Source organism: Lygodium microphyllum, chromosome 9 (genome assembly GCF_053477565.2).
Source record: "Lygodium microphyllum isolate KBCC chromosome 9, Lygodium_microphyllum_v1.1.10, whole genome shotgun sequence".
Taxonomy (NCBI): Eukaryota; Viridiplantae; Streptophyta; class Polypodiopsida; order Schizaeales; family Lygodiaceae; genus Lygodium; species Lygodium microphyllum.
In genome coordinates, this window is record NC_141143.1 from 26,006,806 (window position 1) to 26,078,894 (window position 72,089).

General features: G+C 39.0%; 1 protein-coding gene across 6 annotated transcripts; it reads left to right on the forward strand.

Annotated features, from left to right (window-relative positions):
* The first annotated feature begins 43,553 nt into the window (after positions 1–43,553).
* On the forward strand, positions 43,554–48,162 carry LOC148030885 (transcription factor MYC2-like). 6 transcript variants are annotated; one of them, XM_087684424.1, is made up of 6 exons: positions 43,554–43,966; positions 44,061–44,173; positions 45,286–46,175; positions 46,422–46,697; positions 46,778–46,948; positions 47,556–48,162. In XM_087684424.1, exons 3-6 carry the CDS (start codon positions 45,321–45,323, stop codon positions 47,694–47,696), a joined length of 1,443 nt encoding a protein of 480 aa, XP_087540550.1. In that variant the 5' UTR covers positions 43,554–43,966; positions 44,061–44,173; positions 45,286–45,320; the 3' UTR covers positions 47,697–48,162. The 6 variants fall into 6 exon arrangements, with proteins under 6 accessions (XP_087540550.1, XP_087540549.1, XP_087540553.1 ...); XM_087684423.1 differs by having other exon boundaries at positions 44,064–44,173; XM_087684427.1 differs by having other exon boundaries at positions 45,334–46,175; positions 47,556–48,161.
* Positions 48,163–72,089: the final 23,927 nt, after the last annotated feature.

The following is a 72,089-nucleotide window of genomic DNA, read 5'->3' on the forward strand; positions in this document are numbered from 1 at the left end:
TCACATGAAGGATATCTTCATCACTGTCACCTGTCATAATCAAATCATCAACATAAATGACAAGTAGCATAATACCTTTCTCTGTTTTTCTCACATAAAGTGAGAAATCTGCCTTGGAAATCTGAAAGCCAATAGTGACAAGATACTGTCCTATCTTGTCAGACCATGCTCTAGGTGCTTGCTTCAAGCCATACAAGGCTTTCTTCAACCTGCAAACAAACTCAGGATGAACAGCATGCACATAACCTGGTGGCTGCTCCATATAGACCTCTTCTTGCAAATCACCATGCAAGAAGGCATTCTTTACATCCATCTGATGTAAAGACCATTCCTTTGATGCAGCCATAGCAATGACTGCTCTTACGGTTGCCATCCTTGCAACCGGACTGAATGTTTCTTCATAGTCAATGCCATATGTTTGTGCATACCCCTTGACTACTAATCTTGCCTTGTATCTGTTCACAGAACCATCTGCATTGTGCTTCACCTTATAAACCCACTTACAGCCAATTGCATTCTTACCTTTAGGCAAAGGTACCAATTCCCATGTAGCATTTGCTTCCAAGGCATCCATTTCTTCATCCATGGCTTTCTCCCATTTTTCTTTTCCCATGGCTTGCTCAAAAGAAGTGGGTTCTGGTTCCTGTATCACCTTGACCATATATGCATAGTGAATGGCTGTAAATCCATCATATTTCAGCCTATCCACAGGATACCTAACTCTGGTAGACCTGCGCAAAGTGGGTTCACTCCCAGTGCTCTCAAAACATCCCTGGTCTTCCTTAATCCAGGTGTAACAATAGAAGGAATACCCAACTCATCATCAATGCTCTGTTCTGAGCCACTGGATTCACCATCCACATAAGAGTGACCTGCATTCACATCAAACATGGACTGATCTAACTTCTCTTTTCCTTTTCGTGATACCTGCATACCACTATTTGCGCTGCCTTCAGAAGATTCTCCTGATCTCAATCTGCCTGTCCATGGCGAAGAATGTGAACCACTGCTAGAGGATGCTCCAGGTCCACTAATATTTTGTGACTGCTGCTGTGAATTCTGTGCAGCATTACCATTTTGTGCATCTACATCATCAATCACATTTACTGGTTTATACCAGCTACTCATCTCATCAAAAACAACATCTCTGCTCACTGTAAACTTACGAGTAGAAGGGTTATAGCATCTATACCCTTTTTGCTGCAGAGAGTAACCAATAAAGATGCACTTCTCAGCTTTTGGATCCAACTTGGATCTCAACTCATCTGGCACATGTACATAGGCAATGCAACCAAAAATTTTCAAATGAGAAATATCTGGTTTCCTACCAGTATACCTCTCCTCTGGAGTCATTCCATGTATTGCTGCAGTGGGAGTCCTGTTCATTATGTAGACTGCTGTAGCAACTGCTTCAGCCCAATAAAAATCTGGCAGGTCTTTTTCATTAAGCATGGCACGAGATACCTCTCCAATATGCCTGTTTTTTCTTTCTGCAATTCCATTTTGCTGTGGGGTATGACTGCATGAATATTGCTGCTTTATACCATGCTCCTGTAGGAACCTTGCAAACTCATTTGAGAGGTACTCTCCCCCTCCATCTGACCTTAGGCATTTTACTTGCAGGCATGTTTCTTTTTCAACCATAGCTTTAAGAGTTTTGAAATGCCCAAAAACTTCACTTTTCTTTTTCATAAAATACACCCAAACTTTTCTGCTATAGTCATCAATAAAACTGACAAAATAATGACAGCCTCCAAGAGATGCAGCTTTAGTTGTCCACACATCAGAGTGGATTAATTCCAATGGTTTCTCACTCTCTTGAACATGTCTAGGAAATGGTTTCCTTGCCTGTTTTCCAAACTGACAGGCTTCACATACCTTATGCATTTCTGCAACCTTGAATTTTGGCAAACCTGCAACAATATTTTGGGCCTGCATTGATTTAAGTCGCTGTACATTAACATGACCAATGCGTTTATGCCAGATATCAATATCTGCAACTACACCGGTCCCATGTGCAAACATTGCTGCACTCAATTCAGACATGTCTGCATCCAATGTAAACATTCTGCCCTTCTTCTTTCCTTTTGCTATCAAGCGACCTTTATTTTTCATATCCTCAACAAAGCATCCATGAGGATTAAATCTGACCTGCAAGCCCTGTTCAACCATTTGACCAACAGAAACCAGATTCTTGGTGATATTCGGGACATGAAATACATCGGACAGGTATTTCTTTTTCCCATCCTGCATAGACAAGGGAATTTTTCCAATCTGCACAATCGGATGTGCAGTATCATCACCAGTCTCCACAAATCCTGGTTTTTCCATTTTCCTTGCATCCTCCATCCATTCTGCATGACCTGTCATGTGGTTTGACGCACCTGAGTCAACATACCATACATCGTTGCTTTCTTCTGCACTTGTCACAGAATTGTTCATGTGCTGCACCATAAACAAATGCTTATTTCTGTCATCACCCTGTCTACTAGAAGATGCATAATTTCCTTGTTGCAGTTTTCCATTCATGATGTCATTCTGCTTTTTGTAGCAGTCTTTAGCCATATGTCCCATTTTACCACAATAGTAGCATTCAACATTACTGTTTGCATTTTGGCCTCTTTGCCATCCACCATGACCTCTTTGGCTCCCCCTGCCTCTAGAGTTACCACGTCCTCCTCCATAGGACTGGTTTTCTTGAGTTTGTTGCATATTCTGATTTCTACCACGGCCTCCAAATCGGCCTCCTCTACCTCTGCCTCTACCTCTTCCAGCATTTGAGTAGAAGACAGCTTCTTTTGAAGTTCCTCCTGAAGAAGATGCACCACCATTTCTCTGCTCCTCAGAAATTAGAAGAGCAATCAACTCCTCAAAATCAGGAAATCTTTCACGGACGGAAATGGATGTCCGAAACTGCGCATAATCCTTTCCTAGACCATTCAAGGTCACAGAAACTAAATCATCATCTTCCACTGGCGACCCAATGGAAGCAAGTGCATCTGCAATCTTCTTTACCTTCATGTGGTAGTCATTGATGCTCATATTTTCTCTTTGCACATTGTGCAACTCTTGCTTGAGCTGCATTTTCCTGGCTTGCGTATTTGTGCTATACATCTTTGACAGAGTATCCCATGCCTCCTTTGGCGTACTTGCATCCTGAATATGCACAATCATAGAGTCTGAAATGCTGATAGACAGCCAGTACATAACTTTCCTGGCTCTCTCATGCCATGCTTTGAATGCCTGCATTTGTTGTTGATTGGGAACATCAGGAAGAACTGGTTCTTCTTCATTTCCTGCAACAAATTCCCAATATCCTTTTCCCATAAGGAAATTCGTCATTCTAAACTTCCATGCTTGGAAGTTGTTCTTGTCAAGCTTTTCAGTGACAATCTGTGAAAGTGAATCAGATGCCATTACAGAACACTGCAGAAAATTCTGTCACTGCAAAAACCACAGCTTCACCCTCACAAGGGAAAATCTGCAAAACTGGCGAAAGTGGTATATGACCACACAGTCACTTCCTAGTGACGATTTTGCATCAACAGGCAACACGGATGAATCTGTAACTCCCAATGTCTTTGCGCACAAGCATACAATGCAATTTTTACAGTAACTATTCACCGACCTGTAGAACAGTGGCTGCACAGCATAAAACTGGGCCTTTTCCTGAGTGCGTGCAGAAAACTTCCGCCTCCAAAACAGGCCCCGAAATGGCCTCAAATCAAAAAAATAAGGTCGCCCAGGGCTAAAGCCCTATCCCACAGCATATACTGCCCTCTTGCTTCACCGCGAAGGGCGTCTCAACCTGAGACAATGCACTCTTGCACTTTCCGGCTGTGCTACCTACAGAGATCTGCTCCCAAAACAGAAAATGAAAGCAACACTGCTCCTCTTACCAGAACACCGCGAGCTTGGCTTGCTTTCTTGAGCTCCTTACCACAAACAAGGCTCTAATACCATGTCAAGATTGTGGGAGAGAAGGAAGGAGTCTCGCTTGAAGCTTTCTTGCTTGCACAATGGGGGAAGACACACAAGGGTGGAGGCTGAAAACAGTTTTCCTCTTCTTAGTTGTGTAAGCCAAAAGAACTCTCTTACAAAGAAATAGAAGAACCCTATATATGGGTCTCAAACCAAACTCAACTAACTAAGGTGGCATACTAACTGAGCCACGAACTAGAGTAGATAAGGATAGCTATCATGTAGTTATTATTCATGGGCGGTCTACCAACCGCGTCTGCAACTGACACGTCGGTGACATAAATACACAACGGTCACCCTGGCGTATCACGAGTGGAGCTCGATATCTCAACAAAAGGGAGCACATGATGATGTTTGGTATGTTGATTCAGGTGCATCCAATCATATGACCAGCCATGCAGAATGGTTTGGAGAGATACAGAATTTGCAGAATGCAGGTTATGTGCAGACGGGTGATGACTCATGCCACCCAATTTCACACATTGGAAAAGTTCCCTTGTCCTTGCATGATGGTAAGACAAAGAGTCTTTCAGATGTATTACATGTGCCATCTATTACAAAGAACTTGGTGTCAGTCGGTCAAATGGTAGAGCAAGGGCTGCAAGTCAGATTTAATGCAAAGGGTTGCTTCGTAGAAGATTTCAATGACAAGTGCAGGTTGGTAGCAAAGGGAAGTAGAGTTGGACGTATGTTTACTCTGGACGCTGGAATTCCTACTATGAATGCTGCTATGTATGCCAAAGGAAAAGGTGTTGTTGCAGACATTGAAATTTGGCACAAACGCATTGGACATGCAAATGTACAAAGGCTAAAATTAATGCAGTCCAAAGGGTTGGTTACAGGTTTGCCTACATTTAGAGTTGCAGAATTTCAGAAGGTATGTGAAGCATGTCAGTTTGGTAAGCAGGCAAGACAACCTTTTTCACATGATAGAGATGTAAGCAGAAATATCCTTGATGTTGTGCATACATACATTTGGGGGCCTACACAAAATGTATCTCTTGGAGGCAGTTCATACTTTGTCACATTCATTGATGATTGTTCTAGAAAGCTATGGGTATATTTTATGAAGGAAAAGAGTGAAGCATTTGAGCAGTTTAGAACTTTCAAGGCTGCAGTTGAAAGAGAAACAGACTTGAAGGTAAAGTGCTTGAGGTCAAATGGAGGGGGAGAGTACCTCTCAAATGAGTTCAGTGATTTTCTGAGGTCTCATGGGATAAAGAGACAGTTCACATGCAGGTATACCCCACAGCAAAATGGGGTTGCAGAAAGGAAAAACAGGCATATTGCAGAAGTTGTACGCGCCTTGATGGCTGAAAAGAATATGCCTAAGCATTTTTGGTCTAAGGTTGTTCATACTGCTGTTTATATTATGAACAGAACTCCCACAGCTGCAGTTCATGGTATGATCCCCGAAGAATATTTTACAGGTAAGAAGCCTGATGTTTCACACTTGAAAGTATTTGGCTGCATTGCGTATGTTCATGTCCCAGATGAGTTGCGGAAGAAACTGGATCCAATGGCTGAAAAGTGTGTCTTTATTGGATACTCTTTAGAGCAAAAAGGGTATCACTGTTACAACCCTGTCACACGTAAGTTCAGAGTGAGCAGGGATGTCATCTTTGATGAAATGAGCAGTTGGTATGCATCTAGTGGTGATGCATTGGATGATGATGATGATCATGACACTCATGTGCAGGCTGAAAAGCAAGAATCACGAACTCTTAGCAAACCAGAGACATCATCTGGTAGTCCTTGGTCTGGGAGACTAAGGAGTACCTCTACATCTTCGGGTGCATCTAGCAGCACTACAGGTAAAGACAAAGGAAAGAATAAAGTGTCAGAAGGCATTGATGCAGTTCTTGATGGAGACTCTAGTGGCTCAGAGAGCTTCGATGATGAGCTTGGCATTCCTTCAGTGAGGACTCCAGGTGTGCAGAGAGCATGCATTAATGCAAAGACTCCATTGAGTGATCCAGTGGTACGCATGTCTAGCAGGGTGAGATACCCTGTTAAAAGATTTGGTTTTGAAGGTTATGCAGCTCACCATTATGCTTATATGGTGAAACTAGTTGAGGATGTTGAGCCCACATGTTTTGAGGAGGCTATTGGTCATGCTCATTGGGATGCAGCAATGGATGAGGAGATGGCTGCATTAGAGACCAATAAGACTTGGGATCTAGTATCATTGCCGAAGGGAAAGAAAGCTATTGGATGTAAGTGGGTTTATAAGATTAAGCACAATGAAGATGGTTCTATTAGCAGGTACAAAGCTAGGCTGGTTGCAAAAGGCTATGCCCAGACATATGGCATAGATTATGATGAAACCTTCAGTCCAGTTGCTAGGATGGCAACTGTCAGATGTGTGATTGCTTTGGCAGTAGCCAAAGGTTGGAGGTTGCAGCAAATGGATGTAAAGAATGCATTCTTGCATGGTGATTTGCAGGAAGAAGTGTATATGGATCAGCCAACAGGTTATGAAGATTTAGAGCATCCCACGTATGTGTGCAGGTTGAAGAAGGCACTCTATGGGCTCAAGCAAGCACCTAGAGCATGGTCTGACAAGATTAGAGAGTATCTTGTCAATATTGGCTTTTATGTTTCTGATGTTGATCACTCACTTTATGTGAGAAAGGGAGAAGCAGGTTTGGTCATCATAGTCATCTATGTGGATGACTTGATTATTACAGGTGATAGTGATAGTGGGATTGCTGAAGTCAAGGGATGTTTGAAGATGAAGTTTGAGATGAAGGATTTAGGTGAGCTAAGATACTTCCTTGGCATTGAGGTGATCAGAAGTGATGATGGTATATGGCTGTCCCAAAGACAGTATGGCTTGGATATGTTGTCCAAGTATGGTATGACTGCATGCAAACCACTTTCAGTCCCGTTGGAGCAGAATGTAAAGTTGAGTGCTGATGTTGGGGATGAGATAGAAGACCCTACTATGTTCAGGAGGATAGTGGGGATTTTGATCTACATGACCATTACAAGTCCAGACTTGAGCTACGCTGTTGATCTTGTGAGTCAGTTTATGCAAGTACCTAGAAAGCCACATTTAGATGCAGTCAGGCACATATTGAGATATGTGAAATCCACATTACATTACGAACTTTTCTATGAGGCAGGTACAGATGTACAGGTGTTTGGATACAAAAATGCAGATTGGGCTGGTAGTATGTCTGATAGAAGATCTACCAGCGGATATATGTTCTCTCTTGGTAGTGCAGCAGTTGCATGGAGCAGCAAAAAGCAATCTATAGTTGCTTTGTCGAGTACAGAGGCTGAGTATAGAGGTGCTGCTGTTGCAGCATGTGAGGTAGTATGGCTGAAAAAGCTATTGGCTGATTTGGATGTCCAGGTGGAAGGTCGAGTTGTCATTTATTGTGATAACATAGTAGTATACAGTTGGCTAGGAACCCTGTGTTCCATGCCAGGACAAAACATATTGAGGTACACTACCACTTTGTGAGAGAGAAGGTACTAGCAGGTGAGATTGACTTGGTGTATGTCAGCACACAGGATCAGATAGCTGACATCTTCACGAAGGCATTGGGTACAGAGAAGCTTCAAAAGTTTCGAAGCTTACTTGGAGTTGTAGAGATACAGTTGAGCTTGAGGGGGAGTGTTGAGATGGCAAGCTCAACACATGTGGACATGGATGATGGACCGCCTGGTTAGATGGGTCCACACGTCTACACTTATCACGTCGGTGGTCATTATGACTCTCACATGGCCACTGACTCATTACTTATTATATTCAGGTCATTACACCTATTTACAGCTGGCATAGTTATAGCGCCAGTCGACTAGTGTAGTCGGTTATGCATTGTTTAACTTAGTAGGTCACTTTCCTTTTATGTTGTATCTTATCTATACTTTGTGTACATTGAAAAGTGTGTGGAAGAAGAAGAAGAAATCAGCAAGAAAACGTTTTGGCCTCCATCTCTCTTCTTGTCTCTTGAGTGAGCTTCTCCTTGTGCATTCTCTGTGTGTTCTGTGCAGCATCTTGAGCAACTTCCCCCACCACGCGATTCTTAACAATCATGGGCTATTCTTCCCCTCTTCTTGTTCCTTGAAAGTGATCGTGACAACCTTTCCTTTTTCTTTGGCCATTGTCTCTTTATTTTGCCCACATAAATTTCCTTTGCAAAAATGAAACTTTGAGCATTGCCTCTTGAAATACTTTGTTTCGTTATAGTGGTAGCCACTTTGAGTATCGTTGCTTTTAACTGTTGGGACAAAGTTTCAAGTTGCATTGGCCTTAGCCTTCTTCCTTGGTCCATCCTGTTATTGACCTTGAGATATTTTGATAAAGGCACATGGTCCATTATTTGGGAAAATTTTCTCCCCAATATCTTTCACCTTTTGGCCTATATTGGATTTCTTGATATAGGGGCTTTACTTGAAGCAATGAGCAACCCATCTTAAATATTCAAGGGTCAAATCACCTCAACTCAATTAGCCAATGGGGAATTCAATCCATATAAGACTTGGCCACTTGTGCCAAGTTGTATCCATAGATGAGGTATAGATTTGAAATGATATGACCCAAGAATAATAGACTTCCAAGCTTAACCCCATCTAGTGCAAGGTGAAAACTCGCTCATTGTCATACTATGGAAAACTGGTAGAAGGTATCTTTTACATATAACTTCTTTTAACAACTCCCGTGTGGTACCCGATTGGAAAGTCCCATGGTCTTTGCACCATTACTTCCACCATAGCCTAGATTCCCCTATTAACTCGAGATTAGTTAACATGGCTTGATTTAAGGGACTGGTTATAGTAATGAGGAGATAATCCTCTATCATATTAGTATCTATTTTCACATCTTTCCCCTCATCCTTAAACTCAAATGGATAATTAACTTTCTTAAGGAGAAATGTCTTCTCTTGGATCTCAATATAGTTACAGGTAGGTGGAGCACCTATATTTACAAATCAAGATTCTTTAAAGATGAATAGTTTAACCATCTTAAGATCTTCCATCTTTCAATTCTCTTGAGACTGTTCTGAATATAGATGAGGCGATCATTGTGTATGAAGTAGTATCCACCACTTCACTGTTAAGACTTCAAGCTCGATCTACTATCTTTGGTATGACCATACCCGACACTTAAGTTGTCCAGCTATACCACACTATGCAAACATTAAATAAGTCGGTGCTTAGGACTTAACTGCTTTGGTGTGAATGGTCCTTTGTGACCTTAGGACATTCACTAAGTAGTGCGTGGAATGATAATAAAAAGTGAGAGAGCACTTTGCTCTGACCGTTGCTTCTTCACTCTTGTCGCTGTCTCTGATTGTTAACATGGTATCAGAGCACCCATGACTGGGCTCTGTGGAGTGCATACGAGAAGAAAACCTAAAGATTGAACTATCAAGGTTGAAGAGAACAAAGGAATTACTGTCATTTTCCTATGCTACAAGGTAGCCATTATCATTGTGACTTGTCATTGCTTGAAGGAGGACCTGTGACTTGTTTGGAGCCTTGTAAAGGCTTGGTTGATCATCATTGAGTGGATATACATCGAAGTGATCATTAGCGTGAAGAAAGAGAAGCCCAAATCTATCCACACAAACTGCTCCAGGTTGTTGATCTGCATATGCTGGCTAGATAAGCATATTGGAAGGGAATGGAGCACTTAAATGCTTGCTAAATCATCATTGGAAGATGGGTTATTGTCCTGGAATGCTAACCCTTGATGTAGAGCTCATCTATGAGCTATGACAATTGACCACGGATCTGAAAATAGTGAAGACCTATTGTAATCAGGGTGTATATAGCATACACTTGATTCTACTCAAGAGCTTTGAGCTTATTGGCATGCTCAAGAGAACTTGTTGAAGCATATACATGCTCTGGGAACCATATGTATTGACTGACATGGTTGTGGACTAAAGTTATTGAGACTGAAATGCTCAGTTTTGGGAAGTCGTTGACAGACTGAAATCTGTCATGAGCAGTGTGGGCTGCATGTATCACTACACTTTGAAGTGTCTTAGTCACTCTAGTTAGCTCCAGGTACACAGTGACTTGCATATGTCTCTCAAATGCTGTGAGCATTGAAAAGGGAGTTGAAGCAAATGTATGGAGCTGAAGCAAGTTGCTTTGACATGGTTCTTGAATGTCATGAACAGTAAATTACCAGTAAATGCCTTCATTGCTACTGACTCTTGGAGATAGATCATTCTTGGATGAGGTCAAGATCATGTATTGAGTTCTATGCATGGTAGCATAAGGTTATGGAATTTTGCAAAGTCTTTGGGATTGAAATACCTTGACAGTGATTGTTTTTTTTTTTTGGTGGCTGAAATATACAGTAGGTATATCTTGTTTTGTACTTGCAACAAATGCCATACTCTATGTCAGAGTGACTTGATTGGGAACTCATATGCAGAGATAGATCTCTGAACTACTGCAAGCATTATGGGACATGTATGACATGTATACTCAATGTTTTTGGCCTTAAAATTACAGCTAGTTACTCACAGTTCACAGTTTTTAGACTACATGTATTTACCCTGGTAGTGAGGTTGCAGGAGTTTAATCTGAAGCAACTACATAGCATATGTATTGACTGTTATATCTATGGGTTAGATCACTTTTTTTTGGGCTATTTTGAGCTATCATTGGTTTGAAATACCTTGGTTTTTTACTGTAGTTAATTGCAAAAAACTGTCATAAACAGTTGAGGATTGAACTTGGTCAGTCATACTTGTTGGCTTGCAATAAGTTAGGCAGTGAGACTAAATATTCTCTGGTACAATATGGCTAATGCAGAGAGGACTGACAACATAACCTAGATAGTGGGGGAAAAGCTTGACAGTAACAATTATGCCATATAGAAGTTCTGCATGGAGAACTTCTTAATAGGGAAAGGCTACTGGGAGTTGGTGACTGGAGCAAAAGCTGAACCTGAGCTCCTAGATCGACCTATGGCTAATCAGAGACGATTACACCGATCTTGGACAGAAAGAGCTCGTAGAGTCTTGCACTGGCTCTCTTTATGTATCTCAGATGCCATGGTAATGCAGATAATGAACTACAGTTCTCCTAAGAATGCATGGGACATTTTGGTCAAGTACTATGGCACAACCACAAGTGCCAGGAAGATACAATTGAAGCAGAAGTTCAACAACATGGAGAGAAAGAGCAGATCTATATAGGATTATGTCATGGAGGTTAAGACCATTGTGGATCAGCTGGCATCTATTGGTTCACAGGTTGAAGATGAAGTCATGGTTGCTGTGACTTTGAATGGCTTGGGGCCTGAGTATAAGTCTTTTGACACTTCTATGTCTGTGAGGGCTGAAATGCCTGATTTTAATGAGCTGGTTGCATTGCTTATACATGAGGAGGTTAAACTTGGCTTAGCTCTACATGGTCAAGCAGTTCTAAAAATAAGGATGCAATTTTTTATTCAAATCAGTGCGGCTATGGCAGTCGAGGTAGAGGCTATGGATCTGGTAGAGAAGGCCAGCAGAATGCATCCTATGGCAATAACAACCAACATGTATCAAATGCAAGAGGTGGTGGAAACTTTAGAGGCAGGGGGAGATCTAGCCCTAAAGGCAGAGGCTCCTAGCAGCAGCAGTGCCCATCTGACAATCCCAATAGGAATAAGGATTTTCACTACTGCGGGAAGTATGGGCATATTGCCAAGGACTGCTGGAAGAAGCAGGGCAATTAGAAGGGAAAACAACATGGATATTTTGCTACGTCTAGTAAGGGAGATGATTTCTCAAGTGATAGATTGTTTGCCATGCAGTATGTAAAAGATAGGGCTGCTAAAAAATGCATTGATGATGTAGTTTGGTACATTGATTCAGGGGCATCAAACCACATGACCCCTCACAATGATTGGTTTACTGATATGGTGGCTGAAAAACATGGCTATGTCTGTACAGGTGATGACTCGCAGCATAGCATTGAGCATAAAGGCAAAGTGCCTCTTGTGGTTCATGATGGCAGAAAGAAAAATTTGCATGATGTATTGCATGTTCCTTCGATTACGAAGAATTTACTGTTTGTCGGGGAGTAGAACTTGTAGGTTAGATTCAATAAGCATGGCTGCTTTATTGAAGAGTTTGGCAATGGATGCAAGTTGATAGCTCATGGTCACAGGAATGGCAGAATGTTTACTCTTGATGCTACCTTGCCAGAGCTGAATTTAGCTATGTTTGACCATGGTTCTAGCACTGTCAGAGATTTGGAAATTTGGCACAAGAGAGTGGGGCATGTGAATTTGCAAAGGTTGCAAACTATGCAAAAAAAACAGCTTGTTACAGGTTTACCCAAGTTTCAATATTCAGATATTGGTCATATATGCGATGCTTGCCAGTTTGGTAAGCAGTCAAGGTTACCATTTGTCAGGCATGTAAGGCAGAGTACACGTCCGTTGCAGTTAGTGCACTCTGATGTTTGGGGGCCAACCCATAATGTATCTATGGGAGGCTCGAAGTATTATGTGACATCCATTGATGATTATAGTCGCTATACTTGGGTTTACATTCTGAAGACAAAGGATGAGGTGTTTTCTATTTTTCAGCAGTTTAAAAAGCAGGTTGAAAAGGAATTTGATGGCTATATCTGTTGCTTGAGATCAAATAGCGGTGGGGAGTATGTGTCAAATGAGTTTGACAACTTTCTGGCTGAAAATGGCATATGTAGGCAGCTTACCTGCAGCTACACTCCTCAGTAGAATGGGGTAGCTAAAAGAAAGAACAGGGTCTTGATTGAAGTTGCTCATGCCATGATGAATGAGAAGAAGATGCCGCTCTATTATTGGGCTAAGGCTGTCACGACAGCCATGTATATCTTGAATCAAACTCCCACTGCAAGTATTCATGAGGTGACACCGTTTGAGAGGCTGTATGGCTATAAGCCGGATGTAAGTCACATGAAAGTCTTTGGTTGTCTTGCTTATGTGCATATTTTAGATGAGAAAAGGAAGAAGCTGGATCCAAAAGCACATAAGTGTGTTTTCATTGGATATTTGCAGGAGAAGAAGGCATACAAATGCTATGATCCCTCTACCAGGGAGATTTTGGTGAGCATGAATGTTATTTTTTATGAGATGGGTTCTTGGTACGTATCATCGGCTACAGTGCCATCGGATATACCTTCCACTCATGTATCTACAGCTGATTTGCAGCAGAGCACTGCTATGACAGGACCTAGTAGCCAGACAGTATTCCCATGGATAGGGAGATTGAGGAGCTCACCATCCATTGACACTAGTATGTCAGTGAGGGGGAGATATGATGTCTTGGATAGCAAAGGAAAAGAGAAAGCTACTGAGGATGCATCTGGTATGATAACACTTGGTAGAATGACTTCTAGCTATGAGTCTGTCGATACTTTAGACATTGAACTTGGTATTCTGACTGTCTATACGCCTGGCACAAGGCAGAGCATGTAAATTCCACCTCATGAGAGAGGGGAATCGAGTAGTGCACCACAGCCTAGACGCTCGCAGAGGGTTAGATACCCTATTGACAGGTTAACATACAGTGGCTACTCTACAAAGCATTATGCTTACATGACAAAAGTGATGGAGATTAAAGAACTAGGTACATATGCTGAAGCAGAGAAAGATGAGAACTGGTGTGCAGCTATGGACAAAGAAATGAATGCATTGGTTGAAAATAAGACATGGGATCTTGTCCCATTGCCTGAAGGGAAAAAGACCATTGGCTGCAAATGGGTCTACAAAATCAAATGCAAGTCAGATGGTAGTGTGGAGAGATACAAAGCCAGGCTGGTCGCAAAGGGGTATGCCCAACAGTATGGACTTGATTATGAGGAAACATTTAGCCATGTTGCCAAGATGGCAACCATACACACCGTGATTGCTTTGGCTGCTGCTAGAGGATGGAAATTGCAGCAGATGGATGTGAAGAATGCCTTTCTTAATGGTGACTTAGCAGAGGATGTCTATATGGTTCAGCTGGAAGGGTATGTTCACCCTGATTTTCAGTATTATGTATGCAGGCTGAAAAAGGCATTGTATGGGCTGAAGCAAGCTCCAAGAGCTTGGCATGCTAGGATAAGTAACTACTTGCAGAGATTGGGATTTGTTGTTGGTAAGGCTGATCACAACCTATTTACAAAGAAGACTGATAGTGGCTTGGTAGTGCTGGTCATATATGTTGATGATTTGATAATCACTAATGATGATGACTTGGGCATACAGCATGTAATGAAGATGCTAAAATCTGAATTTGACATGAAGGACCTAGGAGAACTGAAGTATTTCTTGGGCATTGAGGTAGTTCCAGCTGAAAATGGTTTATGGCTGATGCAGAAGCACTATGCCATGGAAATGCTGAAGAAGTATGGCATGACTGAATGCAAACCATTGGATACACCTCTTGATCAGAATGTCAAGCTAGACATGAGCACTAGAGCTGAAGTAGAGGATGTGACTATGTATAGGCAGATGGTTGGCAGTCTGATTTACTTGACCATCACTAGGCCTGACTTGAGCTATGTTGTAGGGTTCATAAGCCAGTTTATGCAGAAGCCCAGAAAGCCGCACTTGGATGCAGTTAGACGCATTATGAGATATGCTAAGTCCACTGTAGAGTATGGGTTGTTTTATGTCAGAGATAAGCCCTTGAAACTCATTGGATACACAAATGCAGATTGGGTAGGATGCTCATATGACCGTAGATCTACGAGTGGATATGCTTTTGGATTTGGTAGTGGCGTGATTAGCTGGAGCAGCAAGAAGCAGCCTACGGTTGCTTTGTCAAGTGCTGAGGCAAAGTACAAGGGTGCTGCATTGGCAGCATGCGAGATTTCATGGCTGCTCAAGCTTATGGCTGATTTGGATATATAGGTAGATGCTCCAGTGAAGTTACTATGCGATAATTTGAGTAGTGTACTCTTGGCCATGAATCTAGTATATCATGCCAGAACGAAACACATAGAGGTACACTACCACTTCATGAGAGAGATGGTTCTTGCAGGACGAGTTGATCTCATGCATGTAAAGATCGATGAGCAGGTTGCGAATATCTTTACCAAGTCCTTGGGTAAAGATAAGTTCAATGTTTTAGACAGCTCCTTAGTGTGCATATGCTATCTTGAGCTTGAGGGGAAGTGATAAGACTTCAAGCTCGATCTACTATCTCTGGTATGACCATACCCGACACTTAAGTTGTCCAGCTGTACCACACTATGCGGACATTAAATAAGTCAGTGCTTAGGACTTAACTGCTTTGGTGTGAATGGTCCTTTGTGACCTTAGGTTATACATTCACTACGTAGTGTGTGGAATGATAATAAAAAGTGAGAGAGCACTCTGCTCTGACCGTTGCTTCTTCACTCTTGTCTCTGTCTTTGATTGTTAACATTCACATCTAACATCGCTCCCAATATAAAAGAGAAGGATTGTACATGCACTGTAAGATCCAAATAAAGAAATCTTTCCAATTGAAGTCCAAAGAGTGCATAGTAGAAGTAAACATGAATCAAAAACCTAGAAATCCCTACCAACCTTCATTGTTCTAAAAAATCCACCATCGATTAAGAGGTCTTAAGTTAATTGTACCTTGTACGTGTTTGCAACCAGTTCTATCTAAGTTTCATAACTAAAATTTCCTTTTCCACTTTGATATCACATGTGACATGCCTATTTAATGAATCCTTCATGGCACAATTTGGTATTCCAAACTTAGATGACATCATCTTTAAATCCATCCAAATATGTAGACTTAGTTTACTAGATACTTGAACCTATCTTGTAGAGGAAGCTTTATCCCATTCCCATGAGGATCGACCTATAACAAGGTCCCTCAAATAATTTCTAAGTTCACCTAATAAAACTTTAGGGCAATGATTCTTCAACTCTTTCCAAGTATTCTAACCACCATTGTTAAGAAGCCTTGCCCAAGGAGCTCTTAGCACCATTGCTATAACCTAGCTAACATTAATCCCAATGGAGAGACATCTTACATCTAGTGTTGGTCCTAGTATTTGGAGTGGACAAAAATAGCCCCTTTGTGAAGGGATCCATGACTAGCCTTGGGGGAGGTCTAGCATGTAGCCAAGCTCAACCTAATTGATACAAAATTTACTCAAAATACACAATCAACAAATAGTCCCTCTCCTAATGCATCGAACAATCTTTGAGAGGAAAGCTATGCAATTTGGAACTTTGTCTAAGAACCATCCTTCCAATTTGAGGTTCCACTTACCTTGTTAAGTTGCCATGAACTTAGGGAAGGCATCAACTTAATCCTTTTAAGAGAATTCAATCCTTGGATTGTTTTTGGCATCATTGGCTAGGCTCAATTTCCCTCCCTTAGGAACCCTTAATTCTTCTAACTTAAGTACTTGGACTTAATGGAGACTTAATGGCCTTTTTGGTTTACTTGAATCATACTCCTCTTTACTGGGCATAAAATTTTTGACTTCATGATTTATTAAGGCTATAGAGATCCCCTTTATACAAGGATCCTTGAAAGTGAATCCATTAAGCATGTATAGTCCCCTACATCTTTATTAGATTGATCTACTTATCTATCCTTTATCCTGAGTTTTAGGGTAAGGTTTAAACCTTACACATATAAGGAAATGACAACCCTTTTTGTTAGGATATTGTTACCTTCCCCAACTAATGCTTCTTCAACTAATCCTTGATTGAAATAGGTATGAAGACAATGTTAGAGTATTCTAGCTTAGTTGGAAGTAACTATCACTCCTCTTTTTCTTAGGTAAAAGTAGATAACACTTAGCTTATAATCCTATCTTTAAAATTCCAATATATGCTCAACTTGATGTTATGAACCTAGTATCTTTTGGATCCAATTCTCTTTAAATATCTCAATCCATATTTGACTTAACATCCTATTTAATGAGATTCAAAATGAATACAACCTAATACCCCATTTAAAATAGTCATTTGTCAACATCAACTTTATGCTAACTATCATAGAATTTATCACACACTGCTTGGATTAGAATCCCATCACAAGAGAGAGCATTTCTTTGGATAATTTCATCCTTGGGTATCAACTTAAAAATTTTCTTATATGATGATCCAACTCAACAATTATGTTATAATTTGAGCTTATTGATTTCCATTCTTCAAATATCTTGGTGTTCTCTACTCTTGGAAAAAATCACACTCTACCTCTCTATCATAATCAAGGCCATTATGCAATCTTGGAACACCATCTATGACCCTTTATTTTCATCACCTTGCTAAGATTGGGGTTTAAGGATGTTCAAGTTTCAAGACTAAGAAAGGTTGAAAGGAGCAACACGAGTGACACAATGGTAGAGCTTGTGCATTCATGATGGCCTCACAATGACAGAACATAGGAGTAGGACAAGAAGTAGCATGAGTGAGTGGCATCACACAGTGTGCCCCCCATTACACTTGCAATGTATTTTTAATAACTTCAAGAATATTGCATTATTATTTCTTGATCGAATAGTAACAAGCTTACTAAGTATTTGATGAGAGAGAGAGAGAGAGAGAGAGAGAGAGAGAGAGAGAGAGAGAGAGAGAGAGAGAGAGAGAGAGAGAGAGAGAGAGAGAGAGAGAGAGAGAGAGAGAGAGAGAGAGAGAGAGAGAGAGAGAGAGAGAGAACCATATGGCTATTCTTACCTCCCATAACCTTAGGATGATCTCCATCTTGCTTACTCTTATAATTATAGCCCTAGGCCTTCACACCACATAAAATTTTCATTCCCAAATTTCATGTTATCAAAATTAATGAAAAATTGATATTTTGAGAAAGCTTAACATTTTATTTTATATCTCATTTCAATGCACTTAGAGTAATGTGATTTTTACACTTGGTATTTAATGTTAATAGTTAGTATTTTCTTTAAATTTCTAGAACAATTGCTTGAAAATAGGTTAAGAAAATTAGGTTATATTTAATTTTTTATATCCACAAATAAAAAATTATAGAAATTATGAAGATGTGAAACTCAAATGTAGCATTGAAATTTATTGGAAAAGTTTTCCATCTTCCATATATCTACTCAATTACTCTTCAACCTTAGGAAAAGCCCGATCTTCCATGTATTGAAATCATAATCTTAGGTTTTGAGCCATCTAACTCTAGGGTTTCTTAATCACTTCTTGAACATTGCACTGAACTCTCCATATTGTTAATTTCTCATATCCATCTTTCTAAAACCCCTTTACTAACTCTTAACTTAACATCCATTACCTTCACTCCTCCTAAGAAAGAAATACCTTTGAGAGTTAAGGTGTACTATAAATATTTGGTATGAGAGAGAGAGAGAGAGAGAGAGAGAGAGAGAGAGAGAGAGAGAGAGAGAGAGAGAGAGAGAGAGAGAGAGAGAGAGAGAGAGAGAGAGAGAGAGAGAGAGAGAGAGGACCCTATAGGTTTCCAAATTGCATGCTAGTTATGGACATCATTTTATAGCTACAATATTACTATTTTAAGACTGGATGTGCATTCCATTCAGAGTCTTTTTGAGTATATGAGGGATGTTTAGTTGAACTATACAGATATGAAATACAAATGTAGCTTTCATTTTTTCTTCGTAAACATTATTGTTGAAATGGAAAAGTGATGTTAACACCATTTCATGACGATGCTCATTCTCAAGGTAGAGTGTTTAAAAGTAATATATGAGCTTCTAGTAGTACTCTTGCATTTGTGTTGCTTGGTGCAAAGATTGATTATCTATGTAAAGTGTTGATAGCAATGCTTACACTTTGAGAGTACATCGCTCAATTTATCACCATATAGGTTCTCTCTTGTCTAATGTGCAACATCCAAAGAAACCCAAATTTTCTTAGCTTTATGTGTATGATACTTGACATGAGCTGTCTAATAAGTTAGGTGTTATACCTAATCTCTAGACTTGGAGAGATTTAATCTATTATGCATCATCACAATGTATATGTACAAGCCTTTGGATTTTTGGGTATACAATTGAAACATAAGCCATAAATGGAATTGAGGATGACTATTTTTAGTCTTAAATCAAGTGATAGACAATACACCACTCCAATGGGAACAAATGTTTTAGCTATTATGTCGGGTCAATGTAATGAGGAAACTCTTGATCATAAAGATATTCATGTTTATACTTGAGATGGTCATTGTGTTTCTATTTCAAACTTGCACAAATCATATATGATGATGTTATATGTCCTTTTTCCCAAAGATGATGATGGGTGGAATACAAAAGTTTCTTATCGTTATAAACTAGTGGGGTTGGCTTTTGAAGTAGATTATTGTTGCGGCTTATTGTAGCATAGATCAATGTAGATTAGCTTGGTATCATTAAAATCATTCCATTCTATGCTCAAAAGATTTTAAAGGCTTGGCAAATATAGTTAGAGCAATGGATAATCAACCAACATAATTGATTAGTCTCTTTGTTGATAAAAGGGTGGTTTTAACATCTTTGTTACTGGTGGCCAAGGCACATATATCAACTATATTAAGATGCAACCACCAATAGTGAGAAGTAAGGGGAAAACTAATCTTTCTATTATGCTTTGTTGCTTGCACAAAGTTAGTGATCATCTTGATTTGAATGCTTGGTTACTTTGATAAAAAATATATTGATGTGATACACACATTAGTGAAAAAGAAAATATTTGGAAGAATAATAGATTATGTTATTGTGATTGAGTTCAAAAGGGAGGGCTACCACATTCCCACACTTTGCTAATTTTGGAGTATCCTTTCAAGTCATTTTAAGTGTGTCATTATGATAGATTGATTTGTGATGAGTTGCCTGACAAAGTAAAATTTCTAGTTATTCAAGACAATTAAAAAGTGTACTATTCATATTCCTTGTCATGCAATGAATCACAATAGTGCTTTCTTGTGTAATTGCCAATGTGCTAAGAAATTTTCTTGAAAATTCACTTATATGACAATCATTGATGGTACTAGCTATCTTGTCTATAGAAGGTGAGATTATGGAAACACAATGACCATCAAAGGATAATGTCATTGATTATCAATGGATCGTACGATATAATCCTTTTTCAAATAAAGAATACAATGCATATATAAATATGAAGGTATGTTCAATAACTAGCTGTTAAATATTTGCATACAAGCATATATAAGGGACATGATCATGCAACCATTACATTCTTTTTCGGGGTGAGCTCAACACCTAATATTGCAAGTATCCAACCATGAGGTGAATGAGATCCAAAGCTACTTGGATGAATGGTAAATATCTACTTTTGATGCATGTTGGTGAATATTTAACTAAATTTTGTTGTATAATGAGAAGCTAGACATGTAGTGATTATAGGTGTACTTACTAGGTGAGATTTACACGATGTTCCAATATATAGATAATATCTTAGACGATGTGCAAAATGAAAATGCTCGAAAAACTATTTTTAGAGTGGTTTGCATGCAATGATATTCATCGAGAGGCTAGAACAATTCTTTATTACATGACCTTTCAATGTATTGGGTATGGAATACACAATAAATATTTGGACCAAGAGAAAACATAGAAATACTATTGGTCAGACAAACTTTGTGGTTCCACCTATAGTGAGTGTTGCTATTTACAAATTATTGTGACAATATATCTCAAGGATGTATTTATTTTGAGGATTTGTGTACTATTGACAATGTTGTGTGTATGATACTTTTAAGGAGGCTTGCATTACAAAAGGAATGCAAGAAAGTGATGATGACTAGATTTTGTGTTTAGAGGAAGCCGCAGCTATGGAGACTAGAGCTCAACTTTAAATGTTATTTGTTGCAATTTTGGTATTTTGTGAGTTGCTTAGCCTGGCTAGCTTTGGGAAAGGTTTTTGGTACCAATGATAGAAATTTTATATAAGTTGCAACAAGAACATGTCCATGTCTCACATTATGCTCTATAGTAAGAGGCATCTAATATAGTTTTATTACATCTATAGGTGGTCATACTATCTCACTCGAGTTGAAAATGACTTTAGAACTAAATAGTTAGTTGATAGAACTTTGAGGGATATTATGAGGTATGATAAACCATTTGGTGGAAAGGTTACTTTCTTTGAAGCTCGGGGAAGTTCCTATATGTATATCCTCTACATCACGTGTGTTCAAGTCCTATTTATAAATATCCTTATCTATGAATTTTTCATGAATAAAACATAACCCATTTCTATTTAATCTATGAATAAACCCTTTATATTACACCCTTTTGTATGTTAAAAATGTATAAAAGTGGTATTTTAAAAATACCTTATTTTGAACCCACGTGATGTATACTTATATTCATGAGTAACTTACCCGAGGTTTGAAGGAGATTCAAGATAGATATTGCCAATTGTGACCAAGGGCTCCCATGAGGATATTGTCAATGCAACTCTATGTTACTCTCATTTATTGCAGTATATTAAGGTGTTAAAAATTTCTGAGAATATGCATGTGTCACTACAAGATATAGGCCTTATACTGATGTTTAAAGCGACGAAAATGTTCATAAAGAAAATTTCCCCCATGGTCGCAAAAACGTCAATATTGGTGACACCATAGAATAGTCGATATCAACATCGTTATCAACGTCGCTATTTGCATCGATGCTGATACTGACGCAAATAATGACACTGATAACGACACTTTGCGATGCATGTTGCGATGCTAATAGTGACGCGTACAGTAAATTTGCAATGCTAATAACAATGGTAACATGGAAAAAAAATTTGGGGCCATATAAAATAGTTTCAATAATGTGTACAATACTCATGTAAATAAAGGCAAAGTGTACCTAAATCATAATACCGATACATGAAATAAATACATGATCGCGTAATGAAAGTGACCGGTACAATCATGGCAAGATACTACTACTACATAGAAAATGCCTACACAAATCACGTGACCCAAAAAGAAGAATATGTGAGCTCCAGGGATCCAAGGGCGAGCTATAGATCCTCGCCATCCAAAACCTCGTCCTGCCGCAAAGGAGCATCTAACAGACTCTGCAAAAAAAGAAACAACTACACATTAGTCCACCATACAATAATGCATTTTAATTAAACTTAGTAACTATGGACAAGAAAGATGAGAGACTTACAGGACCGCCACGTCCATACAATTGGTCGATCAATGCAGTGAGACCGTGTCTCTCTACATATTGAGTCTTTAGGCCGGTGGGATCGCGGTTTGTAATGGAGTGCTGCAAAGAAAAAAAAATACAACTATTAGAAACACGATTGTTAGTACAAGAGATATTGCAAAAAAATAAGCAAGCAGAATAAAAGAAAAACTTACAAAGTCCTCTAGATATGTCTTGTGACTGCCACTCCCAAGATGATGGACCACTCCTACCTCTAGTTGTGCCCTCGCCACCTCGCGCTGTTGTCTCCAACGTCCTGCATAATCTGTAGCCTCCTCCCTGAGTTGGTGCCAGTCGTCCATGTCTAGCCACTCAGTCTTTGAGGTGCCATTCTTAAGTGCCTTATGTGTGTCCCCAATCGTTTGTGTAACATGTACGCATGCATGCACTCCATCATCCAGCCCGTGGAAAACCTATCTACTGCAGTTGGTACTGGAAACTCCTCATGCAATGATGCTACTATGTAGTCCTTGCTCCCCTCTAGTATGTTCTTCCAATGATCCACAACGTTGTGCCAAAAAACTTGTTGGCACAACTCTCTCATACGAGCCATCACCCTCGCCTCATTATTCATGATGATGGCTCCTGTCCTATCATCTACAAGGTATCCATACCCCTCTGGGGTATGCCTAAGATGTATCCTCTCCCACCTGCGACCACGCTCTTGGGAATATCTAGGATACCCCTATACTTTTGGTGTACCTACGGGGGTAGTATCTCTCAAAGTAGCACCCATAGGGGTGCCACCTGTGGACGACTGAGCAAAAGTTGGAGTGATTGGAGTAGACGTCCCCATAGGTGTGACAAATCCTACAGGTGACGCAACTTCAATAGAAAGATGAGACGGAGACACTGTGTCGGTACCTCCACAACAACCACCTAAGCCATGCTCTCTCAAACTGTCACGAGAGCAAGGAGTAGCACCTATATCTGAGTCGACCGCGGGCTCACTACATCCAGGTTTCCACAGCATCCCCCTGAACCAGTCCCTCTGTCTGGCCCAAGTTTGGAGTGTCGATCTCGTCTACTGGAAACTAAAGCATCAGAGCGCACCGAAGTAGATCTAATAGAATGACCTAATGGTGTTTGAGACAGCTCCTAGTCTGCCATATCTCTGAATCGAGCCATTTGATCTAGAGACATACACATGAAGATCTCCTATAGCTCCTCGTAGCTCATCCCTCGACTCATCGTGATGATCTAAATATCCACAAAGGTTACTTGCACAGATAAAAATTGATGTTAGCATATTCAATATAAATCATACAAAGCACGGTAATATAAATCTTTTAAAAATGATCTTACTTTAAATGCATATCTTATGTACCCTTATAAGCGATTCGTTAACGAATTGAGTAGGTGGATGCTCCAAGTATGAAGTACCCTATGGTCCCATGTCAATCTCCTGACACAACTTTGCATACACTAGAAGGTCGATAGACACGTCACCACAAAAGGATGAATCCACCTCGTTCTCAAAGAATTCTTGGACTCTTGTATTTCCATCATTGTTACCCGATGCTAGCTTCTCTACATGGTCCAAGCTTTCAATAGCCTCCACCCTTGTAATATCGTCCTCTCTATTTACATATTGTCCTTATCTACACTCGGAACATCGCTTTGATCATAAACTCTCATACTTCGGGGAGTTGAAGGTATAACATACCACCATCAAGGTTATCGGGGGTTTGGATAGAAAATTACATGTTCAAAATCCAGTACAAGAGAGATTTAACTATTGTGACATGTACCATGTTGTAATACAATTTAAAAAAACATGAGTTCATGCACCTATTCACAATGGGCTAGCAACACAAACGTGTCACGCAAATCCATCCTTTTTTTTCAGAATCTATTTCGAGAAATCCAAATGGACCTCGTCTAATTGTTACTCCAGCTCCTTCAAGGGCAAAGCTTGGGAAGGTAGAGTCAATGTGGCTCCATGCGCGTGAATCCGCTGATACTTGTTGAACTCCATCTGTGGACCTATTTTGCACATGCCACGTTGTCAAGCTCGCCATACCGAACATATAAAACATGTGGTTTATGCGGGGGATAAGCGAAAAGTGTCTAAGAACTTCTTGAGGGATGGTTTGCCCTTGCAAGTCGTGTTGATACTTGTGAGCACCACACTTTGGACATATCTTTATAGTCCCGTATTCTCCTCGAAATAGTATGCAATCGTTGATACATGCATGGATGCTGTTGTAGTCCATGCCAAGCTTTCGTAAAACATGTCACGCATCATCACGAGACTTGGGCATGGTATTTGCAAGTGATAATATATGATACTTCAGTAACCTGAAAAAAAATCATAAAACACCTTGAAAAATCACAAATGTTTTTTATGATAGTGCCGAAAAGAAATCAACGAAGTGTACGTACAAGGTATTTGAACAACTCGATCACACTCGTATCGCTCCACCCGTATTTTGCTTGCACACTTAGGAGTGCAAGCAGTGTCTTCAGGTGAGATACTCGACACCCATCATATAATGGTATGGATGCGTCCTTTCTAAGTGGATCAGATGTCTCGACATCCATGGGCATCAATGCATCAATCATTGCCTCCATCTCAGGCTCCAAGATTGTAGGAAACTCTCGAAGGCTGCATGTCTCCTTTGGTATTGATGGTATAGATTGGGTAGTACCTTCCAAGTGGTGGATTGGCTCAGGCACTCCATCCATCGCATGCCCATGAACTCTTCTAATTGGTCGCAAAGGGTGCACTCCTCCTTGGGACAAGACGTCACCTCCCTGGATAAAAAATTTACCAACCTTACCCAATGTTTTTGTATATGGTATTCAATTAGCTTGCGAATACAATATATGATTGATATACACTTTTCTTACCGTTTGCTCAAAATCTAAGATCGCCAAATCAATGATCTGTGATTGAAACTTGCCAAAGTGTTGTACATGTTCTATAGACAATCGATGTTCTCATCTAATTGCCAGCTTACATTGAGACCAGTGACATGGGACACACTGATTAAGATACGCCTCGTGATCTTGAACATCACGACCTTTATCGTTTTCCATTTGGTCTAAGTTACGACAAACAATTTGTTCTTGTTATCATTCTTTTTTTCTTTCTTAAATTGTTTGAGAATGGATTTCTTCTCTTGTAACTCAACAAAATTAACGTAAGTAAAGTCTCCACCCACCCACAAATTTACGTATGTTGGAGTGTTTTCCGTCTCGTGGTATTGTACTGGACCTTGCCACTACTACTACTACTACTACTACTACTACTACTACTACTACTACTACTACTACTACTACTACTACTACTACTACTACTACTACTACTACAAACAAGAAAAGAAGATGTTAAAGAACAAGATCTTACCCTCTCTTTATTTTTTATCCATTTATTCTCTTCTCTCCTTCCATCTCTCTCGCTTTTTCTCTTTCTTTATTATGTTGTATGTTTATTCCCTCTCTCTCGTTCCTTATTTCTTTTTCTCTTCCTCTCTCTTTCTTATTTCCTTTAACAAAACATCTCTCTCTCTACCACTACCACTACCACTACCATTACAATAAACAAGAAAATAAGAAAAAACAACAACAACAACAACTACTACTACTACTAAAACAATAACAATAACAAACAAGAAAACTAAACAACAATAAACAAGAAAAGGAAAACTACCACTACCACTACCACTACCACTACCACTACCACTACCACTACTACTACTACTACTACTACTACTACAACAACAACAACAACAACTACTACTACTACTACTACTACTACACTACTACAAACCACTACCAATACCACTACCACTACAATAAACAAGAAAAGAAGAAACAACAACAACAACTACTACTACTACTACTACTACTACTACTACTACTACTACTACTACTACTACTACTACTACTACTACTACTACTACTACTACTACTACTACTACTACTACTACTACTACTACTACAAACCACTACCAATACCACTACCACTACAATAAACAAGAAAAGAAGAAACAACAACAACAACAACAACAACAACTACTACTACTACTACTACTACAACAAACAAGAAAAGAAGAAATTAAAAAACAACAACAACTACTACCACTACCACTACCACTACCACTACCACTACCACTACCACTACTGCGACTACCACAACAACAACAAACAAGAAAATAAGAAATTAAACAACTACCACTACCACTACTATTACAACAAAAAAGAAGAAGAAGAAATAAAACAACAACAACCTCTCCCTCCTTCTCTCTCTCCCTCCCTCCCTCCTTCCCTCTCCCTCTCTTTCTCTTTTTCTCTATTATGTTCAATGTTTTCTCCCTCTCTCTCTCTCTCTTGTTCATTCTTTCATTTTTTCTCTTCCTCTCCTTCTCTCATTTCCTCTCCCTCTCTCATTTCCTCTCTTTCTCTCTCAATACACATGATTTTTAACAAAAACAAGCAAAAGAAAAGGAGAAAAAACAAAAAAAGCAAGAGGGAACAATGTACTCACCGCAAAGGCCCGAGGATGGATTCAGCGGCTCCTCTTCGCAATGGTGGCTCCTCTTCGCCCTCCGTACACTTCCTCTTCTTCTTCGCAAACGGCTGCGACGGCGGTGAGAAGCTTTCCTTCTCCCTCTTTCTCTCTTTCTCTCACTCTCCCTCTCAATGCAAGATGGAGTTTGCTCTCCCTTTCTCTCTTTCTTTCATTCGTTCACGCAAAATGTCGCGCTCGGGTTTTGGTCCACGTTTTTCCGCCTGAGTATCGTCACTATTTGCATCACAAATAGCGAATAACGACGCCACTAATTTACGTCAAAAAAATCACCGTCGCTATGCGTTGTATCCTTGTAGTGTGTCTGCAAATGGTGGAGTACAACATTATGGTTTTCAGTAGTTGGATTCAAGGAATAGGGGATGGGATGGGCACTATAGATGATTGTGAAAAGTTGCATATTCCATCTAGCATGGTGCTAAAAAGGCAATAATTCAAAGAGTTGGTTATTTAATATTTTAGATGATTAGGTGTTCAATGTGATTGATTTTGGAGCATATTTTAGAGAGAATGCCATTCTTTCATCGTGGAATAAAGAGGTTTTCCTTTAAATCATCATGTGTTGTGGTTGATCCCAAGAGATGTTACATAATATCATAGTGCAATTTTGATTTGCAAATATGAATGACAACTCATTTTTGTTCCTTGTGGAGTACTTGAATACATTGGATCTCGAAGGTGGACTCCCCCTCATTATTTATTGTTGCATATTAATTCACCTATAATTCTCATTATTAAATTTAATCCAAGAAAGGGATTGTGTAATAGCACAAGATTGACATATAAGACTTTTAATAAAAGCTAACACATGTAGAAATAATAACAAGGATAAATATAGGGAAAAGTGTTTTTATTCCAATAATCACATTCATTCCTAGCCATTTTCATTTCCCATTTACTATGAAACAAAAGTAATTTCCTATTCAAGTAGCATCTACTATGGCAATAAACAAGTCACAAGGCCAGACTTTATCTATTGTTGGTCTTTATTTGAAAGCACTAGTGTTTACTCATGGTCAACTATATGTAGCATTTTTAAGGACAAAATCATCATCTGATTTGAAATTCTTGCTAGAAGAAAGTATAGAGGTTGCAAATGTCACTATAAACATTGTATATAAAGATGTACTTTAGAAAGTACAATGATGTGAAATGTTTTTTTGGAATATATACCTATTGATACCTCCTTACAATCACTTACCTTGCATATTTTTGAGATACTATTTATGAAAATGCTTTTTAAAAGTTGATCTCTCTCTTTCTTAATGATTTGCTTGACTTTTTTAAATGCCTACTCCAAGTTATGGCTATTATCTAGCTTTTGAGTATCAAAAGCACTACTATGTACTCTACATGTTGTTACTAAGCATGCTAATATAAGAAGAACTCTAGTTAGAGTCATTGAGCATGTGGAATTTGATGAGAATATATCATTATGTTTCCCTTATTTATTGAGATCTCACATGCAGGTTACATTCAATGATTTCATGTTCACTTGGCTAAGCTTGACCAGAACCATAAGTATAAATGGTCTCATGCAAATATGCATGGTTGGAACAAGTATGAATGCAAAGACTTGGGTTGTTTCATCACCATACATCAAGGTCACATTCCTCCTATAGAGTCGTCCAAGAATGTTATGTTAGGTATCTCTACCTTTTCACGTGCATGGAATGTAATCCTCTTTGTTCGTTTTATACTATCTTTGTTAATTGTAATCTAATAATATATATTATACATTGTGGTTTTCTTTAATTATATGTGTAAAAATGAGGGGAGAGACTAGCATTTCATCCACCATACCAAAGAAAGAGCATACAGTAGCTTCACTCACCCATGTTAGGTGTGGAGATCAAAATATCTCAAATCATTCCAAAAGAAAGAGAGCTTTGCTTCGATTAGCTAGATTAGAGAAAATATTCTTTTTCATTAACATTGGAGCTCTTTTGCATCACTTGGATACACTTCAATCTTACATATTATCATTGATATCAAAAAAATTGGCTTTATGTTTTAGTATTCTTACTTTGTTATATTTTTGTGTTTGGTGAGTTTATTGTTTGGTTCTCATGAAAATAATGTGTGATTCAAGATATGAGAGAGAGAGAGAGAGAGAGAGAGAGAGAGAGAGAGAGAGAGAGAGAGAGAGAGAGAGAGAGAGAGAGAGAGAGAGAGAGAGAGAGAGAATTAACAAATTTGAATGGCAAATGTGGCCTATGAGATTGCATCAATACATATAAAGAGTGTATCTCTCATCTAAAAATAGATAAAACACATGCTTAGAGCATGGCTATGAGACTGAATGTTACACAATATTTTATGTAAAAATGCATTTGTAGTACATGTGTAAGTGATATAGCTAAAAAAGAGAAGAAAGAAACAAACAAAATACTCTTTTACTCAATGGAGTGCCTCCCATAGGTGGAAATGTAGCTCTATGTGACTGAGGCATCTTAGCATGTGTCTCCTGTAGCACTCAATGACGACTCTAATCTATCTATAATAAGGGTGCCTCAATCTCCTCCTAAGTAGATGCAGGCATCTCACTCGACTGAGTACTAATGCTCTATCTAAGGAGAGACCCCCTGCAAATGAAGCTCCCTTATGATATAACCCTACTAGTCATTCATCAACAATGGTATTTGATTCTATGCTCAACTATAAGATAGTGAATGATAGCCCTCTCTCTCAACCTAGCTATGGGGTTTTCCTATCCCATAGAATAGCAACTTTGCACATTTAAAGCTCCAAAACAAAGAATCCAAACACTACCAATCCTCAAATTGCATCACTCATAAACCAATGCGTCAAAGTGCCACAATTTGGTTCATGGTTCATGGAGTTGAATGTGTATACATTGTATCTACAATGCAACCAATGTTACATATGCTAATGTTAGGCAAGCCTCTGGTATTGTCTCTCTCCAAGAACATTGTGGACCTTTGAAATTGACTCCCAAGTATACATATAGGCTCTCCACCGAAAGTAAAATGATATTCAAATATTGTCACCCAAGCAGATGAGATGTTGAATATCATAACCTTGGTTATCCAAAGGTTCATGGTAAGGTCTCTATCTCTGCAAAAATTCCATAATGCATAAAAATGTCACTATAGTCCTTCAAGTGAGTTAGATATAAGCATAACGTTATCTGCATAAAGTAATATTGACACCTAAATTAGCCCTAATTTCACTTCAATAGTGCTATTGATTGAATTTGAGATACCCCCTATGGCATGTACCCTACTTGTCACTATCTCATATACACAGATACTCTACTATATCTCCTTAGGGACACCAATATTTTGTAGTCTCCTCTTGAGTTTGCACATGGTACTGTATCAAATGCCTTAAACAAAAAATATATATAACTTTTTCTTATGTCCTCGACCTCCTCAATTATAGCCCTTAGAGATAAAATCACTACAATGATATAGGGGAATAGTGACGGCCAATTGTGACACATATCAGGAATGCCACTAATTTGGCTAAAATCTGAGCGCAACATTTTGCTACAAAGAGCGAAAGAGAGAGCGAAAGAGATCATGTGTTTTTGAGGGAGAGGAAGAGAAAGAGAGAGAAGGAGAGCTTCTCATCGCCACTGCTGTGAAGAAAAAGAGGAAGTGCGCGAAGGGTGAAGAGAGACTGTCGTGAAGGGGAGAAAAAAAATCCATCCTCTCCAGCCTTTTCGGTGAGTACTTTGCTCTCTCTTGGTTTGTTCTTGTTCTTTCTTCTTTTCTTTTGTTTGTTTTTGTTGAGAATGAGGTGTATCGAGGGAGAAAGAGAGGAAATGAGAGAGGGAGAAGAAGAAAAGAAAAGTAAGAAATAATGAGAGACAGAGGGAATAAACATGAAGCATAATAAAGAAAGAGAGAAGGAGAGAGGGAGAGGGAGAGAGTGAGAGGAGAATGAATGAGAAAACACAAGGGGGTAGAGAGAAACAAAGAGAGGGCTTGTTCTTGTTCTTTCTTCTTTTTTGTTTGTTTTTTTAAGAATGATGTGCATTGAGGGAGAAAGAGAGGAAATGAGAGAGGGAGAAGAAGAAATGAAAAGGAAGAGAGAGAGAGAGAGAGAGAGAGAGAGAGAGAGAATAAACGTAAAAGATAACAAAGAAAGAGAGAAACAGAGAGAGGAAGGGAGGGAGAGAGCAGAATGAGTAAGAAAATATGAGGAGGTGAGAGAAACAAAGAGAGGGTTTTTCTTGAGAAGGAGATGCATTGAGGGAGAAAGATAGGAAATGAGAGAGGGATAAGAAGAAAGTAGAGAGAGAGAGAGAAAGAGAGAGAGAGAGAGAGAGAGAGGGGGGGGAGGGGGAAGGAGAGAGGAGAATGAGTGAGAAAAAATAAGTGGGTGGAGAGAAACAAAGAGAAAGGTAACAAAGAAAGAGAGAGAGAGAGAGAGAAAGAAAGATAGAAAATGAGAGAGGAAGAAGAAGAAGAAAGAAAAAGAAAAATAGAATGAGAGAGAAAGAGAGAGAGAGAGAGAGAGAATAAACATGAAAGATAATAAATAAATGGATTAAGAGAGAGAGAGAGGGAGGGAGAGAGGAGAATGAGTGAGAAAACATAAGGGGATGGAGAGAAACAAAGAGAGGGGCAACAAAGAAAGAGAGAGAGAGAAAGAAAGATAGGAACTAAGAGAGGGAGGATAAGAAAGGAAAAGGAAGAGAGAATAAACATGAAAGACAACAAAGAAATGGGAAAAGAGAGAGAGAGAGAGAGAGAGAGAGAGAAAGGTAGGGAGAGAGGAGAATGAGTGAGAAAACATAAGGGGGTGGAGAGAAACAAAGAGAGGGGCAACAAAGAAAGAGAGAGAGAAAGAAAGAAAAAGGGAAGAGAACATAAAACGAAGAGCACAAAGAAAGGTACAAAGAAAGGGGGAGAAAACCAATACTTTAGTTTACGTTAATTTTATTGAGTTACAAGAGAAAAAATCCCTTCTCAAACAAATAAAGAAAGAAAAAGAGAATGAGAACAAAAATAAATTGTTGGTCATAACATAGACAAAATGGAAAAGATGAAGGTCGTGATGTTCAAGATCGCGAGGTATATCTTAATCAGTGTCTCTTGTATCCTTGTTCTCAATGCAAGCTGGCAATTAGACGAAAGCGTCACTTGTCTATAAAATAAGTATGATGCTTCGACGAGTTTCAATCAGAGATAATTGATTAGGCGATCTTAGACTTTGAGAAAACGGTATGCTTAGTGTGTATCATTCATGCATTATATTCGCAAACTAATTGAATATCATATACAAAAACATTGGATGTGACCGTAAAATCTACACAAGGAGATGACATCTCATCCCAAGAGTGCACTTATTACAGCCAGTTAGAAGAGTTTGTGGGTGTGAGAAATGCGGGATCTAGAGCATGGCATAACCGGAAGCTATGGAGGATGGAAAGAGAAGTGTAGACTCATGATGGAATGGACACTGTTTGTTACACAAGTGAATTAGGTTCCAAGATTGAGACTTGGACTCATAAACACAATCTTGTGTATGTCGACAATGACATTGACACTTTACTGAAATGAAAAGAGTACTATCATTGCATTAAGAAAAGGAAGCAAGTACAATGCTTTATAGGAAAGTAGGAAACTGCAGTAGGCACCATTGTGCATATGGGATAAGTTAGCCTGCATGTCCTTGACCCTGAGACTCCATACAAAGAGACTGTTTGAGTGTGATTGCTGATTCTCAACACCCCTCCTCAATCACAACTAGGAAAGGCACAAAGTGTGTAGAGGCTGTAATGAGAACCACCTGCAAAGTGTGGGCATACCACAGACATGACAAAACACCAGAGGCTGTTGCAGAAAAAGCTAAGTGTGGGTACCATAAACATGGTGGACATCCAGAGGCTGTAACAGGGGCCTCACAAAGTGTACAGGGACTGTAATGCCAAGTTACATAAGGAGTTTACAAAGCTTATGGCAGGAAGCATTAGGGAAAGGAAAATACAAGGCTATTAAAACAGTCTATCAGAATTATGAGAGTACAAGGACTGATGAGTCTTGTCCTTCCGATCCTGGTGGTCTTCATCTTCATCTTCTTCTTCCTTTGCTCCATTTTCTTCTTCTTCTTTGACTGCGACTAGATAGGCCTTTTGGGATCTCTTTCTTGCGTGGCAGAACTTCTCGGTGTGTCCGGTCCTTTTGCAGAAGTCACAAAAGAGCTGATCCTTCTTGCCTTTGTACCTGTTGCCAACATATAATGCATGCTCATCTCTAGAGGTACTTGGTTCTTCTTTGGTTTTTAGCTTCTTTTCTTCTTCTAATAGTGATGCCTGGATATCAACAAGTTCAGGATTTGGCATGTTGATTAAAGTTGTTGATACGTTATTATATTCAGGAGGCAAGCTCTTAAGTAGAACACCGATACAAACATCTTCATCCATTTTAATGTTGATTCCTGCAAGTTGGGTTAGGAGTCCTTCCATGTAATTAAGATGTGTGGCAAGTGATGTGCTTGACTTTATTTCAAGCCTGAAGAACTCAATCAAGAGACCATACTTTGATGATTTAGATTGTGCACCGAACAGGGTGTCAAGTCTTTTCCATGTATCCTGTGAGGTCTCACAGTTATCCACATGATGGATATAACTGTCGTCTAGCTCCAGTTTGATAATGGCCTGAGCTCTGTCATCATTCTTTTGCCAAGTAGTTGCAAGGTCCGCGTCCCGAGGTTTCTTCTCTTTGCCATTTGTGATGGCCCAGAGACCCTTCTTCATCAGAATGAGCTTGATGCAGGTTTGCCAAGTGTGGAACCCGACTCCTTTGAATTGAGCATTTGGAGAGTCTTTTCCCATGTTAGATTTACGGGAACAGTAGCAAATCAACTTCAGACTTATTGGATTTGAGCAACAGAAGAATTGATTGAGAGACACGTGTTAAAAAACACTAACTGAGTGTCAATTAATACCAAATCTGCAAAAGTCTTTTACTCTTTTAAAATCCAAGTGATCTTCCCCTTCTTGATTTGATGCTTTGATTTTGTTGATGCTTATCTTCTTGAATCTTTTTCTTGCTGGGAACTTCAGTAACACAGTGGATTAGAGTGACAGTACTTGCTTTGCCAAATGGAGGAAGAAGCTTGAGACTTGGTGTTGATGTCTTCGAATCTTCCTTTACTGATTTGATGCTGGAAGCTTCAGATCTGAGTTGCAATAGCCTTGTCTAAGTGCCAATAGCTTGACAGAAGTAAAAAATTCAAGTGGTTTATGAGCTTGAACTTGACATTGCTATGGTGGAGCTTTAGGGTTTCTGCAGTTAGGCCGACTGGTTTTTGGGCTGCTGCAACTCGTGGGATGGATCATTCGGCGTGCTGATTGATGAGAAGCAAGCCTATGGGGTAAGCTTCAAAAGCCCTAAGCCCGCAGGGTAAATCGCGCAGCGCAGAGGTAGAGTCGGACGTACGACCAACACAGGCGCAGATCTGGACAGCAATCACGAATCTGAGCAATGCTAGAGCATAGACGGGACCAATGTCAGACTGTGATGTACCAGGAGGCTTCGCCCTGACCTAGACAAGATATCTCAAGAAGAAAGCGTGTCAAAATATTGAGTGTGGAAGGAGATCAAGAAGCTCCAAGGAGGCAGGGTGCAGTCCTGGCTATGGTAGGCACAGTTCAAGATGAAGGTCAAGTTGAAAAATGGAGTCATGAGCTGACATTGAGTTGGATGTGAGCTGGATAGAGGTTGAGAGGAATCAAAAGAGGCTAGACAAGCAATGCCATGCCCAACTGGGCTCTAATACCATGTGAGAAATGCGGGATCTAGAGCATGGCATAACCGGAAGCTATGGAGGATGGAAAGAGAAGTGTATACTCATGATGGAATGGACACTGTTTGTTACACAAGTGAATTAGGTTCCAAGATTGAGACTTGGACTCATAAACACAATCTTGTGTATGTCGACAATGACATTGACACTTTACTGAAATGAAAAGAGTACTATCATTGCATTAAGAAAAGGAAGCAAGTACAATGCTTTATAGGAAAGTAGGAAACTGCAGTAGGCACCATTGTGCATATGGGATAAGTTAGCCTGCATGTCCTTGACCCTGAGACTCCATACAAAGAGACTGTTTGAGTGTGATTGCTGATTCTCAACAGTGGGCATGCGATGGATGGAGTGCCTAAGCCAATCCACCACTTGGAAGACACTACCCATTCTATACCATCAATACCAAAGGAGAGAGACATCATTTTAGACTTTCTTACAAACTTGGAGCTTGAGATAAAGGCAATGATCGATGCATTGATGCCCATGGATGCCGAGACATCTTATCCACTTAGAGAGGAAGCATCCATACCATTATATGATGGGTGCTGAGTATCATACGAGTGGAGCGATGCAAGTGTGACCAAGTTGTTTAGGTACCTTATATATACGCTTCATTCATTTCTTTTCGGCACCATTATAAAAAAATTTGTGCTTTTTCAAGGTGTTTTATGATTTGTTTTCAGGTTGCTAAAGTGTCATATATTACCACTTGGAAATACAATGTCTAAGTCTTGTGATGATGCACGATATGTTTTACGAAAGCTTGGCATGGACTACAACAGCATCCATGTATGTATCAACGATTGTGTGTTGTTTCGAGGAGAGTACGAGACTATGAAGACCTGTCCAAAGTGTGGTGCTCATAGGTATTGATAGGACTTGCAAGAGTAAACCATCCCTCAAAAAGTTTTTAGACACTTTCCACTTATCCCTTGTATACATCACATGTTTCGCACGTTGGGCTTGGCCTCGGGTAAGTTACTCATGAATATATGTGTGCATCACATGGGTTCAAAATAAAATATTTTTAAAATACTATGTTAATACATTTTTTATGCACAGAAGGTTGTAATATAAAGGGGTTATTTACAAATTGAATAGAAAAGGGTTATGTATTATTTAGAAAAAAATTCATAGATAAGGATATTTATAAAAAGGCTCTAAACGCACATGATGTATAGGATATACATATAGTAACTTCCCGGAGGGCTTGGTGAGCTTAACAACATGGCATATGCCGAATAGATCCATAGATGGAGTCCAACAAATATCAGTGGATTCACGTGCATAGAGCCACATTGACTCTACCTTTCCAATCTTTGTATGAGAGCCAAGGAATCTTCGGCTTGGTCTTGCTATGGATGGTGTGAACCCATTTGGTCTTCACTCAACTTCTTATAGTGTGTTACCTGTAGTCCTTGTTAACTACAATGTCCCACCATGGCTTTCTACGAAGAAAGGATAGCTGATCCTTAGCTTGCTCCTTCTTAGCCACTACAAAGTCAAGAATATGAATGTCTATCTTCATCCATTAGTCGATGAACTTTAGATCTTGTGGGAGGAGAGGGTTACCATGGAAGATATGAGCAAGCACGATGGTTGATGGTCCACCAATATATGAGTCATTCTCTTGTGGACCATGCATGGCTTTTCAAAATTTGGGGAGTGCTCAGGTAAGTAGGCTTTCGTTCTCATTGGTCATATCTATCATAGCTCATTCAAGTTTGTATTCACAAGATAAAGGTGTTGGGACATGTGGTTACCTCAGGTTATCATGCACGTCCCTTGTGTAGGCCACAGTTAGGACTCCCGAAGGTCACGGACCATGAAGAAGATGGTATATCAAGGATACACCGCTTTCTTGCTAAAGGGTCATGAACTAAGGGAAGGTTTTCTTGGATGACCTTCAACACGAATGAATGCCCAAAGCTGGTATGAGTTGAAAATTGTCCACATGGAGTTGCATCCAAATGGAATGCGGCAGTCTCAGGTATCTATGAGTTGTTATATTGGACCCACTTACAAATCAACCACTTGTTGGATCCCATGTATATTTTCAAGAATGTGGGCAACTTACTATGGAACCACATCACAAGAAATAGAGACTCTACAGGGGCACGAATGGATTTGAAGGAGGTAGGCAAGATGGAGGCACTTAGTTGGGTGTTAATGGTTGCTTGCAACTACCTCGCGCTCCTTGGATTTTGTCCACTAAAGAATAGCGCATTGTGAAGCTTATTATTAGGTCTAACCGCACTCTGATGGGTATGATGCATTCTCTCAAATCTTATTTTTCTAAAGATGGCCAACTATCAAGGCTAAATTTCCATGATTGGCATAAGATATGTCAAGATTGTACTACGAATGAATTGTAAGTGGCATGCATATTTTTTCATCGAATCTAGTCGGTGTTCATAATGCTTCTTCATTTGTGGTAGTTTATACTACCAATCGTAATCGTAGGATGCCTCACTCCACAAATACGCGAGGCAATTTACAAATTATCAAATTTAGTGCAATGGATCTCACAAAAGGTGATCAAGATATCCTCCATTGAATCCACAAGGTGCGGAGCAGTGGAGATAGTTTGTCTCTTTGAAAAGTACATGCCCACCAATATGCTCACGATACAAACCCACCTCCTAGTGCATCTTGTAGATGAAATGGAGATTGCGGGACCTATCCATACGCAATGGATGTACTTCTTGGAGTGCTTCATGAAAACCCTGAAAGGCTTTGTGTAACAACGAGCTTGGCCAGAAGGTAGCATGGTTGAAGGTTGGTTCATGTTCGAGGCATTAGTGCATATCTCACAGTGGCTACCAATAGTGGATTCAGACAACAGTATGCTATGGTCGCTGAAGGACAATGATAGATTGACCGAAGATGTGGTGGTTGGAAATGGGGTAGAAAAAAGTATAAATGCTGCAATGGAGGAGAAAGTGAATCGTTTTTGTATGTTGCACCATGCCTCCATGGAGACGTGGCTCGTTAAGTACAAGCAAGATGGGAAAGATCGAGAAGAAGCGTGATCTGAATTGCAATGTAGTACGTGCCATTGACCGATTCGATATCCCAAGGGCATGGAGGAGATGCCGCGGTTCATGTCTATGCAATGGCTACATGGAGCTTTGATCATCACAGCCTCTTGCAAAGGGGTGGAGGTCTCTACTGAGGAGTGGGAAACCTTGAGGGGATGTAATCCAAAGGTGACCACATGTTTTATAAGCTATCGTATCTAGATGTTATATGTGACAACTAATTAATTGTTTCAATGTATAGTACAAAATATGCAGTGCAGCATGGTCGCGTGGGTGATATTTCCACATGGAGCGTATCAACAAAATGTGCTCCACAACAAATTGTAGTGTCATGGCAAAGTTCGAGCAAGAGAGCCGACGGCGAGCCACGGATCCAAATACCGTTATAGAAGAGATAGAGTATTTTGGGAACTTGAAAAGTATTATCACGGTGGATTACCATAGTTTCTCCATGATCCTATTCAATGTGTAGTGGTTAAAAGTGGTACTCGAAGGAGCTGGGGCAATTGTTCGATGAGGTCCATCTGAATTTCTCAAAATAGATTTCGAAAAAATATAGACAGATTTGTGCAACATGTTTGTCTTGCCGACCCATTGTGAATAAGTGCATGAACTCATATTTTTTTAAATTTTATTACGACATGGTATATGTCACAAATGCTAAATCTCTCTTGTATGTGATTTTGAACATGTAATTTTCTATCCAAACCCCTAACAACCTCGATGGTGGTATATTGTACCTTCAGCTCCCCAAAGTGCGAGAGTATATGATGAAAACAATGTTCCCAATGTAGATGAGGATAGTGCAGATAGAGGGGTCAATATTGCAAGGGGTAGAGGTCACCCAAAGCTTGGAGCATGTAGAGGAGGAAAAATCGGGTAACGATGATGGAAAGACAAGAGGCTAATAATTATTTGAGAACGAGGTGGACTCATTCTTTTGTGGTGACCTTTCTATCGACCTTCCAATGTATGCAGAGTTGTGTCAGGAGATTGACATAGGACCACAGGCTATGTCATACTTGTAGCATCCACCTACTCAATTCATTGTGATGAATCACTTATAAGGGTACTCTAGAATATACATTTTAAGTAATATCATTTTTTTAAGAGCTATATTACCGTGCTTTGCTTGAATCTTTATATTGATTATGCTAACATTAATTTTTGTCTATTCAGGTGACCTTTGTGGATATTTGGACAGCATAATGAGTCGAGGGTATTAAATACATGCTTTGTGAAGCGCTCACACAAGGCATGGGGGAGATTCAACCCAATTTGTCTCTTGTCTCATGTCGTGCTTGTTTTTACATTGGTTTTTGTGCTAAAAAGTAGAGTGCTTTGTTCTTGGGAGGCATATTCCACGGTGGATTCCGTGAGGTTTTACGGTGGATTCCGTAAACTTAGATGACCGGGGCTCATACGCAAAGAGGATTCTTTGTGCGAGAAGTTGATGGGGACGCCTGTCCTTTTCGGGCGTTTCATTAATTTAGTGTGTACATGGGTGATTCCATAGCGGGTGATTCCGCAAAATGCATATTAAATTAATAAACGTTTATGAGTTTAGAGTGCGCACTCATAATAAATTAAGGTTAGGATTTATTTCTAACCAGTTGATTTATTTATGTAGCTGAAGACTGCTAGGTATTCACTTTTGTCGGTTTAATTGTGTTATTTTACTAACGATTGTGAATGCTTCAGTTGATGTGTAGAGATAGCAGCAGTGGCGGAGGAAAGCATTGGAGTCTAGCGGGTTTCCGATCTTTGGACTATATTTTGATAGGCGCCACGCCTATATTTTGATTATGTCTATAGAGACATCGATTATTTATTATTATTTTGTATGCGCTTATGCGCCTGGATATGTTATTTTTATTTGGACATTGAGATTGGGCGTGCCAGACTCTTTGGGCACCGTCCATTAGCTTTATTTTCCTATTTTTGGTAGAAAGCAAACTCAAAAGCTAAAAGCTTGTCATATTTTTGTAATTGGGCTATTTTTGAGCAAAAAGATTGGAAATATATATTAAATACATGCTTTGTGAAGCGCTCACACAAGGCATGGGGGAGATTCAACCCAATTTGTCTCTTGTCTCATGTCGTGCTTGTTTTTACATTGGTTTTTGTGCTAAAAAGTAGAGTGCTTTGTTCTTGGGGACCTTTGGGAATTCACTACATGAGCTACCTGCGTCCGATCTGCGCACCAGAGGGATGAGCGATGAGGAGTTGTAGGAGATCTTCACGCATATGTCTCCAGATCAGATGGTTCGATTCAGAGATATGGCAGACCAAGAGTTGTCTCGAATACCACTAGGTCATTCCATTAGATCTACTTTGGTACTCTCTAATGCTTCGGTTTCTAGTAGACAAGGTCAACGCTCCAGACTTGGGCCAGACGGAGGGAGTGATTCTAGGGGATGCTGCGGAGATGTGGAGACGCTGAGCTCGCGGTCCGCTCGAGATACAAGTGCTACTCCTCGCTCTTGTGTAGGTTTCAGAGAGGGTGGCTTAGGTGGTTGTTGTGGAGGTATCAATGCAGTATCTCCATCTCATCGTTCTGTTGGAGTTGTGTCACCTATGGAATTTGTCATACCTATGGGGATGTCTACTCCAGTCACTCCTTTGCTCAGTAGTTCGCAAGTGGCATCCCTATGGGTACTACTCCAAGAGAGCCACCCCCGTGGGCACACCAGATGTACAGGGGTCTCCTAGATATGCCTAGGAGCACGATCACAGGTGGGAGATGACACATCTTAGATATACCTTAGAGGGGTATGGATACCTTGTAGATGATAGGACAGGAGCCGTCATCATGAATGATGAGGGGAGGAGGGTGATGGCTCGTATAAAAGCGTTGTGCCAACAAGTTTTTCAGCACGTCTTAGATCATTAGAAGAACATGACGGAGGGGAGCAAGGACTACATAGTAGCATCCTCGCATGAGAAGTTTTCGGTATCCATTGCAATAGCAGATAGGTTTTCTACATGCTGGATGATGGAGTGCATGTGTGTGTACATGTCCCATAGACAATCGAACGCATGCAAGGCACTTAAGAGTGGGGCCTGAAAGCCCGAGTGGCTAAACATGGATGACTAGTGCCGACTCAAGGAGGAGGCTATAGATTCTCCAGGATGTTGGAGACAACAACGCGAGGCAGTGAGGGCACGACTAGAGGTAGAAGTAGTCCATCATCTTGGGAGTAGTGGCCACACGACTTATCTGGAGGACTTTGTAATTTTTTCTTCTGTTCTTCTCGCTTATTTTTTTGTAATATCACTTGTACTAACAATCGTGGTCCATTCGATACTCCTTTGCGTTGAGACGAGTTTTTGCATGGTGAGGATCTATAGCTCGAGCTTGGATTCATGGAGCATACATCCTCTTCTTTTTTGGTCTTGTGATTTATATAGGCATTTTCTATGCACTATGTTATTATCATCCTTTGTATCTTGCCATGATTCCATGACGCGTTCATAAAGTGATATTGTATTTATTTTATGTATCAGTCTAATGGATTCAAGTACACTTTGCCTTCATTTTAACGACCATTGTACACTTTATATGTAACCCATTTGTAGAATGTAATTCTACCCTACCACAAAAAAAAAAAACTCTCTAAAACCGTCATTATTGGCATTGGAAATTTATTGCACGAGTTGCTATTGGCATTGCTATGTGCATCACAAAGCATCGCTATTAGCGTTGCTATATGCGTTGTTATTGGCATTGAATTTTGTGATGCCAATAACAATGAAGATAGTGATGCCAATAGTGATGATTCTATGGAGACGCTAATACCGATGTGTTTAGCGACGACAGGGCAATTTTTTCGGTGAACATTTTTGTCGCTTTAAACGTTGGTATGAGGCCTGTATCTTGTAGTGAATATGATCTAGTGTAGTATATCCATGTCTAAAACTAGTTTAACTTTTTGATCTCATGCTATGCATCTTAGCCCAATCACTCAAGGCATGGTACAAGATAGATCCATATATCTTTCCCAGCATGTGGCCAATCATAATGGTCCTATAATTTCTAGGTACCATAGGATTTGCAATCTTAAAGAGCCATATAATTATATGGTCTAACTAGCTAGCTAGAAATTTCTCACAAGCTGCTCTATTGAATATATGAGTCAACATTGGTGCCAAGATATCACAAGCATTTGCAAAATGTTTAGCTACTAGGCCATCATGATCATGATCTATCCCATTATTTCACCTCCATATGGGATGTTTCACTCTCTTATTGTGAAAAATTGCAATATATTAACCTAAAGACCAAGGAAAGGGGCATAGGTTGGAACATCATAAATCATACAAGCATATGCATGGCAATCCTTAGGTCTAGTAATCTGTAGTAGCATCAAACTCTCATAAAGCCTCTCCATGCTCTCTTATTATCTTGTACTAAGAACATATAATAAATCTTTGTCTCTAATCTAGATAAGTATTCTTGTTTATTTTTTCACATTAGGCATCTGAAGAGTGTCCTAGCATGCATGTGCATACATACACCAAGTGCCACGTCTCGTTGAGCTCTTACTAGAGGTACACGTGTCTCTCTACAATCATCATCATACCAATTGTTATGTGGGGATGAGTATTGTTGGTGGCATAGTGGATGGCACACTCTATGGAAGGCATGGGGTGTTGAAGCATGTAATATTTCAACCAAATGTTTGGTCGACTCATCTAATAGAATCTATAAGTCTAGCATTGTCAATGAGTTTTGGATTGTAGTATTAGATACATGTGAGGTTGCCTCCATAAAATCATAATGTGGGAACCTAGTTATGGTTGTGCCTCATGTACACAATCACAAGCCATTGTGAAGGTCAAGATAGCATAGTTTGTTGCTATCGATCTACCTAAGATCTCAAAAATCCTAATACTTGGTATTAAGATTGGTGAATCAATCAAGTAATCCATAGTATTTTCTCCCTTGTTATTGTCCCATGATGTGAAACCATCTACTCCTGGCCATTGTGCTAGTCCATCGAGGATAGCTAGGTTATGTGCACTCCCTAATACTAGTAGGTGTTTTCTATATTCCAACAAATCTCTATCTTGGGCTGATTTTAGTAACCCCACCTCATCTAATGCAAGCTCTTGGAACATTTCATTACTTGTCTCATAGAAATCATATTGACTATTACCTGCGTGGGTATTAAAATCTCTTACTAATAAGACATCCACAATACTTTTGAATCTCACGATGTTCTCATAAAGTGATGGATACGGGGACACATCTCTACTGGTAGAGGATTAGCTTGGATATGTTAACTCCAAAAAGGATTGCAATTCGAATGTATCAACACAAGCATATTTCACCACTTCAATGGTCATACTCATGTGAGCTCCGAAGCAACGAATTTGTTGTAAGGTTGTTGATTGCTTGGAAGGTATTTCACCACATCACTCAATGCATATTTGTGCTTGAGAGATGTGAGTTGTTTAACAAAAAATGACTATTGGGGGACCCCAAAATACGGACGTGGTCAATATTGTCAATATAGTTCTACATTGGTGGTGGGCCTAAGGTTGTGGGGAACAAATGAAAGAAAAATAGAGGATGTGATGTATACATTTAGAAGATAACTCACATTTTGATGTTGAATATATTTAGTTTATTAGCATTACTTACAACGGCTTATGCTATTAGAATGGTAAAGTGACGAGGTGATTCTTCATAAGAGATTACTCGAGGTGATTCTTCATAAGAGATTACTCTTGGTTAACTTGAGTTGGTTGGCCTACTTGCTGAGAAGGATTGTAATAATAAGAAGGCAATACTTTGAACATGCATGTGTGCCCTTCTTGACAAGAAAGGCATGTTGTACGTGAGAACAATGGGTTTGTAGAGGAATGAGAGTCCAAGTGGCACAATCGCTCTAATTGAGAACTTGTCGAGTAAGGAACGTGTACCTTCATTCTTTGGCATGCACTTGTAGCTATAGGTCAACCTTGATCTTCCTTTTCAACAAACTTCAACAAAATCAACGAGAGGGGTCAAGCTAATGATACATGGAGGATATTGTGTGCGGGGGTATGTGTGGAGAGAGAGAGAGAGAGAGAGAGAGAGAGAGAGAGAGAGAGAGGAGTGTAGGTGAGCTGCACACACCAAGGAGGACACGAGGTGCACACAATTGCTCGCACAAGCCAAAGAGAGAGAAAAGGGAGAGAGATCATGAGGAAACCATGGAGGTAGAGGGTGGGTACAAGTATCCATCCACCCAACAAGAATTCAATTCACACATGGCAAATCCCCCAAAAGAGAAGGAGAAAAGAACAGAAAGAGAGAGAGATCAGACAGAAAGAGAAGCAGAGGCACCCAACAAAATCCCATAGAAGCAAGAGTACATTCACCGAGAGAGAGAGAGAGAGAGAGAGAGAGAATCTCCTTTTCATGTTTGCAATTGCATACTATAATAATTGTGGTAATAATGGGTTGCCTTTCTGCATGGTCTGGTCATAAACCACCACCCCAATCTTGTCAGAGATTCATCGATCCGTCGATACGAAAACTTTGGTATATCTACATTCAAAGCGGCCCTTGATTCTTCATCACAGTCGTCTCTTCTTGCATTTCCTTCCTTAACCTCTTCTTTTGGCCTGCATCTCAGCAGATCATGTTGTAGGTAGCTAAAGAAGAAGAAGAAGAAGAAGAAGAAGACAACGACGACGAGGCGTGGAGAAGAAGAAGAGGGGACTAAAGGGAAAAAGAAAGACGAATTTGGTAGCTCACGTTTTCCTATGCCTCTGTACATTCTTGCGTGCAATTTATTCTCCCAAAACTTCCAAGAATGTAGAAGTGTGGGTGTGTGTGTGGTAGTACAAAGACAGATCGTGTGTTTTCTGTCTGCCCATTCTTTTACCATTGATGCTCTGCATGATATCATTTCAAGCTATTTTGCTTGCCTCCACAACTTTGTAATGGCCTTTCCTAGTATTTCCTTCAATAGCTTCTTGAAACAACCCATTTCCCTTGCACCACACTCTGACCCATCTTTTAAAAAACTCTTAATACAGTGCAGGACTGAATATGGTACCCTAACAGGAAGTGGGAACTGTCGTCTGGGACTAGCCACATTAATCACAAGGTGGGCACCTCACAGTTACACACCTGCCCAGATAAACTTGTTCCAGCACCACTCTCTTGATGTTTGGCCTGTGTATCAGTATTTGAATTCATGCAGTACCGTTGCAATTTAGAGAAAGCTTGAAGAGAGTCCACTGCATAGGCCTGTTTGATGCCCTCTGAAGCAACTTCTGGTCATACTAGTACCAACATTGTGCCAGGAAGCTGCGAGATGTGCAGATCTTGATCACATTTTCATGATTGTCCTGTAATTAAACATTCAGGCTTTGTCTGAGGAATGCATCCTGAAATTCCTAACCCATACTTCCACTTTATGTTCTGTGAAGTGAGCTACCTGGAACCCGGGGGGTTCACTAGGGTTTACTGTATGGTACCACGTGAGTGTAAGGGTAGTGAATCCCCTGTGACCTGGAAGTCCCAACATGCACTGAATCCGGTGTGTACTGAGAACATGCACAGAAATCGGCCCACATGTGATGCACGCATTCTTGCACATTGCTTTCTGATTATGAAACTGTTCCTTAAAAGGTAACAGGTCTAACAAAATGTTGTCAGCCATCAGACAAGCATGTTGAAGTTAAATTGGACATTACTTGGTAGGCTACCCTTAACATGAATGTGATATGATCGTCATTTGTATGCATGGTTAAACCTGCTAAATGGTAGCCTCTATATTGAAGTAAATTCCAGTGGGCAGCCCTTTTGCAACACAAATAGTTGTGTTTTTGATATCATGAAAACATTTTCAGGTTTTAATTTCCAGATTGCACTAGAAAATTACGGTATGTATATGGCAGGAGATAACACGTCAATGGACAAGTGTGGGGATATATGGTTAGGGAGCACTGCCAATGCTTTGGCTGAAAGTGAAAGAGCTAACATGGCAGGACAACAAATGCATTTAGCAAACAACAAGACCTCATTTGAGATCAGCAGTTTCTACAGTGGGGCTTCCATGCTAGCCATGCCAGACTCCCCAATGAACTCAGGATTTGGGAAGGACTTGCAAAGCTTTCAGGGCATCCTTGAAGACAAATCTCTCAAGAAGTACCACACAAACCCATGTGTCAATGGAGGAGACAATGGACAGAAGGGATATCGTTTCAATGCGGTGTCAACTCCAACTTCTCAGCTGCCGCCATGGACACCTTCTGCTGACTCTGCAGCTTGGAATCATGATGGCACATTGAATGAGAGCCACATCTCCATACCCAATCTTCACAGCTTTTCTGGGCAGCCTTCTCCATTTGGAAGCCAGAAACAAAGGCATGATCATCTATTTGAAGGGATTGGTGACTCTCTCCAACAAGAAAGGACTATGCTGTCTGCAGATCACCAGAGCTTTCCGGACCTTATCATACCGGCTGTTACCAATTATCCTCACCAAAAGTCTGCTTTCATTGACTCTCCTCATGCAACTAGCGGGCTGTCCAAAGAGGTCTCCGATCGGGATGTGAAACAGGAAATGCGTGCTGAATCATCAGATTGCAGTGATCCTATGGAGGATGATGAAGATAAAGGAGCAGCTAGGACAGGACGACGTCATTTATCAAAGAATCTAGTTGCAGAGCGCAAACGCCGAAAGAAATTGAATGAGCGCCTCTATTCGCTGCGTGCATTGGTGCCGAAGATAACCAAAGTATGTCCTTTCATGTGTATTTGAAATTTGATTCATGCAAATGATACACATTAGCATGTTTATGTGTAGAGCTTGAATTGATGAGACACTCATCAGCAGTCCCTGTGTACCTTGTGTTAGAAAGCTTGAAATGTCTGTTGTTTAGACAATGATCAACTGAGAGTGTGCAGAAATTAAACAGTGGCTGTTAGGTAATAAGGAGAAACCATATTGGACTTGAGTGTTTAATTCACATTATCTGAAAAGATGGACAGGGCCTCTATCCTTGGAGATGCAATTGAGTATGTGAAAGAGCTTCAACAGCAAGTCAAAGAGCTACAGGAAGATCTGCTTGAGACAAAAGACGAGGAGAATCAACCCAACCGGGCATCCTCCCTACAAGAGGATGGTGGACAACAACTTGAAGAGACTGGGAATCTTGTGAGAACAGATGAAGTTCAATGCTCTTGGAAAACAGACCAAATCAATGTCTCTTGTGAGGCAAATGACAGGAGGATTGATGACTTGAACCAACCCATGCAGGCAAGCAAAACTATAGTAGTATGTCTTGGAATAGTGCTAAAACTTCAACATCTATTCATGTGGAACATGCTTTATTCCAGGTGGAAGTTAGCAAAGTGGATGGCCAGATCTTCAGCCTAAGGATTTTCTGTGAGAAAAGACCTGGTGTATTTGTTAAGCTGATGCAAGCCTTGGATGTACTAGGGCTTGATGTTTTGCATGCTAATATTACAACATTCCGAGGACTTGTATTGAATGTTTTCAATGCTGAGGTAATTCCAAATTCTTGGACATATCTAACAGTAGCCTTATTATTATATGATAGCTGGAATGGACAGTTGCTCTCTCACATCTGACAGGAGCTTCAATTTGCATGACAATGTATGTCATAAGAATAGTTCCATGGTATCATAGGGAGCTTCATTTGCACAGATGCATATATGCATTTTGGATAAAATCCATGTGCATTTTGTTAATTCAACATTGGAGTTATTGGATGAGTCATACCAATTTCTGAGGATGTGCTTGTTGCTGTATGTCATAAGAATTATTCCATGGTATCATAGACAGCTTCATTCACACAGATGCATAGCCTTGGACAAAATCCATGTGCATTTTGTGAATTCATCATACGAGTTCTTGGATGTAATCATACTGATTTCTGAGGATGTGCTTGTTGCAAGTTCACCATTGGACTTGATAAAGGTAATTTCTCAGATAAATACATGTGCTTGTTGTGGATTCATCATAGTAAATGCAAATTTTTAGACAGTAGTAGCATGTTCTGAAGAAAACAGAAGACTGCTTTGAAACTCTTCAGATGCTGCAGGTCAACTGGACAGATATCTAACGGAACCTTGATCTATTTATGATGCCCAGATTAGGGATAAAGAGTTGATGCAAGCAGAGCAAGTTAAGGAGTCTCTGATGGAAATGACATCTTTATGTGATTCTCGTAATACATGTATGCTAGGAGATCTTCCTTTGGAGAAAGATCTACTGGCTCCTGTCACTTTGTAGATAATGTCCCTCTGGTTGTAGCCAAATTGGAAGACCAAGCTTGTGTCAGAGAGGACTTGGGAACTTTCATATTCTGCATTAAATCAACTTAAGGTTTGGATTAATAAGTAAAGGACGGCCATGTCATGCTATACATGCCAGCTGGGTACTTTGATGGATGCAGCAAAGGGTGTGAGTCAATCCTGTTTAAGTTCATCCCTTGAGCAACATCAGACTTTTCAACCCTTGATAATCAATTCTCAGCTATAGAATATAAAAAATAGTAGAAGGGAATATGCCCTATTGCACCCCAGTGACCCTTGAGCACTGGCAGAAGCATGTACGAACTTGAGCTGTTATAAAGAAGTCTAGTATGCTATTACTCAGGTTTATCAGACCTTTATATTACCATCCAATCTTTCCTTTTTTGTTTATATAACAATACCTACTAGGAATGAAAATTATGAAGATTAGAATGGAATAGCTGAAGTAGTATCAGTAAGGTTAATTCATGCGATTTTAGATTGTGATTTTGTAATTTTAATTTTAGGCTTGTTGTGGCTCATAGTATAATGCATGATTGCTTGTTGGATAAAATGGACTACTTATTGATCCAATCTAAGGTCTTTAAAATGCAATATTTATCAGGATTGCACAAGTCTCCCATTTTCAGAATGATGTCAAGGTGGAGATGGGTTGATGCACATTGTTTTAATGAGTAATCATTATCTTCTTTTTCAGTTTATGATATTACTTCTTCAATTGCTTCCTACACAAGTATCTTTGCACTTATTGAACCACATTGCACTACTTTGTGCAATGGCTAGTATTACAAAGTTTTTGGAATTAATAACATAAAAAGAAAACATTTTCCCATTGATCTAAGGTCTGAGATTGCCACTTGGAGTGTTGAAATATTCATAGTGTTAAGAAACACAAGCATAATGGGGATGAAGTGGATACTATGGTAGATGGAGACGGACAAGGCACTGTGTGATGGAAAAGCTTTAAGAGGGAATACACAGAGAATGGCAAGAGGTTGGGAGGCAATGGCACACAACTTTGCACAATAAAGTCCACACTACTTCATTCACTTGGCTCCTTTTAAGTATGCATCATCTTAGTTGTGGAATACAAGCGCTCACTACTTGCATATATTGTGCATTTAAAGGCCAACACAATTTTTTTGGCTCTAGTCCCTAGGGCTAAAATGTATTGCATCCCAAGGAGCATTGGTAAACATAGTGAAACATAGCATAGTGTCTACGTCATTAGTGCTAAGAGGTGGTTTTATTAAACAAAGTAGATGAAGATGAACATCTAGAATTTCTTACATCAGTTGTGGTTAGAAGCTAACATGAGATATGAACCAAAAGTGATGCTCTAAAGTTCTTGCATCAATAGCTTTCTTCGTAGTGATGTTTTCTTTTTGCTCCTTTTAACATTCATGTTGCACATGGTCAACTAGTTCCCACGTTTCCATAGGCTTAACAAAGTCCCAAATAAGGCAATAATTCTTAGATCCCAATAGCTATAACTCTCAAAACATGTCCTTGAAGTACCACACCACCCATTCAAAAATTAAGAGCAAAACCGCCCCCCCCCCCCCCCCCCTCCCAAACCCAAAATTCACCTCTATTTTTCAAGCTACTTTCCACCCTTCTCACTGCCTAACATTACCAAAGATTATTATGATAACTAATTTTTCATGGAAAGCACTCTTAGAAAAACAAAATAAAAAGAAAGGAAGCACTCTTCAAGCATTGCATCTAAGGGTTCTCAATGAGAGTGCTATCGATTGGCTCCTTTGCTAGTCCATTGCTTGAACAACCCGCATTTTCTTAAACTTGAACTTATGTTAGAATGATGGAGTGTGAGAGGGGGTATAAGAAAGAGGGTTGAGTGAGGAATGGAGTCTTTTCTCCCTTCTCTTTTTTCTCCCTATTCATGCTTCTATTTAAGCTTGAAGAGTGCAACGAAGCTTGCATGTATCCATGGATAAGGAGCAAACTAGGGAGCTATGTGAAGGAGTCCAAGCTTGGAGCTTATTAGCAAAGGAAAGGGGAGCTCAAGGTAAGTGGTTGAGCTTGCTAGATGATGCTTCAATAGAGTCATCTTCCACATCACAACAGAAAGTCCATCCACATGGGTTAGCAAAGATATCAACATTTGGGTCACCTAAGAATTAAAGCTTACTACTTTTTGTGAGTGCACATGATGAGGCTTATCACTAGAGGGAGTGCTTGAGAGCATCTCCACGAAGTGAAGTGAGCATCATCTTACAAGAGGATGGAGAAGTAGAGGCTCAAGAACTCAAGGTCCTCTAATGGATACTTGTCAAAGAATGTATTTCAACATATGCACATAGGTTTCACATCTAGAAATTTGAAATGAGATATGAAGGGCCATATGCTCGTAAAGGCCTCCTATGAAGTGATGTCTTCAAGACTTGATGATAGGATGCAACTTCAAAAGATATAAAATAGTGTTAGCAACAACTGCTTCTCAAAAATTGCGATTGAACTTTCACCCTTATTGTAGAATGGAGTGGGAATCTTTATATTCATCTAGTTCTTCCACTTAACAACCATGTTTCTCTTACGGGATCTAAGGAACAAAGAACTATGCTTAACATTGCATTCTAATCATTGATTGAAACAATGTGAAAACTAAGTCAATCAAGACTTGTGTATTCAACTAGGAGTAATGACCCTTGATTGGATGTTAATGGTTCCCATAATTGATATGAAAAGAGCATTCATTGAAAACTTTGGAACATTGATGACACCTTTGGTATTGATGTGATAATAATCAAAAGACTCTAGCAAGATGTTTATTGTGGCCTTCACTAAGTAAATCAATGTGCTCGTTTTTATGAGTTAGTGGTTGTGCTTCTACATACAAAAGTGGCACCAATTTTTACCAATAAAATCATTTGTAACGGGTGGATGTTCCATAGGCCATTTAGGATATGTTGAATCTACATGTTTGAGTCATGAATGTTGTCTTGGAATGAAGCTCAATAATGTTAATGCATATGTTCTAAAAGGTATTAAACACCCTACACATACTATCAATTTTTTACATAAGCTCATCCACCATAAGCTATTGGGATTATACACAAGGATGATTTGATGTGCTCTTATTCTATCAAGAGTTTTTGTCCTCCTCAATGGTTTTAACTTCTATTTCTCACATAGTTGGCTCATACTCAAGCTCCAAAAAACTATCTATACCTCTCTACTCAATCTTGATGAATGGAAGAAAGTAAAGATGGCTCAAAGGTTGTAGCAAACTCACCAATCTTATCTTTCTCACTGCAAGCTATCTACATGTTAACCACAACAACGAAGGGGAATGTAGGTCAAAACAATAGCATTATGTGCCAAAATGAATTTTAGAAAGAAGTGTATTCCTTGGATCATCTTGTAATATTTTAGGCTTTGTTATTCAAAGAAATGCATAGCCACACTATTATTGTAATATCATCGATATTACTTAGGCACAGTGTGGGTTTTAGTTTTAAAAGAGTGTGTCTTCCATTTGGAGTTTTTGAAACTACCTTTGGAGTTTTCAAAAGAAATTCAAAATTTTTGGAGTACTTTGGAATATGTTTGGAATTGATAGAAAACAAGAGACATAAATTGTGATGTTGTAGATTCAAACAACATGATAATATTTAGATGGGTACATCAAAGATGCTACAACACAAAAGATTTCATTAGCAAATGTACTAAACCATGCCAACACTACTTGTCATACAAAAAAGTGATGATCCACATTCAAACTATGTGAAATTTCTAGGATGGGTATGTAAAAGAATAGTCACATAAAAGATATCAATATTCATAGAAATAAACCTTACTAGCATCACTTGTCATATTAAACTACAAGATCTTAATAGAAATCACTCCAATGAGTGTGTTCTCAATAATAAGCCTTGTAAGTATTTCTTATTGTATAAAACTTGCATGAGTTGTTGTGGACAATAAACCACCCAAATAAGATGTTATCATATAAATCTATCATTAAAAAACATCATGAGTCAAAGTTAGCCTTTTCAACACAAAAGATCTCCTTATTATAATACTAAACCACCCATGCAAGAGGTGGTTATTCTATACTATATACTCTTGATCTCATTAGCATCCAAAATGTCCACCCCCCAGCGGAAAACTTGTGCACATTGCCATTCTATCATGGACTTGATCACCTATTTGACCATGTCCTCACCAAAGGTGGTGATGATGCTAAAGGCATGCATATCTAGTGAGCATGATTATCTCCAGCATATCTAGTTGGGCCATATTAGGACCACTTGTGTGTTGAATTATTTACCAAAAACCAAATCATCCTCCCTTAGCTTTTGAATGCTTTCAGTAGTGTATCCTAATCTACACAATCAGCTTCATCCAGCATAGTAAAGAGTGCCATATTTGTAAATTTCAATGTTTTTTGTACCAAAGCTCTTCAACGTTTAGAGGCACCATCCTATCCAGGTTGATTATGCAACAATTAAACCATATAAAATATTATTATCTTGTTCTTGCATATCAAAGATATTATATTTGATACCTTGGAAAATGAGAGTTGAAAAGGTTATGGGCTTGAATGGCAATAGTGGTACTTGAAAAATGCACTTAAAGGACAATGATTTCACCTCACTGCAAGTTTAAGTCTTGCATTTAGAGAGATTGATGTGTTAGTCCACATATTAACAATAAAAATCAGGTATTGAGAAGTAATATGGCTTAAGACGACTTATGAATTAACCTTTTATAGTTGAGAACAAATCTAATAAACTCATTTGTAATTGTTTATGGAGAAATGCTTATGTGTAGGAAAGAGGAGGCCTAAAAGATTTAGGCATCTAAAAAGAAAGATAACTTGAGAAAGTAAAGGAATAAAAGAGACCTATGAAAGGTTATGTGACCATACCATAACATAGTGGAGTCTTCAATTAACTTTTGGAATAAATAAAGTAAGTGATAATTGCAAACTATGTGAATAATGTCCTCATAATGCTAATGTAGCATAAAATTATTTGTAATTACTCCATGATTCACAAAAAATATACAAATTTCTTAGTTGCAGTCATTATCTACACACAAAATGAGTCACAATACAAACATCATAGGTGACTCTAATCAACAATGGCAATGGGTTTTATGTGTCTATGCCAACTAAGCACAAAGTGCACATCCCTTAGAGAGAGTGTGGGAGACTATAGCGTCAGGCTGCACAACCTTTTCTTCTAATGCCACATCCAAAGACTCAACTAGAGCTATTTTCTTTTCTACTTCTCTTGATATATTGTGCCTTCACTTCTTGCTACATCTTCTAAATCAAGAGCACATTTTTCCTAATTCTTCCAAATGAACATTGATGTTGGGTATAGAGGGACTATCCCCAACTCTGACATTGAATCTAGCCTTTTTAAGAGAAATAATTTCATCCTCGAATATATTTGTCCCTTTAGCAATAGGCCAAATTGATGGCAATATGGGAACACATTGATATTTTTATCAACATCCTAAGTGTGTTCAACATTATGGTTGCAAAACCAACATCATTAAGGGATCAACTTGTCTTGGAATTTTCTATTAGACCAAAAGCAAGGTACATTCAATCTTGAAAACTTGCTGCCAATTGAATGTGTACATCTCTTCTTCTTCACCATCTTGAAACATTTCTTTTGGAATGCAAAGGCATTTTGTAGGCAAAGCCCATAACCTTTTATGCTCATCTTCTTCAAGGACTACTACACATTGGTCGTCATTACTACCACCATCATCCAACACCTCCTCCACTAAGTCAAAATTTGCACTCTCATGCCGAGCAAACTTGAAGGTTTTTAACAACATCAGCCTGTAGACATTCTCTTCCTAGACTCCATAACATAGCCTAGTTTGTGGGCACTGCAACTATACGTGCTCTTTCTTTTCCTTTGCAATGGTTTCTTGTTTCCATTTAGAACTGGTTCACCATAAAAAAGATTACCTGCCAACTACACTTTGGACCATCCATGCAACACATGTTGAGGATGGAGTATTTCGAGTGAGTACCATGTTTAATAGGATGTCCATGTCTAGTCCATTTCCATTGAACTTCCCCATCATGAATGCCAACTGATGAGAACAATGAATGTATAAGTTGATCAGGTCCTTTACACATGCATCGTACAAAGTTTTTTTTTCCCCCATCCTCCCCAACCAATCAGCTTGCATGTATGCTCTTTAAAAAAAAAGTATTTAACATTTGAGCACACTCCCAAGGGGTTGGATGTACTTGTGATTGCCACCAAGCCTTTTAGAAGCTAAGAAAAAACTATTATATAGATTTTGAAATAGAAAAACGAAAATATACATGAGTGTGGTTTTCAATGACCATTGCAACAAAGCTTTGACGTTCTCAATTGTTTATGGGATTACCACCAATGTCTAATATGGAATGCATTATTCTTTACTTTCTCGTGTGTTTGAGAAAGCCATCATTTTTCACATAATGCACATGTCAAGAATCGCGTGGTGGAGGGGGTTGCTCAAGATGCTGCGCTGAACACACACAGAATGCACAAGGAGAAGCTCACTCAAGAGACAAGAAGAGAGATGGAGGCCAAAACGTTTTCTTGCTGATTTCTTCTTCTTCTTCCACACTCTTTACAATGTAAACAAAGTATAGATAAGATACAACATAAAAGGACAATGGCCTACTAAGTCAAACAATGCATAACCGACTACACTAGTCGACTAGCGCTATAACTATGCCAGCTGTAAATAGGTGTAGCGACTTGAATATAATAAGTAATGAGTCAATGGCCATGTGAGATGCATAATGACCACCGACGTGCTAGGTGTAGACATATGGACCCATCTAACCAGGCGGTCCATCATCAATGTCCGCATGTGTTGAGCTTGTCATCTCAACACTCCCCCTCAAGCTCAACTGCATCTCTGCAACTCCAAGTAAGCTTCGAAACTTTTGAAGCTTCTCTGTACCCAATGCCTTCGTGAAGATGTCAGCTATCTGATCCTGTGTGCTGACATACACCAAGTCAGTCTCACCTGCTAATACCTTCTCTCTCACAAAGTGGTAGTGTACCTCAATATGTTTTGTCCCGGCATGGAACACAGGGTTCCTAGCCAACTGTATACTGCTCATGTTGTCACAATAAATGACAACTCGACCTTCCACTTGCACATCCAAATCAGCCAATAGCTTTTGCAGCCATACTACCTCACATGTTGCAACAGCAGCACCTCTATACTCAGCCTCTGTACTCGACAAAGCAACTGTAGATTGCTTTTTGCTACTCCATGCAACTGCTGCACTACCAAGAGAGAACATGTATCCACTGGTAGATCTTCTATCAGACATACTACCAGCCCAATCTGCATCTGTGTATCCAAACACCTGTACATCTGTACTTGCCTCATAGAAAAGTCCGTAATGTAATGTGGACTTCACATATCTCAATATGCATCTGACTGCATCCAAATGTGGCTTTCTAGGTACTTGCATAAACTGACTCACAAGACCAACAGCGTAGCTCAAGTCTGGCCTTGTAATGGTCATGTAGATCAAACTCCCCACTATCCTCTTGAACATAGTAGGGTCTTCTATCTCATCCCCAACATCAGCACTCAACTTTACATTCTGCTCCAACAGGACTAAAAGTGGTTTGCATGCAGTCATACCATACTTGGACAACATATCCAAGCCATACTGTCTTTGGGATAGCCATATACCATCATCACTTCTGATCACCTCGATGCCAAGGAAGTACCTTAGCTCATCTAAATCCTTCATCTCAAACTTCATCTTCAAACAGCCCTTGACTTCAGCAATCCCACTATCACTATCACCTGTAATAATCAAGTCATCCACATAGATGACTATGATGACCAAACTTGCTTCTCCCTTTCTCACATAGAGTGAGTAATCAGCATCAGAAATATAAAAGCCAATATTGACAAGATACTCTCTGATCTTGTCAGACCATGCTCTAGGTGCTTGCTTGAGCCCATAGAGTGCCTTCTTCAACCTGCACACATACGTGGGATGCTCTAAATCTTCATAACCTGCTGGCTGATCCATATACACTTCTTCCTGCAAATCACCATGCAAGAAGGCATTCTTTACATCCATTTGCTACAACCTCCAACCTTTGGCTGCTGCCAAAGCAATCACACATCTGACAGTTGCCATCCTAGCAACTCGACTGAAGGTTTCATCATAATCTATGCCATATGTCTGGGCATAGCCTTTTGCAACCAGCCTAGCTTTGTACCTGCTAATAGAACCATTTGCATTGTGCTTAATCTTATAAACCCACTTACATCCAATAGCTTTCTTTTCCTTCGGCAATGATACTAGATCCCAAGTCTTATTGGCCTCTAATGCAGCCATCTCCTCATCCATTGCTGCATCCCAATGAGCATGACCAATAGCCTCCTCAAAACATGTGGGCTCAACATCCTCAACTAGTTTCACCATATAAGCATAATGGTGAGCTGCATAACCTTCAAAACCAAATCTTTTAACAGGGTATCTCACCCTGCTAGACATGCGTACCACTGGATCACTCAATGGAGTCTTTACATTAACGTGTGCTCTCTGCACACCTGGAGTCCTCACTGAAGGAATGCCAAGCTCATCATCTAAGCTCTCTGAGCCACTAGAGTCTCCATCAAGAACTGCATCAATGCCTTCTGACACTTTATTCTTTCCTTTGTCTTTACTTGTAGTGCTACTAGATGCACCTGAAGATGTAGAGGTACTCCTTAGTCTCCCAGACCAAGGACTACTAGATGATGTCTCTGGTCCACTAAGAGTCTATGATTCTTGCTTTTCAACCTGCACATGAGTATCATGATCATCATCAACATCCAATGCATCACCACTAGATGCATACCAACTGCTCATTTCATCAAAGATGACATCCCTGCTCACTCTGAACTTACATGTGACAGGGTCGTAATAGCGATACCCTTTCTGCTCTAAAGAGTATCCAATAAAGATACACTTTTCAGCCTTTGGATCCAATTTTCTCCGCAACTCATCTGGCACATGAACATACGCAATGCAGCCAAACACTTTCAAGTGTGAAACATCAGGCTTCTTACCTGTAAAACATTCTTCGGGGGTCATACCATGAACTGCAGCTGTGGGAGTTCTGTTCATAATATAAACAGCAGTATGAACAGCCTCAGACAAAAAATGCGTAGGCATATTCTTTTCAGCTCAAGGCGCGTGCAACTTCTGCAATATGCCTGTTTTTCCTTTCTGCAACCCCATTTTGCTGTGGAGCATACCTGCATGTGAACTGTCTCTTTATCCCATGAGACCTCAGAAAATCACTGAACTCATTTGAGAGGTACTCTCCCCCTCCATCTGACCTCAAGCACTTTACTTTCAAGCCTGTTTCTCTTTCAACTGCAGCCTTGAAAGTTCTAAAGTGCTCAAATGCTTCACTCTTTTCCTTCATAAAATATACCCACAGCTTTCTAGAACAATCATCAATGAATGTGACAAAGTATGAACTGCCTCCAAGAGATACATTTTGTGTAGGCCCCCAAATGTCTGTATGCACAACATCAAGGATATTTCTGCTTACATCTCTATCATGTGAAAAGGGTTGTCTTGCCTGCTTACCAAACTAACATGCTTCACATACCTTCTGAAATTCTGCAACTCTAAATGTAGGCAAACATGTAACCAACCCTTTGGACTGCATTAATTTTATCCTTTGTACATTTGCATGTCCAATGCGTTTGTGCCAAATTTCAATGTCTACAACAACACCTTTTCCTTTAGCATACATAGCAGCATTCATAGTAGGAATTCCAGCGTCCAGAGTAAACATACGTCCAACTCTACTTCCCTTTGCTACCAACCTGCACTTGTCATTGAAATCTTCTACAAAGCAGTCCTTTGCATTAAATCTGACTTGCAGCCCTTGCTCTACCATTTGACCGACTGACACCAAGTTCTTTGTAATAGATGGCACATGTAATACATCTGAAAGACTCTTTGTCTTACCATTATGCAAGGACAAGGGAACTTTTTCAATGTGTGAAATTGGGTGGCATGAGTCATCACCTGTCTACACATAACCTGCATTCTACAAATTCTGTATCTCTCCAAACCATTCTACATGGCTGGTCATATGATTGGATGCACCTGAATCAACATACCAAACATCATCATGTGCTCCCTTTCCTGTAACAGCATTCAGCATATGTTGCATAACAAACAGACGTTCATTTTTGTCTTCATTCTGTCATGAAGACGATGCATAGTTTCCTTGCTGCAACTTACCACTGCAGATATCATCTCTCTTAGTATAACATTGGGCTGCAATATGACCTGTTTTGCCACAGTAGTGGCACACAATACCAAAGTTGTTAGAACCTCTGTTCTGCCATCCACCTCTTCCTCTAAAGCTCCCCTTGCCTCTAAAGTTACCACGACCTCTTGAAACCTGCATATTGCCAAATTGTTGATTCAATCTATTTTGCTGGTTGTCACTACCACGTCTTGTACCACGGCCTCTTGAAGAGAACCTGCCACGTCCCCTTCCTGAATTGGAGTAGAAAGCTTGGACCTGTTCACCGCTTCTTTCAGGTGTCTCACTCTGCATGTTGATCTCTTCAGTGATCATAAGGGAGACTAACTCATCGAAATCTGGAAATGGCTTTCTAACATATACGGAAGTTACAAAAGACTTCCAAGTCTTTTCATTATTAAGTCCACCCAAGGTAGACGACACCAAATCATCATCATTGGGCATTGCATCAATTGCTGCCAAGGCATCTGCAATGCTCCTTACCTTCAATGCATACTCATTGATAGACATCTTCCCTTTCTTCAATGTATTCAACTCTTGCTTGAGTTGAATCTTTCGTGCCTTTGTATTTACAGAAAAACATACTTTCAAGTATGGTCCAAGCTGCATATGCATTCTCTGCATTTCTAATGTGTCCCAGCATATTATTGTCAATTACTACAGACAACCAATACATGACCTTCTTGTCTTTTGCATTCCATTCCTTTCGTGCCTTTGTCTCTTCTGCAGTTGGAGGATCACTCACCTCCGGCTCCTTTTCTTCACTTGAAACGAACTCGTATAGGCCTTTTCCAATAAGGAAGTTCGTGACACGAAACTTCCATGATGGGTAGTTGTTCTTGTCGAGCTTCTCAATGATGGGGTTTCCACTGTTCTCTGCCATTATCACAAAACTAATACCAAACAGCAAGCAAATCTTCTGCAATCCTTGACCTGTAGTGCACATCAATATACCAGACAACCTTTTTTACTGTCTGCTTAACAATACATGCAATCTGCAACCAATTTGCAGATAAACCTTGTGTTTACTGCTGGTAAACACCTTTGAACTTACAGATCTGAAATCTGTAACCTGCGCACCCACGTTTAGACAATACAGTCGAAGTCACAGTGTACCCCTGAAACTATTGTCTGCAACCTTGCGGCTCTAAAACGGGCCCTGAAACGGCCTCAGATGCCCAAAAAAACTGCAAGAAAGCCCTAAAGGGATCATCTGCAGAATATACAGTGCTCTTCACGCACACCAAATCTCACTGCAATCTGAGATTTTTGCTCTGCCCTACTTCCGATGCCTCCATAGGCACTATCCAAGAGAAAGAGTGGAAGGATGGGAGAGCTTCTTACCCGTGGCTTGCTTGCTCGAACCTTGCTTCTTCTCCTTTGCTTCAACCTTCGAAATCAGCCTCTCTCAGTGGTGCAGCTCTGATACCATGTCAAGAATCGCGTGATGGAGGGGGTTGCTCAAGATGCTGCACTGAACACACACAGAATGCACAAGGAGAAGCTCACTCAAGAGACAAGAAGAGAGATGGAGGCCAAAACGTTTTCTTGCTGATTTCTTCTTCTTCTTCCACACTCTTTACAATGTAAACAAAGTATAGATAAGATACAACATAAAAGGAAAGTAGCCTACTAAGTCAAACAATGTATAACCGACTACATTAGTCGACTGGCGCTATAACTATGCCAGCTGTAAATAGGTGTAACGACCTGAATATAATAAGTAATGAGCCAGTGGCCATGTGAGATGCATAATGACCACCGACGTGCTAGGTGTAGACATGTGGACCCATCTAACTAGGCGGTCCATCATCAATGTCTGCATGTGTTGAGCTTGTCATCTCAACAACACAGTGCTCATTTGTCATCCTGGGAGAGATTAGTGTCTTGGAATGCTTTTGCAAACTTTGCTCCCAATGCAACAAGCCCAATTGCTCTCTTCCCTCCATATTACTGTGTCAAGCCAGCCATTAAGTAGCATTATCTTAATTGCATTCCAAATGGTCCCCCACTTCATCTACCATGAAGGCAATAAAGTCTGTTGAAGCCTGACCATCCTTTCTCATAACATTATAATTCAAGTACTCCCAAAAAAGGATTTGGGTATCAACCTCTTCCTTCTTTGTATCACAAATGGCGAACATCATTAGGCCCTTCAAGATGAAATGATAGCCAAAAGCATCATAAGGAAATAGGGTATTGGAATATAATTCATTACTCCAAAATGGAATACCTTAGATTAAACACAAAGCACAACATTGTATCCCATTCTTCAATCCTCTGTGTGTAAAGTCAAAGTGCACTAGTAAGCTTTACAAAGATCCCTCCCTTCACAACAATGCATTTATTCACTAAATCAAACCTCGAATTAGGACCCTTGGTTGACATTTTAAAGATAAAACATTTTTCTGTGGGTTGCTTTCCACCATGAAAAAGGGGAAACAAGCACTTCCTTTTTAAATCCATAATGTTATCAAATCCTTCTTCTACAATGAAATCATCATTTTTCTTGTGACTTCTAACAATGCTATTGAACTTTCATTATAATCATACATAAGAAACTATGGTTGCTAACATCAAACAAATGGAATTGTAAAATTTATCTTGAAACACACCTTTGATCTTGGACCACTGGTATCAATTCCTCCAAAAATTTGTTTAGCTCTCTTGATCTCCCATGATGGCTTCGTCAATTTTGGTGAGCAAATCCAATAACAATTTCTTGGCTACAATCATTTGAATCTTCCTTAGTTAGCTATGGTGAAACATGTCCCAATACATGGATTTAACTAGACTTCTTACCTTCTCTATGATAGCCATTGAAGTACGGGGTTGCACATTGTGATTTTGAGAATCTACATGTTGTTGAGATGGCAAGCTCAACACATGCAAACATTGATGATGGACTGCATGGCTAGATAGGTCCACATGTCTACACTTAGCATGTTGGTGGTCTTTATGATCCTCACATGGCCATTAACTTATCACTTATTATATTTATTTTATTGTACTTACCTACAACTGGCATAGTTATAGTGCCAGTCAATTAGTATAGTTAGTTATGCACTATTCGGCTTAGTAGGCAACTTTTCTTTATCTTGTATCTTATCTATACTTTGTGTACATTATTTTGTGGATAGAAGAAGAAAAAGAAACCAGCAAGAAAACATTTTGGCCTCCATCTCTCTTCTTGTGTTCTTGAGTGAGCTTTCTCTTGTGTGTATGATATGTGTTTGGTACAACAACTCAAGCAAGACCCCCACCACGCAATTCTTGATATGGTATCAAAGCTCCACCAACCACTGAAAGAGGTTGGTTTTTAAGGTTGAAGTGAAGGAGAAAAAAGGAAGGATTCAAGCAATAAGCAATGGGTAAGAAACTCTCCCATTCTACTCTTTCTCTTGGATAGTGCCTATCAATACACCAGAAGCAGGACAAAGTGCAATATGATATGCCTATCAATACACCAGAAGTAGGACAAAGTGAAAATATCATATTGCAGTGAGACTTAGTGTCGTGTGAGTAGAGAAAAGCCTTTGGCCATGTGAGATTATTTGAGGGCCCATTTTAGACCGCAAGGTTGCGGACAACAATTTTAGAGCACATAGCAAATTTAGTGTGTTGATCAAAAGTGGGTGCATAGGTTACGAATTTCAAATCTATAAGTTTTGGGGTTTTTGCCAAGAAGCAAACATAAGTTTTATCTACAAATAGGTTGCAAATTACATGTATTGTTAAGCAATCAATGAATAAGACTGCTTGATATATTGTTGTGCACTTGCTATGAAAGGTTGTAGAATACTTGCTTGTTGTTTTGTAGCATTTTTGTGATAATAACAACATATTAGAGAACCCATGCTTCAAAGTGGGACTTGGAAAAGACAACCTATATAGTAATTAGGGTAGATCCCACTTTCAAGGAAGGGAACAAAATTTGATCATGTGGCCAAATATTAACTATATTGAAAATTCCCAAACTATATGACAATTTTCAAATTTCCTAATATAGTTTTTAATGGCAGAGAACAGTGGAAACCCTATCATTGAGAAGCTTGATAAGAATAACTACCCATCATGGAAGTTCTGTGTAATGAACTTTGTTATTGGAAAAGGCCTGTATAAGTTTGTAGGTGAAGAAAAGGAGCTAGAGCTAAGTAACCCTACGATGACTATGGATGAATTAAAGGTGTGGAAAAAATAGAATTCAAGGAACAAAAAGGTAATGTATTAGCTATCTGGAGTCATTGATAATAATACTGTGTTGGGGCATATCATGAATGTAGAAACTTTACATGCAACTTGGACAAATTTTGAGAATATGTTTTTAGTAAATATAAAGATATACAAGATTTAACTTAAGCAAGAGTTGAATACTTTGAAGAAATAAAAAATGTCTATCAATGAATATTTTTTGAGGTGAGGAGTATTGCATATGCTTTGGCAGTGATTGATGCAATGCGTGATGATGATGATTTGGTTTCATCTTGGTATGAGATGTACTTGTGATAACTAGAAAAATAGGTTAAGTTAGCAATTCGATGAAATGTAGGTTTTAGGAGGCAATGGAAACTTTAGAGGTAGGGGGAGCTCTAGAGAAAGAGGTGGATGACAGAATAGAGGTTTTGGAAATTCCACTATTATTTGCAATTATTCTAGCAAAACAGGTCATATTGTAGCCCATTGTTATGCTAAGAATGATGATATTCGTAATGGTAAATTATAGGAAGAAAACTATGCAGCATTTTCATCATAGAATGAAGACAAAAATGAGTGTTTGTTTATTATGAAGCATATGATGAATACTGTTACAGGAAAGGGGACACATGATGATATATAGTATGTTAATTCAAGTGCATCTAATCATATGGCCAGTCATGTTGAATGGTTTGGAGATATGTAGTATTTACAAAATCTAGGTTATGTGGCAACAAGTGATGCTTCATACCACCCAATTTCACACATTGGAAAGGTTCCCTTGTCTTTGTATGATGGCCAGACAAAGCAAATGTATTACATGGGCCATCAATAAAAAAGGACTCAGTGTCTATCGGCCAAATGGTAGAGCAAGGGTTGAAGGTTCAATTTAATGCAAAAAGATTCTTTTGTAGAAGACTTTAATGATAAGTGCAGGTTGGTCACAAAAGGAAGTAGAGTTTGCCACATGTTCACTTTAGATGTTGGAATGCCTACTATAAATACTATTATGTATGCTAAAGGGAAAGGAGCAATCACAGACAGAGAAATATGATATAAGCATATTGGATATGCAAATGTGCAAAGAGACTGCCAAAGGATTGGTTACAAGGTTGCTTGCTTTTACCGTTGTTGCAGAATTTCATAAAGTATGTGAAGCATGTCAATTTTTGGTAAGCAAGAAAGACAATATTTTTCACATGACAGAGATGTGACTAGAAATATACTTAATGTTGTACATACAGATGTTTGGGGGCCTACATAGAATGTATCTCTTAGTGGCAGCAAATACTTTGTTACAATTATTGATGATTATTCAAGGAAGCTGTGGGCATATTTCATAAAGGAAAGAGTGATATATTTGAGCACTTCAAAACTTTCAAGGCTATTGTTGAAATAAAAACTGACTTGAAACTCAAGTGCTTGAGATCAGGTAGAGGGGGAGAATACATCTCTAATGAGTCTAGAGCCTTCTTGAGGTTTCATGGGATAAAGAGACAGTTTACTTATAGATATACCCCACAAAAAAATGAGTTTGTAGAAAGAATAAATAGGAATATTGCAAAAGTTACATGAGTATTGATGGTTGAAAAGAATATGCCAAAACATTTTTGGTATGAAGCTATTCATACTGTTATCTGTATTATAAACATAACTTCCATAGCTATAAATCATGGGATGACCCGCGAAGAATGCTTTACAAGAAAGAAGCCTAATGTGTCACACTTGAAAGTGTTTGACTGTATTGCATATATTCATGTGACAAATGAGCTCTAAAAGAAGCTTAATCCAAATGCTAAAAAATGTATTTTTATTGGATACTCTTTAGAGCATAAAGGGTATCATTGTTATAACCCTATCATAGGTGAGCTTAGAGTGAGCAGGGATGTTGTTTTTATAAGATGGGCAATTGGTATGTATCTAGTGGTGATATATTAGATTATGATATTATTTTTTGAGATGAGTAGTTGGTATGCATTTAGTGGTGATGCATTAGATGATGATCATGATAGTTATGTGTAGAAAGAAAGCAAGCATCATGGAGCCTTAGTAGACCAAAGATATCATGTAGAATTACATCTACAAATTAGCCCTTGGTCTGGGAGACTAAGAAGTAGCCCCACATCTTTAGGTGGATCTACAAGTGTTACAGGTAAAGACAAAGGAAAGAAGAAAGTGTTGGATGTAATGATGAATCTACTAGTCATTTGGGATTTGAAGGAGATTCTAGTGGTTTACAGAGTTTGGATGATGAGCTTAGTATTCCTTTAGTCAAGAGACTAGGTGTACAAAGGGCACATGGTAATGTAAAGGCTCCATTAATGGTAAAGGTAGTTGAGGATGTTGAGCCCACTTGTTTTGAGAATGTTGTTTGTTATGCTCATTGGAATGCAGCAACGGATAAGAAGATGGTTGTATTAAAAGCCAATAAGCCTTGGAATTTGGTATCCTCACCTAAGGGTAAGAAAGCTATTGGCTATAAGTGGATTTACAAAATCAAGAAATAATGCAGATGGTTCGGTTAGCAGGTATAAGGATAAGTTATTTGCAAAAGGCTATGCTCAAACATATGGCATAGATTATGAAGAGACATTCAGTCTAGTTGTTAGGATGGCAACTATTAGATGTGTGATTGCTTTGGCAACAACTAAAGGTTGAAATTTACAACAAATGGATGTCAAGAATTCCTTTTTACATAGTGAATTGCAAGAAGAGGTGTATATGGAGTAGCCAATACAAGTTATCAGGATTTAGAGCATCCCACATATGCGTGCAGGTTAAAGAAAGCGCTCTATGGGCTAAAGCAAGCACCTAGAGCATGGTCTAACTAGATTAGAGAGTATCTCATCAACATTGGCTGTTATAGTTATTATGTTGACCACTCACTTTATGTGATGAGTAATGAAGATGTACGCTTATCATCATAATCATCTATGTCGATGACTTGATTATTACAGGTGATAATTACAATGTGATTGCTCAAGTTAAGGATTTTTTGAAGAAAAAGTTTGAATGAAGGATTTGGGTGAGCTGAGGTACTTTCTTGGTATTGAGGTGATCAAATATGATGATGGTATATGGCTATCCTAAAGACAGTATGACTTGGATATGTTATCCAAGTGTGTTATGCTAGCATGTAAGCCTTTTTCAGTACCATTGGAGCAAAATGTTAAGTTGAGCGTTGATGTTGGGGATGAGATAGAGGACCTACTATGTTCAGGAGGATAGTAGGGACTCTAATTTACATGACTATCACAAGACCAAAGTTAAGATATGTTGTTATCCTTATTAGTCAATTTATGCATATGCCTAGAGAGCCTCATTTGGATGTAGTTAGACATATATTGAAGTATATGAAGTCCACTTTACATTATAGAATTTTTTATGAGGCAAGTAAGAATATACATGTGTTTGGATACACAGATGTAGATTGGGTTGGTAGTATGCCAGATAAAGGATCTACTAGTGGATTCATGTTTTCCCTAAGTAGTGTAGGAGTTATATGGAGCAACAAAAAGCAACCTACAATTGCTTTATCGAGTACAGAGGCTGAGTATAGAGATGCTGCTATGGCAGCATGTGAGGTGGTATGGCTGCAAAAGTTATTGGGTGATTTGGATATGCAAGAAGATGTTCTGGTTGTCATTCACTATGACAACATGAGACAATCAGCTAGGAATCCAGTATTCCATGCTAGGACAAAACACATTGAGGTGTACTACTACTTTGTGAGAGAGAAGATACTTGTAGAAGAGATTAACTTGGTATATGTTAGCACACATGATTAGATAGCTAATACTTTCACAAAGGCATTGGGTAGAGAGAAGCTTTGTAAGTTTAAAAGCTTACCTGGAGTTACAGAGATACAATTGAGCATGAGAGGGAGTGTTGAGATGGCAAGCTCAACACGTGCAAACACTGATGATGGACTGCCTGGCTAGCTGGGTCTGCATGTCCATACTTAGCATGTCGGTGGTCATTCTAATGCTCACATGGCCACCACTGACTTATCACTTATTATATTTAGTTTACTGCACCTACCTAAAGCTTGCATAGTTATAGCACCAGTCATTTAGTATAGTTAGTTATGCATTATTCAACTTGGTAGGCCACTTTCCTCTATGTTGCATCTTATCTGTACTTTGTGTACATTGTACTCTAGGTGGAAGAAGAAGAAGAAACTAGTAAGAAAATGTTTTGGCCTCCATCTCTCTTCTTATGTTCTTGAGTGAGCTTCCTTTTGTGTGTATGGTGTTTGTTTGGCACAGCAACTCAAGCAAGATCCCCCACCACACGATTCTTGGCACATGTAGTGTCAAATGATCCATTCCAAGATCATTGGATAGCATATAATATGATTTGTAGTCACATGTTTTAATGAAATGCACCGTATTCTTACAATAATAACATGTACAACAAGAAATAGTGAATAGGTCCAAACATTTTGCTCAAGTTCAAGAAGGGGATGTAGCAGATCCTCTTCAAGATGTCGTGGTATGGGTCATGTCAATGGTAACCAACAAAATAAGCTAAATCCACAGTTTGTTGACATGTAAATTTGGAGAGATCATGATAATTAGAGATAGGGGGAGCTCTAGAGGAAGAGGTAGATGGTAGAATAAAGGCTCTAGCGATTCTGGTATTGTCTGTTATTATACTATGAAAGATCACATCATATTGTAGCCCATTGTTTCTATAAGAATGATGGAATTATCAATGACAAGTTGCAACAAGGAAATTATACATAATCTTCAAGAGCAAATGATGATAAAAATGAGCATTTGTTTGTCATGCAGTATATGATGAATGCTATCACAATAGGGGGGACGTGATAATGTATGGTATATTGATTTAGGTACATATGAGTAGCCATGTTAAATGGTTGGGAGAGATATGTACGATTTACAAAGTCTAGGTTATGTAGAGATGGGTGATGATTCATATCATTCGATTTTATACTTTGGAAATTTTTACTTATCCTTGCATGATGGTTAGACTAATTGTTTGTGAAATGTTTTACATGTGACATCTATCACCAAGACTTTGGTATCTGTTGGTCAAATGGTAGACCAAGGGTTGTATGTTAGATTTAATATGAAGGGACGTTTTGTTGAATACTTGAATAAGTGAAAGTTGGTTGCAAAAGGAAACAAAGTTGGCTGCATATTTACTTTGGATGTTGCAATTCCTATTATAAATATTACTATGTATACTAAAGACAAAGGTGTGGTTGTAAACATTGAAATATGACATAAACGCATTGGACATGCAAATTTGCAAAGGCTAAAATTAATGCAATCAAAAAAGTTTAGTTACAAGTTTGCATACATTCAAATAGACAAATTTACATAAAGGATGTGAAGCATGCTAGCTTGAGAAGCAAGAAAGGCAACCATTCATGCATGACAGATATGTAAGCAAGAATACACTTAAAGTGATACATTTAGATGTTTGGGGGCCTACTAAAAATGTATCCCTTGGTGGTAGGAACTATTTTACTACTTTCATTGATGATTGATTTAGGAAACTTTTGGTACATTATTATGAAGAAAGAGTGAAGTTCAAAACTTTCAAGGCTAATAGAGTTGAAAGTTAAGTGCTTGAGATCGGATCGAGGGCAACAATACCTCTCTAATGAGTTTAGTGATTTTTTAAGGTCTCATGGGATAAAGTGACACTTTATATGCAATTATACCCCACAATAAAATGGGATTGTAAAAAGAAAAAGCAAATGTATTGCAGAAGTTGCACGGCCATGGATAACTGAAAAGAATATGCCCAAGCATCTTTTGTTTGAGAATATTCATATTGCTATCTACATTATGAATAGTTCTCCAATTGCAATTCATGGTATGACTCTTGAATAATTTTTTATAAGTAAGAAACTTAATGTATCACACTTGAAATTATTTGGTTGTATTGTATATGTTCATGTGCCTAATGAGTTGAGAAAGAAATTGGAAAAATATATTTTCATTATTTATCTACTGTGAGCAAAAAGGGTATCATTGTTATAGCCCTATTAGTGATGAGTTTTGGATGATTAGGGATGTTATTTTTAATGAGAAAGAGTATTGTTGTTATAATCATGTTAGTGGTGAGTTTTGGTGAGCAAGGATGTTATTTTTCATGAGATGAGCAATTGGTATGCATCTTTGGTGGAGATGCATTGAATGACATTGATGATCATAATAGTCATGTGTACATAGACAAGCAAAAATTATAAACTCTTAGTGGAACAGAAACATCATTTGATAGTAGATCTGCAATCAATCCTTGGTTTAGGAGACTAAGGATTAGTCCTACATCTTCAAGTGCATCTAGTAGTGTGGCTGGTAATAACAAATGGAAGAAGAAAGTATCCTATGATAATAATACATTTACTAGTCATGTGGTTCTTGATGGATACTCTAGTAGTTCAAAGAGTTTCGATGATGAGCTTGGTATTCTTTAGTTAGGACACCAAGTGTATAGAAAGCACATGGTAGAAAATATTTATTGAGTGATCCAATGGTACATAGATCTAGCAACATTAGATACCCTATTAGAAGATTTGATTTGAGGGTTATGTAGCTCACCATTATGCTTCTATGGTAAAGATAGTTGAGGATATTGAACCCACTTATTTTAAGGATATTGTTAATCATACTCATTGGGATGCAACAATTGATGAGGAGATGGCTACATTAGAGACCAACATGATTTGGGAGATCTATTACCATTGCCCAAAGACAAGAAAGCCATTGGTTGTAAGTAGGTCTATAAAATAAAGCATGATGTGAATGGCTCTATTAGAAGGTATAAGGCCAGGTTGGTCGCAAAAGACTATGCACAAACATATGGCGTATATAATGAAGAGACATTCAATCTAGTTGTTAGGATGGCAACCATTAGATGTGTGATTTCTTTGCTAGTAACAAAAGGTTGGAGTTTACATCAAATGGATGTGAAAATTTTCTTCTTGCATGGTGATTTACAAGAAGAGGTAAATATAGAGTAGCTAGTAAGTTATGAGGATTTAGAGCACCCCACATATGTGTGTAGGTTAAAGAAGGTGCTCTATGGGCTTATAGTCTACATCTTCCTCTACTTCATAGTTCAGTCCTTCTTTTGACCATGCCTGCCACATGGAGACCATGGGAAGGTTCCTTACTTCACTTAGTACACCTCTAGTGAGACAATGTCTATCATGATAACATGGATGAGTAGGGGCCATTGTGAAGGGAAGCCAATAGATAGTTTGAAGATGAGTTGATAGAGGAATGGGCCAACCTAAAGCAAAGGAAGTATTTGGTTTGGGATGGAAACCATTAATAGATGAAAAGAAGAAAGGGTGGTAATTTTGTTTTGGACTCCTTAAATGTTTAATTATGTGTTGTTAAGTTCATGGAAATGTATGTGTCTAATTCTTTCTTGTTATGTTGATGCAATATATGTGGATGACATTGTGATACATATATGGATTTGTTGTCAATTTGTAAATGTAGATAAGAGAAATGAAGGAGAGATCTTGCTAGGTCTCAAAATCTAGGCCATGAGGTCTTCTTATTTTAGAAGTTTGGGGTTGCTAATAAAGAAAGTGTCCTTGTTGATAAGTTAACCTTCAAGCAAAGAAGATCGATGGAGATAGAATATAAGCTAGAAAGAAGGCAAAACTACCATGGGAATACCCCATGGTATAGTTCATCATGTCTCTTGATAGCATTGCTCATTTGGAAGGTAGAAATCTATAGAAAATGTATTCATTAAAGTTTCCATATGTTTTTACTACGTGCCTATTGAGAAATGGGCTTCTCAAAAATGTAGGATGACTATAATCCTACAATTTCAAATAAAGAATCATGATTCAGAGAGTTGCAATTGTCTGATACTAGTTTTGATACAAAAAGAAAGTATTTCATAGAAAAGGAGGAGGACTAGCTTAGAGATAGGGGCTATAAATATATTGCCATTGCCAACCCTGCTTATGGGGAGGACTTTTTCTCGATGCTTTATGAGGTGAAGTGGAAAGAGAAAAACATGATGACAATTATGAAGGACAAATTGCATGTCATTTTTGTAGTGTGAATGTTTCATTAGAAAGATAAAGCTTTGTGACTCTAGTGAATGCTTATATATGTTAGAATCCTAATGTATTGAGCAATATCTAGCTTGTTTGCTCAATGTTGTGTGTTTCCAAATAGAAAAAAATAAAATTTATTAACTTTGGCATACATGAAGGCAAAAGACCCTTCCATGTCACATATGGTCGACCTAAAGAAATTATAGGCTTACATGCACTAGGAGGTGTACGAGCACCCCCTTCTTGGTGAATCTTTTCTACTTGTTAGGTCATTGTAGTAAATGACACTATTTTTCCAAATGTATTGAGGCTTTGTTTAATGTACAAAGACACCATCATATTGTGAAGGTGTTCTCCCATTTGCTCGTGGGCATAAAGGATCTCGTAGACTTTGATAAGATGCCAAAGTAACACAACTAGTAGACACTTGGTGTACAAGTTAACTTTGATTTATGTAGTTGTATGATTGTTATTATTATTATTAGGTGCATGTACATTTATATTGGAGTAAATGTTTAGCTGGTGGAGATGGTTGAAAGACCTCCTATCAAATGGAACCATTATGGTCCTACCTCCTCTATTAGAGGAGTGGTTGGATCTTCAGAGTGATAGCTACATGTATTCTAGGATAGTGCAAGAGTGGGGCTCACATCATGGGAGTGCCATGAGTGTCCATGGTGGTTAAAGTACCCATAGGGTAATACCACTCTGCAAGAGATTGAACTTTGGGAACATAAGCATAAGACCATGTACTGGTTTTCTTTTATGCTTGGTGATGGTGATGTGTGTGTTTATTGAAAATTGTGCTAACGTTTGATTGTAGGATTCAAATTAGAGATAGGCTAGCACATCGTGCCTCATGACATAACAAGGTCCAAAGACCTAGATGAGGGTGAGAATGCACCAGAGATGCATAGTGTAGAGACAACCCGTGGAAAAGGTGGATGTTTGCCAAATTAATGTCTTGAAAAACCTTTTTGCAAGGTGTAAGTTTTTTAATAATAGTAACAACATATTCTCCTCTAGTAGAAGAAGAGTCGCCTTATGTTGAAAAAGCAAATGCAATGCCAATGTGTGGCATTCGTTTCAGACACAAAGACTATCAAAGGTTATGTCTAGGCCATCTTTGTGATTATTTTGCATTGTTTAGAAGTCTTAATGTGATGTGTGGAAATAAATGGTACTAACACTATTAGGTTGGACAAAGAAATTACAAAGGCAACAAGGGATCCCACAACAATTCAAGGTGCAACAAAATAGATACGAAGATATGTCCTAGAGAGTGAGGAATGAGAAAGCAAATGAATGTCTGACAACTATACTTGGATCTATCTTGTCAAGTCGTGATTTCTTATTTTCAATTTAGGCAAAAGAAAATTCCAAAATAAGGGTAGCCATGGTGCATATAGCAAGCCAGCATTGGAGGCTCCTTCATTGGCCCACTCCTGGTGTTCTTGACTTCCATGCCAGTTGAGGAGTCTACTAGACACTGAACCAAAGGGAACAAAAGTATCGCTATTCTTTCTTGTAGGAAATGAACATCTAAAGAATACATGATGCCTTGTTAAGCATGATAATTAGTCATGTGTATTATTAGTCATACCAAACTAGATGCATTGTTAGGTGTTGTACATGCATATGTAAAATTGGCATACATGATACTTATTAAGATGTGTCTTCTCAATATAGCATTCTGCACTTTATGGAGATTGATACATATGAGATGTATTTTCATGAGAAGGTGCTCTCCTTTGAGGTCGCATGCCTCCTTTTTGTTGATTTCCCTATACCATCCTTGCTTGTTGCTGGG

Excerpts from the sequence above, each read along its gene's own strand:
- LOC148030885 (XM_087684424.1), top strand. The coding sequence starts at position 45,321 with ATGTATATGGCAGGAGATAACACGTCAATGGACAAGTGTGGGGATATA. Across the intron at positions 46,176-46,421 it reads TGGTGCCGAAGATAACCAAA|ATGGACAGGGCCTCTATCCT; the intron begins GTATGTCCTTTC and ends TTATCTGAAAAG. Across the intron at positions 46,949-47,555 it reads TGAATGTTTTCAATGCTGAG|ATTAGGGATAAAGAGTTGAT; the intron begins GTAATTCCAAAT and ends TATGATGCCCAG.